Source organism: Vidua macroura, chromosome 4 (genome assembly GCF_024509145.1).
Source record: "Vidua macroura isolate BioBank_ID:100142 chromosome 4, ASM2450914v1, whole genome shotgun sequence".
Lineage (NCBI taxonomy): Eukaryota > Metazoa > Chordata > Aves > Passeriformes > Viduidae > Vidua > Vidua macroura.
This window is the reverse complement of record NC_071574.1, coordinates 27692151-27764239: the sequence shown is the minus strand read 5'-3', so window position 1 is coordinate 27764239 and position 72089 is coordinate 27692151. Positions and strand designations below refer to the sequence as shown.

The following is a 72089-nucleotide window of genomic DNA, read 5'->3' as shown; positions in this document are numbered from 1 at the left end:
CTGTAGCGCGAATTAGAGCATCACAAATTATGTGGGGGGGGTGTGGAGAGGAGGGCTGGGAGGGGGAGTGGGGGGGCCGTGGTGAGGGTGGAATGATGGGCCATGAATCTGCCTTGCTAAACCCGAGCATACAGCATCCGAGCGGCCCCGAGGATGCTCGGCTGTCCTGGCAGCACACCCCAGCCCAGCCCAGCGCAGGGTTCCACAGAGGACGAGGTGAACCTATACATGGAGATATACTCATATATATATATATATATATATATATATATATATTAGTACAAATTTTTATATATAACTTCTATATAGACAGGCTCGGCTGTTGCCCTGAGAACCTGCAAAGGGGTGCGGTGGTGGTGGTGGCTCCTGACTAACGCACATCTCCCTCCCTCCCTCTCCCCCCGTTTCCAAAGGTTTGGTTCAAGAACCGCAGAGCCAAATGGAGAAAGAGAGAAAGGAACCAGCAAGCCGAGCTTTGCAAAAACGGCTTCGGTCCGCAGTTTAACGGCCTCATGCAGCCCTACGATGACATGTACCCCGGCTACTCGTACAACAACTGGGCAGCCAAGGGCCTGACCTCCGCTTCCCTCTCCACCAAAAGCTTTCCTTTTTTCAACTCCATGAATGTCAACCCTCTGTCTTCTCAGAGCATGTTCTCCCCTCCAAACTCCATATCCTCCATGAGTATGTCTTCAAGCATGGTACCTTCTGCAGTCACTGGGGTGCCCGGCTCCAGCCTCAACAGCCTGAATAACTTGAACAACTTGAGCAATCCCTCCCTGAATTCTGCAGTGCCAACGCCAGCCTGTCCTTATGCTCCTCCAACACCTCCGTATGTTTATAGGGACACATGTAACTCGAGCTTGGCGAGTCTGAGACTTAAAGCCAAGCAGCACTCCAGTTTTGGCTATGCCAGTGTGCAAAACCCCGCTTCCAACCTGAGCGCTTGCCAGTACGCGGTGGACAGACCCGTGTGAAACATCCAAGTAGGAAACTGCGTGGGAATCCCTCCCCATTTCCCGTAGAGACTGAGAATTTCACTAGAAAGTAATGGGCACTAGAGAAAAAGAGTAAGGAGGAAAAATCAGAGGCAGAGAGGAAGACAGAGAGAAAGAGAGAGAGAGGAAGAAAAAAAAAAGAGGAAACCACTGAAATAAGATAGTTCCTTTGTTTTCAAAGGACCTCCTACAGATTCAAAGATCTTTCTTTCACTAAGAGTATTTCAACAGTTACAAGGACATATATATATATATATATATGGACAAATGTTTGACTGGATATGATATGACATTTTAATGTTACTATAAGCTTGTTATTTTTTAAGTTTAGCATTGTTAACATAAAAATGACTGAAAGGATGTATATATATCGAAATGTCAAATTAATTTTATAAAAGCAGTTGTTAGTAATATCACAACAGTGTTTTTAAAAGGTTAGGCTTTAAAATAAAGCATGTTACACAGAAGCGATTAGGATTTTTTCGCTTGCGAGCAAGGGAATGTATATACTAAATGCGACACTGTATGTTTCTAACATATAATTATTAAAAAAAATTGTGTGAATATCAGTTTTAGAATAGTACCTCTGGTGGATGCAATGATGTTTCTGATATTGCAATGTAAAACATGCCCTGTGTATAACATTTCGTACAATATTATTGTTTTACTTTTCAGCAAACATGAAAAAAATGTGTTTTATTTCATGGGAGTAAAATATACAGCATACAGTTCTGTCTGGATTTTTTATTTACTGAGCCAACCTGCGCAGTAGCGACTAGTCTGCAATGATTGACTGAGAGTTGACACTGGATCTCGTTCTCTGGCAACCCGGGGTAGTTCTTTTGCAATGCAAATAAATGCTGGCGCTTTTTTTTTTCCACATTTAAAAAAATATCCCTCGCTCTAAAGTTGCATACTAGAGAAACATGGGACGTGTACCCCTTGGGTCCCTTTATTTCCCCGCACAAACCCGAGAAAATGGATTATTTGACATCGCTGGACTCGAGAATTACCTGCCTCAAAGCTGCTGTATCTCGAGCATAAATTTGTCCTGCTGTGAAAGAAGCTTTTATTACATTAAAGAAAAGGGAGTGGGAAAAAAAAAATTTAAAGCCAGCTTGCAAACAAACTGCTCCCGTTCAAAATAATCTGTCCCCTTTGCCGCCCCCTGCGCTCACCTTCTCTGCCTTCCGCGGGGAGATCCTTCATGTAATATTACATTTCTATTTCCAAATCCCCCTTTCAGACATGAAGAGAAACAAAGAGCAGCCCAAATAACCGCAACCCCGTGGAGCGCGGGGGGTGAGAGGTTAGCCCGAGTTTCCTGCGACTTCGTGCTGCAACACGTCGTTGAAGGGAAAGGTCGTGCTCTCGTGTGTTTTGTTTTAAATAATATTGACCCATTCATTCTCAACCTGCTTGTTCGTGAAATTATACAGGATTATAACTTTGCCATCGCCAGACAATTGAAACAAATCAAGATGAATTGCTGCTCGGCCCTCCCATCGGCTCACACCCCGGGCGGGCGAGGAGGGGCTGCCGAGAGGGTGGGCAGCCGAAGGATCCGGAGGGAATATTGAGACACGAAGAAATTCCGCAGGCGCGTAAACTGGCGAGGGGCGCAGGGGACGGCAGGGAGGAACCTCTACGCGGTGAGAGCGAGCTTAATCCTTGAGCGGCCTTTGCGCGCTCGTTGCGCGCCTTTGTGAGGTCGGGAGGAGCGGCCGAGGTAGCCCGGGGGTGGGCGGACACGGCGGAGGGGGTTCCTTCCCCCCCAACAATTAGACGGGAAGAGGAGCAGAGAAGAGAGGGAGAGGGGAGAGGTCAGCGCCCTGAGCTTTCCCACGACGAAAATGCTTCCCCCACACGAAATCAGGGTACTCTCCCGTGGATCCATTTACAGCGTGGGCAAACCCCAGTCTCCACTTTTTCCCCCTCATTTTAAAATTTTCTTTTAACACCCCTTATTTTTATTTTCTTTCTCCCCTTTTTTCCTTCCTCGTCACATTTTTATTAGATTCTTTCTTGTCTCTCTTACTTTGTTGCAAGGTTGGGGGGTTTAAAATTATTTTAATATTTTATGCAACTTTCTATTTTCCTCTGTGTGTTCTTGCCAGGGGGTCGGTAGAGAGAAAGAATCTCGGTGCTTGGGACGGGGGGGAGGCGGGAGGCCCCCCTGCTTGTCCGGCCTCGCCGCCTCCCCGACCCAACGCCGCTCCCCTTGGTTTTTCCGCACCGTGTCAACACCTCACCCGGGTGAGTGCCAGGGGCTGCCAAAAATGTTCCCTTCCTCCTCCTTCTCTTCCTCTTCCTCACTGGGCTGCGAGCGAAAGGTCTGAGGGTGACGGCGGCGAAGGGCTGGCAGCCCGGGAGCCCCCCTCGGGGATCAGGGGAGCCGGAGAAACGAGAGAGCTTTTCTGCCCAAACCCTCTCGGCGGGACGGGCTCGGAAACCAGCGAGCGGATCGCTGCGGGAATCGGCACGGTATTTTACACGCTTTTTTTCGGCTCTCGTTTCTTCTCGGTGGCTTTGGTTATTTATAGTCCTCTTTTATAAATATAAATATATATACATATAAAATATCGGTATATATACATGTAGAATCTGTGTGCGCGTGGAGAAATATTAGATATATAATACATAGTATACGCACATACATTCAGAAGAATAATACATACCGATTCCGGAAAAAAAAAAAAAAAAAAAAAAAATTGGATCAGAGTTTTTTGCTCTACTGTGTAATGGCTCAAACGATGAAAAATCAACGTGACCGCTCAGAGAGGACATAAATCACTCCGAGAGTAGTCTGAATTTCTTTCTCCCCCTAGCTGAAGCCTTGAGGGTCATCATTTTTCTGCGCCACTTGACCAAAGATATAATGTTTTGATTAGGTCGTAAATCAAAATCTTGGGTCGTAGTGGGGTTTCTTTTCTTTCATTTTTTTTCCGGGGGCTTTCCTTCTCCTTATCGGCGGTGGCAGTGTGAACCTGGAACAATGGAGGCCGCCAAGTGGGGGAGAAAAAGCTACAACGAAATGGGGAATTTGCAAAATACCTATTTGCAGAAGCTGGGGGGAGAGTGGTTAGACAAGGGGCTCACATCCCCTCGCACCCCCCTCGCCCCTCGGAAAGGCCGATTCAGGCCGCCTGCTGCGCAACCCCCCGCGCCGGGCGTGCGAGCGGGCAGCGCCGTCTGCCTCCTAATCCACATCCCAATCCACATCCCAATCCACAGTCCCGCTGGCCCTCGCAGCCCCCACCACCCCCCGATCGGAGCTGCGGCCGCGGAGCGGAGCCGGGAGTGCACCCCCTCCAGCCGGGGCCGGGGGGTCCCCGGGCTCCCTCTCCCCGCGCTGGCGCCCCGGGGCCGTGTCCCGGCCCGGCTCCGTTCTTTTGTTTTCGGACGGTGCCTTCCCGCACTTTGAACCCCGGCGGCGTGCCCGAGTCCCTGGCCGTCATATCGGAGTGCCTTGCCCCACAAAGGTCAAAATGACGCGCAGATATGGATTTTTTTGGTTATTGTCTGTACTTCCCGTTGTCCTCTCCTTGCTTTGTTTTTCGTATGTGCGCGCTCATCCGCGTGTACTTTCCCAAACCAGCGAGATACCGATCTTTACATACCTGTACAGTTGTTTCTACCTATAAAATAAAAGAACTTTTTTTTTTTTTTCCCCTTAGATATTCATTAGCATTTTTGGAGGGAAATAAATTCCTTTGGAAAATAGCTGACATCTGAGCCCGGGAAAGAGTTTGTTGTTGGGGTTTTTTCCTTCAATAAAGCCGCGTTTCAGGGGCATTTTTTTCTTTCAGTAATGCTCCGTTGTGGAGCGGGGGCGACGGCGTTTGCAGGTTTTCAGCTCGCCTTCCCCCGCCGCCGCGGACGGGGTTGCGGGGGGGTGTGCGAGTCGCGTGGCGGGGGGTCCCACATGCCGGCTTAAGACAAGGAGGGAGGACAGGGGACCGGCTCACGGCACTGGCGCTAACATGCTTTTTCGGGACATATAATTTACCTTGCTAAATGTCTGCTTTGGTACGCGTATTACATATGTAGGTCTGGATATTAGGCACCCGAGAGAGCGTAACAGTCAATAATCCAGAAACTTGGAAGGATTTACACCTTCGGAGCCCCATACAATGCCGGACTAATTGATTGCTAAATCTGAAGTTTTTTAAATGCGAACCCCTTTTGGAATTAATTTCTCCGGCCTCCTACATCTACTTCTAAGCTAGGAAGAGAGGACAAATTAAATAAACTCTAACGTGCAAATTTTAAGCGGTAAGGGAATATTTTTTGTTGCTTGGGATGGTGTTGGGTTTTTTTTTTTTTGTTTTGTTTTTTTTTTTTTTTTTCGTGTGTGTGTTTTGCTTTGTTGGGGGTTTTTAATGAGAAAAAAAAAACCAAAAAAAACCAAAAAAAAAAAAACAAAGACATTTGAAGACGCTCTTCGGGACCTCGACCCCACTTGTGCCAGGCAAATCCGCGGGACTGGAGCGGGCAGAACAGAGTCGGCGCTCCGCGCCTCTGCGCAGGGAACCAGCCCTCTGGCGGTGCTCGACGAACGTCCCTCTGGTCGATCTGTGATTTCGGGGACGAGGGTGGCTTGTTTGGTCGCTTTCTCCCTTGCGGCTGTGACCACCCCCGGCCCGCCCCGAAGTGCAGGGGGCAGCGGGGGTCGCTCTCCCCGCTGCGGAGCCAGGCGGGGCAGGGCAAACGCTGCCGCAGCCACAGAGGGATCCGAGCCGAGCCTGCCTTCTCGGAGGGCGGGCTGTGACGGCGCGGGGGGGGCCACCGGCCTGACCCCGGCCCCGCGACCTCGCAGGGCCGCCACCAGCCCGTGCCCCACAGCTCTGGCGGCGCAGCCCAGCGGTGGCAGCGTGCGAGCGGGGCCTCACGGTCTGCAGCCCCACGGGAGGGACGCAGCATGACCAAGGTGGGGACAGGTCCCGCGGCACCGCTTCGGCAAGAGCCTGGGCCGGACCCCATGCGGGCAGGGGGCGGCTTGGCAGCCCCTGCGCGGCCGCGACTCTACAGCGGCATATCCCTGGGAGTTTTTGGGCGAGAGGCGCATTTTGCGGGGCTAGAGGGGACGGCTATCCGCGCCGGGAGCGGGGTATGGACGCGGCTGATGGCCAACCCAATACTAGGAGAAAAGAGGAGGAAAAAAAAAAAAAAAGAAACCACAAACTGCCCAGTAGCCCACCCAGGAGCAGGAGGCCGCGAGTGCCTCACTCCGGCAGTGACGAAGACCTGAGCACCCTTTGGAGTCAGCCGCCTGCCCGGGCGGCGCGGCACGGCGCTGAGGAGGGAGCTGTGTGAGCCCTGTGTGCGTCTGCAAGTGTGCAAAGAGTGTGCAAAAGTGTGGGAGAGACCCGGCCCTGGCCCATTGTGGCACCCCACCAAGCCGGGATGCAGCGGGGAAGCATCTCAGGTTCACTCCCGCGCACACACGCACACATACACGTGTAATACACACACGTGTATCTATTGCGCACACGTGCATATTTTACACACCTACACACAGACACATATGCGCACACACACAGAGTGCTGTGCGGGCTGTGCTCTGTAGCCGCCGCCCGCAAATAAGAGGGATGCTCCAGAGGCTTTGGCAGGGACTGGCCACGCACAGACTGCAACGGTGAAACCCACGCCTGATCGGAATGGCGGGGCGTGATCGCCTTTAAGTCTCTCCTGCCGTTTGACTTTTTTTGAGGTTTCCCCCCGCAAATCAATGGGCTGAGGGGCCGTGGCGGCGCCGGGCGTGGAGCGAGGCCGATGGCCGCAGCCCCTTCCCCGGCCGCGGGCTTGCGCCCACCGCTAAGCCCGGCCCACGTTGAACATTAACCGGCTGGAGCGGCCCCGCAGTGTAACAGGCTATGTATAAAAATGAATCATCTCCCAGGTTGTAGTAAAACGTCCTGTAAAGTCCACCTATAAATCCTGGTATGCACTTAGTGCTCTCGGCTTCACGTCTTACCGTTGCTACGCAGTATTTGCCATTCCCTCCTCTCCCCCCTTTTCTCTCCCCCTAAATCCCGCTGGCTGTCTGCGGTCCTAACTCTGGGTCCGCATGCCCTGGGATGAAGTCTCACCTCCCCGTGAGGAGAGTGAAGACCCACAGGGAACCACCAAGGGTCGCAACCGTCAGGGCACTGGGGCCGCCTCGTTCCCTCCAAACTACAGCGAGGAGAAAAAGAAGCTGGACAGGCCCGTCCCTTAACCCTCCAGCGCGGCAGGAGCCCCCATCCCCCGGAGCCAGCCTAGGTGGGGCGGCTCGCAGCTGTCCCTGCTGCTCCCGCCCTTCGAGAGGTCTGTGTCTCTGTGCCTGTGATAAGAAGAGCTGCTCATACATTGCAGCAAGGCTCTATAAAACTCAACAAGGCTCCCCTGCAAATTCGTTACGTATTTTTCTCGGGATTAAAGGGAAAAGAGGAAGACTACCTAATCTGATTGAAGCACAGAACTGCATAGCCTCGGTGGGCAGAGGCGGGCAAGGATCAATGGGCGTGTAGCCATCAAGGCAGCCCACAGCTCAAATCCGCAACTGGGATTTATGCAATTGGAAAGAAACCCGAGGAGCAAGCCCCCTGGCCTGCTGGGCGTGTATGTGAAGTGGCAGCGCTCGGGAAAACACAAGGGTGGAGCCGAGCTCATTGCTTGATGTGTATATTTAGTGTGGTGGTAGTCCCACTGCCTCACGGGGGACTACTTCCATGCTGGAAGTTATTCACATGCCTGAGTGATTTGCTGGATTGTGGCCATATGTAAAGCAATAAATATAAGTGGCTACTTCTGTGCAAGTAAGAGATCCAGAGGTCTCACAAGTAATTTTCCAGCAGATCCAGACCTCATAGTTCTAAGATAAAAGTGAAGAGAACTGCTTTGTTTCATTCAATTAAAAAAAACAACCCCACCAACAATTAAGGTCACTGGGACAATAAAAGCATAAAGGATTATAAAGCCTTTCCTTTATGTAAAACCTTGATGAGCACTGCCAAGGCTGCATTATCTGGAGAGGAGCAGGAAACTACAAGCTGGTGCTGATGCAGTTTTCAACCTTCCGAACCACAAACTCTTCCATCTGCTTTGGTGGATGCAGAATTAAGGAATGAAGGAATTTCTTGCCAGGCTGGGGGACGACATGTCGGTGTGAGTGGGTGCCAGCCTGTTTGGTGCTCCTTTGAAGTCAGCAGAGTCTGAGCTGGCAGTGCTTAGTGCAAGGGCAGTTCCCAAGCAAGCAGAAACTCTCCCTATGAGGTTTGGGGTGGTTGAATTCCCATGATTTCTCCAGGGAAGGTTATGCGTGCTTCCCACTCTTCAGCTGGGATGGGAAGAGCAGTGGAAACTGAGGTGGCTTTTCTGCCCTCTTTCTTCAATACGCAGAGCCAAAGTCTCTGGCATTTCTCATTTTTTTTTTTTTTTTTTTTTTCATGCAAAGCAAAACAGAATTTGAGTAAAATAATAGCATCCAGCTTTTGGCAATGCTTCCTATAAATTCATGGCTTTAGCCTGGACTCTCTCATGGCCAGACTGTAAATTTTCACATTCTAACTCCCTGTGACAAATCTCTAGCCCCAGTCATTGTTATTTCCTTCAGCTTTCACATCCTTCTGGCAAAAACCTCCAACTCTGGCATTCTTTTCCCAAAACAGAAATTCCTACCATAAGACCCATCACCCTGAGAACATTTTTAATAAACATGTTTGGAAAATGAAAATAAGATACATAAAATATACGAATGCAAGAAACATCAAATGAAAACTTGGAAAGGGCTTCAGTAGTATTACAAATAGGAAATAGCTTGCTAGAGATAAAAATACTCCATGTGTTTTGTTAACACCAACAGGCAGTTGGGCTTTATTCTCATGGTTTATTTGGAAGTTAAGGGACACCTTTGTCCTACTTGATGTACTTGTAACTGCTGGCTGAGCCAGGAGGTCAGAGACTTTAGCTTGTAATCAGTGGGTGACCGGCAACATCCTTGACAAATAATGTTGGCGTGACAGGATCGGGGTGACAGCCATTCTCACATGTCAACAGCTATAGCTCAGTAAGTAAAGGACTTGGGAAGAGATGTTTCATAGCACAGGTCATTTTTTTAGTCCTGGACCATGCACCTGAGATGCTGTTTAAAACTTCACCCCCTGATGCAGAGCAGAAACGTTGGCTCCTACTGACAGGGGTGGTTTTATTTTATTTTGGTTTGGGTTTTTTTTTTTCACAACAAAAAGGGATATTAATTACCTCTAAGAGTGGTCTCATTGCTCATTAAGTGACAGTTGTAGGTTCTCAGGAACTTAGGGGGTGTTTCCTTTGAATTATCTAGGGCACAGGACATGTTGCATTTTTCTGTCTTCTGAACAGAAAGGCTTCTGAAACTGGAGCACAGCTCTAACAATTCTTTCCAGGACAATGGAGTACTTAATTCTTGTGATGGCCAGGCACTGCTATTTGAGACCACTCAAATTCCCTCTGGTAGAGCTGGCAGCTCTGGGGACATAAATAACACAGCTTGGGGACCCAAGCAAGCATTATTTACATAGATATATTACGGACCTACACTGATCAGTGTAGTGTTCTCCTCCTTGTGCTGGAAGGAGCAAAAGCTGTGACATGCTTGTCTATCTGATGGGTCAGGTATGCATATACATAAATCCCATTGGCTTACGATGGCATTTGAACAGGATGAGAACAACTCGACTCATACTGGAAGACAGCAGGAATGGAGCATGTGCCCACAGAACATGCTGAATCAGGACCAGGCTCCAAGGCTGGAAAGGAAGGACTGGGAACAGGTTCCCTTTTTTTGACCTTAGACAGGCTCATTTAATCTTGCATAGCTGGGCAAGGAAAATAACTGGAGGTTCTACAGTGCCTAGAAAAAAAAAAAAAAATTCCCAACCAGAAAATACTTCATCTCTGGCCAGCGAAATCAATCAGCTGTTTGGAACCAGGGTATGTCTCATGTTTAGGGAAATAAATGAATTTTAAATGGAGAAAACCCTCTAAAGGAGCTCTTTGAAGGCTTTTCATGGGGGAAGGAAGAGACCATGCTGCCCAGGCTATGACAACCATGGTGACCCTGTGTGGAGGTTGCAGGCATGAGCAGACACCATGCAGATGCGTGTTAGAAACACGTTGCATTAGAAGTCACAGAGTTGTTCCTTTACTTCTTTTTTCTGTCTGGAGAAATGAAGCCAAAGAATGATTAAGAAGAAAAGATGAAACAGCTTGAAAAGAAGAAAACAGAACTTATTTCTGGTTCCTGTGAGATGTCCTCTGCACTGACTGTCACAAGAAGAAACCTCAATTGAATACAATGCCACTGAAACCAATGTGCTGTAATTAAGAAAAATCTGTATGCTCTCTAGGTCAGCTCAGGGGTGGTATGTTACAAGAGTGATAATTCTGAATCTAATTCATTGGTGATGTAACCCAAGTAATTTTGTTTTACTGATTTATTTTAGTGGCACATTTTCACTTTCTTAAAAGAAATCTAATTGAAATAAGCCCGCAGAGGGAAAATGGGCCAGCTAAATTGGTAGTCTTAATGTAGATTCTATAAAGGTAATGAAGATACTCAGAATTTATTCTTTATTATTCTTCATGGCCTCTGATAAATTTCACTGCAAAATTTAGTTTACATGTATATACCAGCAGAGTGTGTGGAGTGTTGTGGGCAGAATGCCCATCCTGATCACCCAAGAGGATTATGAATGTCAGACTGTTACAAAGGAAAAAGCAGAGCCTAGAACAGGCCTCAAGAAATAATGCTCCAGTCCTGTCCTGACTTTTTTTTCTCAACTGCAGGGTGCTTGAGAATGTACCTGCTCGAGGATTTGTTCTCAGTGCACTGAGGTCTCCCAGAGGTACAAAGAAAAGCCTCCCACTGTCCATTAGGAGATGTGTGATTTGAGGCTAGAAATATGAACTTCAGCCAAATGAGTAAAAAGTATAAAATCACAAAGAGCAGTCCTTGATATCTTGGCAAGAAACCCAACACTCATCTACACATAATGCTACAGCCTAGCACTGCTGAACTCCTAAAGGTGTGGCATCAGATATGCAATCCTGGCTCTGTGGCCTCTGTGATTAAACCACTGCCATGCAATCTGCTGTAGTAACTGGTGTTGGACACATGGTACCCCAAGGGGCTCTTGATGTTTTAGACTGTAGACAAGGGTTGCTGTTGACTGGAGGCACAATAGTAACCCTTCTTTCAGCTGCTTCCCACTCTCCCATATTCCTCTGTGAAGTGTTTATGGATGGGATGTCTCCATCTTCTTGAAGTGAACTCTTCTTACCAGCTCCTTCTGTGAGCAAACAATAAAACCCAAAATAAAAACAATAAAACCCTAAGGGAGCTGGTGGCTGAGTTAGGTTTGAGGCCCCAGCACCAAGAGGATGAGACAATTGCTGGATACTATGGGAGTGCAGAATGACCCTATCTTTTGCCTTTAGCAAAGAGGGTCAGACAGACACACCCTGTCTCCTGGACCCTTCTACACAGAGGGCCCTTGGCCATGGTGTTACTGGCCCATCCTAAAATTTGGCAGGTTCTGAAGCTGACCCTAGCTAAAATAGGCTGAACAAACGCTGAACTCAGTGAAATGCAGGACACCAGCACTAGTTTGTGTTTCAGGCACATGGACAAGGTCAAGCCACTAAGATGGTGTTTAGACTGAAGGATCTGGGATGCTTCAAGACCTTCAGATCTAAGTGCATATTCTGGTCATCTAGACTGTTGTAATGCTTTAAGCAGTCAAAAATATGTTGAATAAGCCTATGTATTCTACCACAGAAAGGAAACCAGGCATACCACCAAGCTTAGAGGGAATTTCAGTGTGTTCTCATCAGGTCCTTGGTGTGTACCAAAGAAGATGGGCACCTGGAAGGTCCTGTGTAGTTCATATACCATGCAGACATTCTTTTTCAGCTGCCCTCCAAGTAACAATTGCCTAACTGGAACAACAATTGTCTCCCATGTGGTGTAAAGATAAAAGTGCATTGGTGTTTGTGAAATGCTCAGTTAACTTGGTAAGGAAGAGCACTTCAGCATATGGCTCACAAATTAAATCCCTGATTTTTACCCAGAAATGGGTACTTCCTATGCATAATGCACACTTTATTTTTTGTGGGTTTTTTAAAAATTATTTTTACTTTTAGTTTTTGTTATTGTTGTTATTGTTTGTTAATGCATAAGATTAGTGTTCCAACTCCATATCTTTTATTCTGGTGGAAAACATAATCTTCATAAAATTGTCTGGAGACAAAGTGTCTTGTTTTCCTATAAACTGGAAATAGACTACCTTCACTAAGGAACCACAAAAGGTTTCAATCAAAAAGACAGGCATAGCTACAGGAAAAACTACTCAGAATGAACAGCATTGCAACTGCAATATCATTAAGGAAAGACTTTAATACACTGGGACAGATTTACATAATTAGTACAACTATCTCATTATCTGAGACAAGGCATCTACAGCATTTCTCTCTGTGAAATTATAGACGAGTGTGAGCTGATTACATTACATGTAAGTGGTGGGGTGAAGCAGCACATTTGGCCCAAATACATGCAAAAAGAGTACCTAATAGTTTACGTACTATGGTGCGAGTGATTTATACCTCTCTGCTTTGTCAAATCAAGTTGACCAAGTCAGAACTTTTCATTTGGTCTTCCCAAGGAAAAGTACAAAGCATTTTAGGGACTCGTCTCCAGAAAATGTGCCACAGTGATAGAGATGCCAACATTTCATTTTCCCAGTGGGTGGTCTGCTGCAAAATTCCCAAAAGGCAAAGGATCTAGAGCTAGACAGGGCCTCTCTTAAGCTAAAGTGTTTAAGATATTTTTTTATGTGTAATTTAAGATATTTGCTGAGAAACAGAGACTCTGATTTAACTATTTGCAGCTTACAATTTTTTCCATTAGAAAATCTTACTGAACCATCGGCACATTCCATATTTGACTGACCAAAAAATCACAATTTTTTCCCTCAAATCTGTTGCCCCATAGGAGTGGTCTTTGTTCTTCTCCTTTCTCATCAGGCCTTGTGCTTATTTGGAAATTGTCAGAGAAGACACTCAACTGCTGTCATTCACACTAAGCAATATGAGCCTCTAAAAATATTGCCACTAGCCTCTTTTGGGGCAATTTGCAAAACAAGGATGTCATCTGGAAGTCTGGACTCCCTGCTTAATATTTAATACAATCCTCCCAAACACCCAAAAGTTTCACTCACTCCTTTCTGTGCAGAGCGCTTTCTCTAACAGCCAGGAAGATCAAACTGTAGAGAAGGCGAGCAGGAGTCAGCATTCTTCACATATAAACTTCCAAGTCATCCCAAAGATGCTGGGACTGCATTGCAATAGGCAACTACATCTAATTGTCTTCCTTATTTAAGTATTATATTTTTTGTAGGAAATATATAACTTATGTTTGACAGTGCAACAGGGTGGTCCTCTTTAAGTAGCCAAAAGGACCTGGAGCCAGTTTTCCCTCCTGCTCACCGCAGTAAACTCTTTCTAAGGAAGTAGATGTGTGAAGGAACAGCAGGCAAGATAGAGGCTGGAGCCAGATGTTCCTCTGAGAGCTGCCTCCTGACTGGGATACAAATCCAGCTGCTTACTGACTCGGGGATTTCAGGCAGAAAGCTCTGGGGTTTGCCATGTGTGTGCAAGAGAAAGGCACAGGCTTCACTCCCATATGCTTACTCTCCCCAGCCTGCAGATGGAGGGGGAAAGTGTCTGCTTGTCTGGGAAATGGATGCTGTGAGCATGATAAGCATGTGCCATACAAGCCTTTTGGGAGAAAGCTTCAGCTTCCCAAATTGTGCAGATGAGTTAGGCAGGCATATTTCTCCTCATACCTGTGTTAAGAAATCCTGTTCTCTGAAGGGAACTGCTGCCTTAGATAGTCTAGGCATTTGTCTAATTTATGGGAAGAATGCCGAGGAAACTGCTCTACCGTGGATGCACTGCCAGCTGACAACTTGCACCGAGCTTGCAAAATATATTAGATATTTCTGGACAAATTTACAAACAACTCCTAGTTAGGATAATAAACTGCTTTGCCAAAGTCAACATAGGCTGTAGCACATATTTTATCACCACCAAAAACCACCTTCCCTCCAAAAATTATGGTTCAGCCCCAGACAACCTCTCTACTCTAAAAAGAACTTAATGCCACTGATTCTGGGGGACGAAGAGCTTCCCTGCACTACTGGTCTATAGGTTTAAGACTCTAACCAAAAGTCTGGTGGGATGTGATTCCACAGGTTGCACAGATTGCTTGCTTGGAGATGGCTAGGGATAATAAGCCACAAAAGATAAAGAAAAGTCCATTTAGGGTGTTTTTTTATTTTATACTTTTTTCAATGTTCAGGAACAGATGTCACACATGTAAACTAAGATACATAAGGCTCTTGCTTACAAATTCTGGAGAGGTGCACCATAGCCTAGGACTCTGAAGCAGGCCTCTGCCTGTTCTTATTCATGGTGTGCTTCATTATGAGACAGTGCCAGTGACAATTATCCACACTGGAAAAAATAGTGCAGGCTGTGGCTTTTTGCTGCTGAGTAGTCATGTAATTAGCTTCCTCTAAATTACCTCCTGAGGCATAGAGGTCTTGGTGGGCTGTGAACCACCTGGGTTATTTGTCCTCTGCCACTCCACACTGTGTGTGCAGGTTAAAGGGAGAGAGCTTTGCAGACTTCAGTCTGTGTGGCTCAGCATGGCTGTGTTGCCTGTGAGCCCTGGAGCTGGCCATCAGCGGAGGTACCCAGCCCCTGGGATAATACACACTGCCAACACAGGGCTGTCAGCACGGGTGGCTGAGGTCCAGCACTGCAGCCAGAGCCTTGGCAGCTCTGCAAGCTCACTTTCACTCACAGCCAGGATTAGGAGCACCTCTCATCCTCCTTGATAAAACCCAGCATGGGAGGGGATTTGACCTGCTCCTAAGCCAAGTGCAGCTCAGCAGCCACAGCTTGGCCAGCTCTGCTTCACGCTGCTAGAGCCCACATCTTCATGGTCTTGAGGCTTGCCTCCAAAAACTTTGACTGTAAAGTGGCAGCATTGGTTGCTTCATCTTCTGGATATGAAGAACAGCAGAAGTGAAATAGTGGAGAAGGAGGGATCTGTTTCTCTGATCCCCTCTGGAAAAAATAGCTTATTAGTATTTTATTCTAGTGCTTTTAATTGGTGTTTACTTGCTGGCTTTGCAATACAATAATCCCAAGGAAGACGGGTTCACATTCAGCTAGGCACTGCTAGCTAGCACAAGGTGAGAAATTCCCTGCTCAGAAAGGCTGCCATTTAAATAGATAAGCCAAATTGTAGGAGGAGAAACAGAGCTAGAGGAAAGTGAAAAGACTTGCTCAAGGTCACATGGCATATCAGTGGCAGATCAACAAAACAGTCTGGTTGTCTGAAGTGCCAGTCTACTGATTGGGAAATCTTTGGAAAAAGGTCTCTAATAGCTGTAGCTATCCTCATGCCTATAGTGTCCCTCTGCAGGTGATATATCACAGCTCAAATTCTGACATCCCAGAAGTAAGAATTCCATACTTCATGCACTTAGAGCATGATCCCCTTATGTGACTAATTTGAAAGTGAAATGGTTTGTTACATCAGTAATTTATTTTTGAAAATTAAATTTTGTAAAGTGTAGGTGAACTGAAGTCTATGTTTTTCTGTGCTGAGAGGAACCTGCTGGTGACCATAATCTTGGCTAAAATATAGGATAAGCAACTTTTTGTCCTTCTCCCTCCCCCCCCCCCAATGTGCTATTTTGAGTTGGCATGTGTTTACAGAGATAACATTTGATGTCATAGTTGCCACATTTGACAGAGAAAAGCCTGAGAGAACCATTAACTATAGGACGAGTCAGCAATCTAAGGTATCTTTGTCCTTTGCTAAATGATTAGCTCAAAGCAATGTTCCATCTGAAGTTTCCAGCCCAAGAAAATCCCACAAACAAACATTCTAATAGCTATTATAAAATAAAGAATCCTTTATATGTAACAGAATTTTACAACTGTGCAAAATCATCTCATCTTTATTGCCCACTAGAAAAAAAATACTTGTTTGTATTCATTTCTAAATGCATTACAGCAATGTTAACTACAGATTTGAAAGCATCAGTGAAAGAGAGAATAGAAACTAGAGACAAATAGGAGTCAGGATGCCAGATGTCTGCTTCTACTCTACCACTTGGTTGCTTTGTAACCCTGGGTATGTTGTTTAAGCTCTCCACCTCAAAGCAAAGGCAACAATGATTTCTCATTCACAGAAAGATTCTACTTCTTTTGGCACAGATCCAGACCCTTGACCCTTCCAGGGATCTACTTGTGAAGATTCTGGGAGAAGTTTTTTCTCCCCAGTGAGTTGTGAATCCTATGGGATCATGTTAGTAGACTAGATGCTGCACCAAAAAGAAGTGCTGCATGGAAACCGCATTCCTAGGATACTGCTGGTTGTAGCTACTTTGAAAACCCTTGAGGGGGAGGATGTTGCTGGTCTATCATGAAGACCCAGACTGGACTTTATTCTCTTAGACACCTTCAAGCCATCAGAGCAGCCACTGATATTTTTGCCTGCAACTCAGTTGTTTTCTTGCAGCCATAATTGCAAGGGAAAGATGGGAATAGGATAGGACAGCTTAATTTGCCTGTTTAGGGGAGAAGCACACAGGAGGTTCTTTGGGTAATGGGATCTCAGCAGCTGGGGGAAGATCCCATTATGAAGCATATTTAAATTCACTGCTAATGCATTAAGAAAAGTGAGATAATTTTTAACACACTACTTGTGAAATATATTCCTTGAAGAAGTGCTTTATTAAAAGGTGTGACACAGGTGCCTGTGTTAGTAACTGCTGTTATTGGGAAATACAGCACTACATTGTGTCCATTAGAATGTAAAGTTGCCTCATGTAAATGACTATTTTAATTTTTTTCCATGTTTTCCTTCATAAGAAAAACATCCATGATGGTTGTCTATCTTTGGTTGCTGATTTATGTATCTTTTGGTTAAAGATTCAACACAAATGGCTCATCCAGTGTTTCCAGGGATAATGAAATTAATCTAATGAATTATTTTGGCTCATTTTCCAAAGAGAGAAAAGCACTCTCATCCTGCTGCAAGGCAATGGCTTGTACATGCTTAGGAGCAGGGATGTTAATTTGCTGAAAAGGTTCTGCTGGTGTGAGGAACATGCCCTTTCCTTTTCCAAATATTATCAGCCAAATTTCTGAAATTCTAATTTGGATGTACTCTAGAAGGACCTCTTAGAGCTGGGCAGCTGTATTATCTGAAGCTTACACATGTGGTACCCCCGCAGCTTGCATCAAACTGTGGCTGCTGCAGGAAACATGCACGGATGCATTACAAAGCCAAGCTGTTGCAGTACGCCCCAGCCGGATCCCTGCACTGATGGCAAGACAGGGCTGCTGCTTGCTTCACTGCTTGGAACCACCCAGGCATCTGTCAAACAGACCCGCAGGCTGTCCTTCTGAACGCCAGCTATCCAGCCCAGGCTCCACTGGGCTGGGCAGGCTTTTCCTTGGCCAGCTTGGAAGATCTTAAAGAGAGTTTGTGGTCAAGTGACAGCTGGAATCACCACGTTTTTTAAAGCAGAACTTGACAAAGAATTAATTTATCCAGGCCAGGCTGAAATTTAGGGAGGGCTGAGCACTTTTTCTGTAGAGATGGTGGGGAACTAAACACTGTTTGAATCAAAACACTCACAGCCCGAGACCATGACAGCACAGACATGGGCACTGTGGCATTAGGAAGAACTGTGATGGGTCATAATCCACTCTGGAGTTTGTGTGTGTAGTGGGCAATCAGCACAGATAATGAAGGCAACAATAGTGAGCTTGGTTAGATGAGATTTTCAATCATCATGGTGAAGAGCATGCTGGGGGAAGAGCTCAGCCTGGGTGGGCTCCATTGCCAGTGTCACCTCTGCCACAGCCATGCAAAGCCAGGCTGCTGTTTCCACCCAGGAAGGGCTCAGGGATGAGGTGGTAGCAGCTGTGGCTGGAGAGGAAGCGGGACTATCTATATATCTATAGTGTCACTATCAGTTGGTCTGGGAATGACATTATTCCATACCCAGGATTTTGCACACAGGAACCCAGTTCCAGCCCAACCCATTCCCTCTTCCCTCTGTGTGGCAAACTGGGTCACCTCTGTCTTTCTCTTCTTATCCCAGGAGAAGAAAACAGGGTTTTTCTACACAGGTGAGAAGTCTCAAGCTGAACGTTTACTCATGGGTGGGAACAGGGGGCCAAAGAGCAGTACTGGCGTGCAGCCTTCAACTCAAGGACGGTGCCCACATGTTTTAGGACTGAACAGCTCTTTAGACTCACACCATGCACGTACATGTCCCAGCAATGTTCCCAGCCCATGTCACATCAGGACCTTGCTGTGCAATGCTTCCCATGCCTGGCATGGAGCTGCAATAGGCCCTGGGATGGAGACCTGAGGGCACACAGTGGCTCTGCCAGGAGTCAGCATTGGCTGTTAGAAGCTTGAATCTCTATACAGGAGCAGCGTTATAGCTGTGCATGGAGATTACAACTCATTGTTATGATGGCTAGAGAAGGGAGGGGTGGGGAGCTGGAGTCTGAGGATGTTTGTAATCAGTGACCCTCACATACTCATACAGAAGAGGAAGCTATCAAAATGTTGGTCCTAAGGTAACACCAAACAACACAATTTTCTCCAAAATTCTTCCTCAAACTCTTTTTTGTCCAGTGAAAATAATTGCTAGACATGTTACTAGTGAATAATGCCAGTGGAATTTGTACCATGTAATGGTCAGTACCTAAAGAACACAATGTAACCTCTCTGGTATACCAATTTTGTGGAAAATTCTTGACTTTACCCTCTCTGTGCTTACTTCACCATGATAAAACAAAAGACAATACTCTTTGTCTTGCCTGGGAAAATTTTATTCATCCTCTAAGCTCAGGAAAGTAGAGAAAAGAACAAAAGAAAAAGAAGAAAAATCAAAATAAGCAAACAGCAAACAGAATTAGATTTTCTTTTCCTTAAAAACATTTGAATGTTTTAAACCTCAAACGTTTTTCAAAAAAAAAAAAAAAAGCTCACATCTGTTACTTATAAAATTCCATTTTAATGTGTTTTTTTTTTTTTACTCGCTCCCAGTCAGATGACAAAAAAGCAAATTAGACACAAGCATTACATGTTGTACCAGTAAGTGCTAGAGTCTCTGAAAGAATATAGCAGTGATTACCTTTTTTCTAAAGATTTGGCAAGGGAGGTATGATTGGAAGAAGGATAGAAGGAACAGAGGTAGCTTGAGAACAAAGAGAAGGGTGATTAATAGAATACAACTCTCTTTATCTTCCCTGTTTCAAGATACCAAAAATATTCAGGTGAGTAACGAAAAAGGCAAGTACGCATTACATCCCTGATGAGAGCCTCAGTCAAATGAAACAAACTTCCAGATAAATCCATCTTCTTCTTTAGATTAATATATTCAAAAAGGCACAAGCTTGTCAGCTTGGGCACTAGACTTATTTTTAAACATTTATCTAGTCAGCATGACAAGCTCCTTGATATGCTCACAAGCAAAATTCTTAAGTCCAGCGCTTTATAGCTGCAGAAGGGCACTGCTGCCTTCCTTGGGAAGCACATTATTTCAGCTGTGTCTGCACACAGGAGCTGTGTCTCTTCCACCACTCGGGCATAAGAGCACAAACACAGCCATTCCCCTCTGCCCCATATCGTGACTGCCATTATACCAACATAAAGACCCCATACTGATGTTGTTATTCTTCACCAGGAAAAGGAATGAATTGCAAGCACCTTCCTGCCACTGTAAGTGCATTGATACCAGGAGCTGTAGATGAAGTTAAAAGACCCCCCTTGTGCTTCCCCATCTCCAGGTCTCTCACACAACTGACAGAGTAATATTTGTACAAAATCTAGCTATAGAGCAGGCTTTCATGGACTAGGAGTCTTTACTCTTTTTTAATCCACTTAGACTAACAGCAGTGTACTGCTAATTCACATGGCAAAGGGCAAAGGGCTTTTTGCAAAGAACAACTTTTCCTTGTAGCAAAAATAGATGAATCCACTTTCTTCCAAAGAATTGATTACTGGATGCCTTTGTGGACTTTGTACAGCAATCTGCTCATGTGAACTAGGTGTAGGTTGGTGGATGCAGAGGCTTAACCCCACTTCCTCCAACCAAATGTGGGAAAGGAAGAAATTTGTGCTTGAGGACTGCAAAAAAAATGCAACATCTCTATTTTTTTTTTACACATAACATGTTTGGCTTTACATGTAATACCAAACATTTAAAAAGAATAGCAATACAGAGCCCACTGATGTTTTCCTAAAATGCCTGTAATGTTAAGAATCTCATTCTCTATTAATTTGGCAACAGATTCTAATGGGAAACAAAATTATGAATTTGTTAAGAGCTAACTTCGTCCTGCTAACCCTGCTGCTAGTCTAAAGGAGCCTTGCTGCACAAAGAAGTTTCTTATGAAATGGACAACTAAATCTTACGGACTTATTAAATATTAAAGGATTATGTACACTTTAGTGCACTTTACACACATACTTGTTTAGATTGGGTTTTAAGCAACTCAGGATTTTCAATAGAAATCAAGCATTCCAGAAGCCAGGCTACTGTGGCTGCCTCAGTTGAGCTAAGATGCTAAAGGAATTTTTAGATATTACATAGTCTCCTATGTGCTACTTACCATTCAATTACATCAGTACTATCTGATCCAATGCAATAAAGATAGGTGCTGTGATAATTCTAAGAAAACAGAAATACATATGTATATATATACATGTACACACACACATTAGCAGGCACCACCAGAAATGATTGTAAACTGGAGGACAGGCATTTGAAGGCAATTTGTACCCATGTTTGTTCAATATTTTAAAATCTCCTTTAAGTATTCAGAATTTTCTTTCTGGAAATTTTCTTGGAGCAATGGGAGATCCCTCAGCAATTAAATGAATATGCAAATATTTTGAAATTTCTAACACTAGCTATACCTATAAAAGCTCAGTGATATTCACATAGTTAAGGTTAGATTTGTGCTTCAGTGCTCTGCTGAAAGAACCAAGCAGATTTTTGCCTGCTCTCTTAGGAAAGAAGTTACATCAATGTTAACAAAAAGACTTTCTGTATGAACTGGTTATTACTCATGTTCTGTCAGTATGTCAGATTTTGCTTCCTCCTTGCCTGACACAACATCTACTAAATCTCTATTCACCTGTAGACTAAAGCAAGTAGAATAAACCAGGACTAGATGTTTTTATATAAAGCATTACCAGACAATTTCAGTCTGCAACAAGTAACCCCCAGCCTTGTGGATTAGTAGAGATTAAAACTATAGAAAGTGATTTTCTTCCACTATTCAATCATATTTGAAGGTAGCCTTATAGCTGCACTCACTTGCACTTACCATTCTTTTAAAATTTTCTACTGAAAATTGAGATTTCATTTACTCAACACTAAAATGTCAGCAGCGGCTAAAGTGAGGCTTTTCTTGCAGGTTGTGACAGAGACGAAAATTGCACAGCCCTCCTTTTCCTCTTCCCTTCCTTGGGGTCAGTTTCTTACGCTGTGATAAATGGCACCTAGATCCAGGCGGATCCTGCTGTATCACCAGCACGGCTTCCTTAAGCATACCATTGTGCTCTCTGTACCAGCACGTGGCCGGAGCCCGGGGGAGCGTGGAGCACATACCTCCATCCAGCCTCCCGAAATGCAGCGAGGGTATGGACGTAAGCCATCCTTTGTGTGTGTGTCAGATCTGGAAAATAACAACTGATTTTTGTTTCAGTAAGGTACAGAGCCAGCAGCATTTCCAGTTAGTTAACTGTGATGCTTGTAATTTCTGCTCATAACAATAATTTCGGTCTAATACATCTGGGAGGTAGCAGTGATGTTATTTCACTTACTAACACACAATTTTCAGCTCTCATCCTGCAAATTGTATCACACAGTTGGTGCTCCATAGAAAGAAGGCTCCTCTTTAGTGGACCAGTAAGTTTAGGGCTTTTCTAATTCAAAAACCCAGCAGAGCAAACAGACTCGGTGATGTTGCATACAGAGATTGCTGAGCACATGAAACAAAGACCCAGCTCCTGCTCACACAGATGCACAAGCTGATCATTTGGGCTTTGTGAGGAGAGATTAAATCCCGGTAGCTGTGCCTTGCCTGTGGGACAGTGTGTTCCACGTTACTGTACCTCAGGGAGGTCACTCTGGCTCCCCGCTAGTCCACAGACCCCCTTTCCTCCCTCCAGACTGGGCAGGGGGCAAAGCACAGGGATCACATTCTCACATTTCACCCCAACACAGAGTCAAGACGTAGCTGAGCCAGACAGCAGAACCCAGGAGCTAAGCAGTACTCAGGGTCAGACTGCATAAACACAGTCAGTATTAAATCTGTATTATTTGCTTTCACTGCAGTGCCTTGAGTCTCTGAGAACCTTACTGTGCCAGGCACTGTATGAGTCCAGAACAAACTTACCCCAATATAGAATTTGAATAAGGACAGTATTGAACCGTGACAGATTTAGAACACAGCCTTTAAAGATATCATTTAAAATGTTTTAAACCTCTGTTTTTTTGGAACAACACCATCCCCCACCCCTTTAGAGAAGAGATCTTGTCAGGCACTAAATAAATGTTTACAGAAAGGTGTTTATGACTCTACATTAAATAATAGTTTTAGATGGAAATGTTGACAGAGTCTGAGTGCTAGCAATGCTTCTCAGAATCTCGATGCATCTGGGAATTTATTTCCTTTTACAGCCTATGATAAAAAAAGGGAATAGCTTATCCATGTTTTAAAATGTCACATCCAGGGCCAACCAAAATGATCTGTAATTCCTGAAAACAGGAATTTCTACTGGAATCAGGAACAGAACCTCTACTGTAGATTTTTCAGCAGGAAAAACATTCTAAAAATCATCTCCATATGTCACACAAAATCCTTTTTCTGTTTACAACTCATTGTTTCAGAAGCTGGGATTTTTAACTATCACTGTCTTTTCATTTCTCTATTCCCCTTGTTTGTCTTTGTATCTTAAAATGTGTATTTGCTTGAGAAAAGTCTTCTTAATTTTGACCCACTGGTGGCCCAGCTAAGCGCTGAGCTAATATTGACTAATATTTCAAAATAAATTGCTCCCTCTAGTGAGATCACGGCAGTACTGATGCCTAGCAGATGTGCCTGAAAACTGCTTGAACGTGTTTCTCTGTACCACTCGATTAAGCAGCTGGGTCATTATGGACTTGATTCTGTGCTTCTTACCTAAAACTCCAAGATGATCCCAAGAGGAGACTTGCCTGAGCAAGGAGTGCACAATAAGGCCTTCTGCATTTAAGATAATATTATTTACAAAGGCTTATGCCTCCTACACCATTAAAATCTTCCCTTAAACAACACACCAATTAACTAGCAGACCTTTCGAGGAGCACACTAGCTTGCCGAATGCTAAAGCCTTTGCTATGAATAAGTTTCATACAAATAATACTGTTATCATCATCTCCTTAATTTCTTTCAGCTCCAAGTTGCTTGGAAAATACCCAAACAAACATCCAATTTAAAGGAAACAACATTAGCATTCTTTTTGTTGCCTTCTAGCCTGTCAGCATGATAGTATCAGAAATAAAGCATTTCATAAGGAAAAGGGTACCCTTTCTCTCTTTGATAAATACTCGGGAAACACTCGGGAATAAATCCCAGAGAGGCCAGGACTAGGGCACTGGGACGCCTCTCTGCTCATTTGTGGGAGGCATTCATTAGCAGCATTACCCCGAAGCTGGCTGTGCCGCGGCCCCGAGTGCTGCAGACAGCAGCTGCCCCCCAGAGCATCCGTGCCACATGGTCTGGGGAGGCATGTGGCACCTGAGGAGGGCTCCGCCGAGGCGGTGTCACCTCCCAGGACACGTGGAAAGCAGCTCCCCGAGCAAACCCACGCTCTCAGGGAAGTAAAACCAGAAACCGGTGTCTGTTCAGAGCCATCCTTCTCTCTGCTCCCTTCTGCCTGCTGGCAGGACGGGGCCCGCTGTGGCAGAGGCCTGGAGCCCGTGCTGCCGGGGCAGCCCCGGGGGCTCTGGGCAGAGGGTGCCCACCAGCACGGCCGAGCTGCTGCTGAGAGCAGCAGCGCCGTGAAGCCCTGCTGGCTGCTGCAGGGTGATTTCATTAGCGGCACAGCCTGATTTCATTAGCGGGGTGATTGGATTAGCGTCCAATGAGTGGCTGTAGGGAGAGCAGCCGGCCACCCACCCCTGCCCTCCCGGGTGCACCAGCGGTGCGGAGGGCTCGACCCGCCCAAGGTTTGGGTGCTGCCCAAACTCGTGCAGGTCAAAGTGCGCTGCAGATCGTGCAAGATGGTGGCAGGGCCTTCCTTCTCCCTCCCATGGACCTGCCTGCTATGTGGAGACACAAACTCTTGGCAGGCTCCTGGATTCCTGAGGGAGATTATCTCCCTCATGATGATGACCTTAGGAGAGCCAGGGACAGGAGATGAAGCCAGAGCCACCCCGGTGCTGGTGGGGTGCAGCTGCCAGGAATGCCAGGCCACAGAACCCCACTTAGCTGTGGCCCAGTGACAGGGCCTCGCCTGCACTCTCAGGTGAGGCTTTATACTTCAAAACAGTGAACCAGCAGCTTAACTGGTGTGAGGTGAGAGTGTGGAAGAGGCCTCAGCCCCTTCAGACTGCATAAGAGCAAGGCCACCCCGCCGTGGGAGGTGGGTGTAGGGGAGGCAGCAGACATGCCTGAATACCGGGATCTGATGTTCAAACCCTCGTGCCTGCAAGGGCGAGCACTGTCCCACCACTGGGTTTAAGGTTTTGCTCTCCATAGCCCATGGGAAGCCAGCCATGAGAAGAAGCTCATCCCTCTGGCAGCTTCTCCTTCCAACCTGCCTGGCTGGCTGGCTGAGGGAGAGGGGCTGCACTGCTTGTGCCAGGTGCTGCCCTGTGGTGCTGAGAGTACAGGTGCCTAATGCCTTGCTGCTGTCCTGCCTGGGACAACATTCCTGAACTCCCTTTGTAATGCTGCAAAAGTATTGCTGAAATGCTGAGGCTATCATGAAATGCTGATGCTATCATGACTGTGAACCTGGGTTCATTTTCTATAAGCAAAGCTTAGCTGACTGTAGCAATTCTTCAGAGTTCTGGGCAGAGCCATATCTGCAGGAGAGCAGCCGCCATGGGCAGTGGTAGAGGAGTCCTGCTTCTGTAAATGAAGAAATGACTTAAAGGCAGGTGTTCAGGCTCCTTAAACAAATATTTCCTAACTTCTTTTCAGTAAGGAATAAAAGAACATATGACTCCCCAAAGCAATGGATTAAAAAAAACAAACATAAACCTGTTTTGGAAATGCTAAGGGCATTGTTGTGGGCTACTGGCAGCAATGTGAGAGGACACTGCCTGGCTTTGCCATTCCCAGCCACACCTCAGGCAGCCAGAGCATGTATGGGTCCTGCCATGACCCCTCAGCATTTTGCTGAGCGTGGGAACCCCACACAATCACAGGTGCTTGTTTCCACATTCCCTCAAAGCACAAGTGTGTGTGTGTGTGTTGTGTGTGTATGTCCAAAAAGAAAGACAAGTTTGCAAGATTAAATATCTTCTCAATGTCTCAGTTGCCATCAGTGAAAAAAGCTAAAAAATACCTAATTCAGAATGATGTTACGGAGTTTATGGGCATTTATGATTGTTGCAAATTACACATGCCTGGTTTTGCTAGGAAGCCTTTTTTTAATTGCAAACAACTGCTTGAGGTAAAATAACCATCGTACCACAATCCAGCACACCTTCTGTATACAGATGTGTATGCAAGTTCATTGTGACTGTCTTGTGTTCTGAGTGTTTGGCCTTTTGATTCATCATGGCAGTGCCCACTGCTTTTTGAAACATATCTTGCATTTTCACTAGTTTCTAATGACGAGTGGCATTCCACAGAAGTTGTTATTGGGACCACGCTGTTTAACATCTTCGTTGGCAACATGGACAGTGGGATTGAGTGCACTCTCAGGCAGTTTGCCAATCACACTAAGCTGTGTGGTGTGGTCAACACACTGGAGGGAAGGGATGCCATGCAGTGGGACCTTGAAAGGCTTGAGAGGTGGTCTTGGGTGAACATTATGAAGTTCAGTGAGGACATGTGCCAAGGTCCTGCATCTGGGTCATGGCAATCTCAAGCACAAATACAGGCTGAACAGAGAATGGATTGAGAGTGGCCCTGAGGAGAAGGACTTGGGAATGTTGGTGGATGAGAAGCTAAACATAACCAAGGAATGTGCGTTTGCAGCCCAGAGAGCCAAACTGTGTTCTGGGCTGCATCCGAAGCAGTGTGGCCAGCAGGGTGAGGGAGGGGATTCTCCCCTTCTACTCTGCTCTCAGGATACCCCACCAGGAACACTGTGTTCAGCTTTGGGCCCCCTGTATAAGAAGGGTGTGGACCTGTTGGACCAAAACTGGTGTAGGGTCAAAAAGATGTCAGAGGACAGGAGCACCTCTCCTGTAAAGACAGATTGAAAGAGTTAGGGTTGTTCAATCTGGAGAAGAGAAGGCTCTGGGGTCACCTTACAGCAGCCTTCCAGTAGGAAGACTCTAGGAGGAGCCTACAAAAGAGATGGAGAAGAGCATTATACAAGGGCATGTAGGGATAGGACGAGGGGGAATGGCTTTAAGCAGAAGGAGGGTAGGTTTAAATTGGATTTTAGGAAGAATTTATTGCAAGGGTGGTGAGGCACTGGCACAGGCTGCCTAGAGAAGCTGTTAGTGTCCCATCCCTGCAACTGTTCAAGGACCTTTGAGCAACCTAGTCTAGTGGAAGGTGTCTCCACCTGCAGCAAAGGGGTTGAACTAGACGATCTTTAAGGCTCCTTCCAACCCAGTTCATGTTATGATTAAAATGTGAAATAGAATTAAATAAAATTAAAAAGTGACATAGAAGCTTATTATACAGGTTGGTTGTTAGTTTTTTTATACCTATAAATTTTAGCCTTTATGATTACCATTTATTCTAGGTTAAGTAGTTTTATGCAATGTTACTTAGAAGCCCCTGTGTGCCTAGTGACTGGTCTCTAAGACTAGGTGGGGCTGTTTCGTTTATTTTTTGAAGATGTATTATAAATAGTTAAGGAGGTGTTTCTGCACGCTGTGTTAAAGCCAATATAATTAAATGTAATGGCTACCAACTGTCACTAGAGGCTGCTCTTAATACACTGTGAAGAAATAAAAATAGGGAAAAATTCACTACACGTCCTCTATCTCCCATAAAGTAGGTTTTTTTCTTTCTTGAACAAGAAGAAAAGAAGTTCATCACCATGATGCATCTTCATGATTATCCTATTTATTTCCATTACTAAAGATTTGTTTAACCATAAAATCAATCTAGCTATTACAATCCAATGCAAGGACAAACCATATTTCCCAGACCACCAATTCTCATTGTTTTTCTAGTGAACACAGCAAATAGATCAAAATTTTTGTATTGCATTTTAAAACATATTTTAGCAATAACTCCTAAAATTATACTCAGAAATTTATGTTTTGCTTTGACATATGTTTTTGGGATATTTCCCATAGTAAAAACTTAATGATACTTCACTAATATGTTTTCTGATGCTTGCTTTTTTTCCTGTCCCTAATCTTTCCCACCTGATTTGTCTTGGACAGATAGCATTAATCTCCTATGCAAGGAGTCCCGACTAAAGAATAAAAATACCTTCAATATTTTGCAAAGAACTCCTAAATATTTTCTGCAGAAATGTTAGCCCCTAAGCCAAGAGTGTTTAAATAAACAAAACACAAGCTCTGTGTGTGTCACTAGGACATGGGTGTCAACTTGCTTTGGTAACTTAACTGCCTCTCTGATTCCCTGTCCTGCACACTGTTTCCATGTTCACCTCAGCAGCCCAGCAGGCACCCCAAAAATATCTTTTTCCTGAGTAAACCCACCCACCCATTAGAGCGGAAGGGGCAGTTTTGGCTAAATGAGTTGTTCTCCATTCATTCAAAATGCAAAGATGGCCAAACCTTTCTTGCTCTGCCCAGTTTTCTCCTAGCTGTGCATGTGCAGCATGAGTAGGGGACATGAGGCGGGGTCTGTCCGGGGTGCAGCACAGAAGGCACCATATTTGTGTGTTAGTCATGTTATTTTGGGGCATTTAGTGGAGGAACACATTTTTGTTTGTTTTTCTCCTGAACTAAGGAGAAGGAGTATGTTTCTATGCAGCTTGAAGGAAGCTTTGTTTTTTGCTGAAGAAATGGAAACCTGAAGTCTTGTCTCACCTGGCATAGAAATATTCCCTTGCAAGGACTGAGCCTTTTGGTTTGGAGTCCTTGAGGTGGTAGGGTAAAATAAGGGCTGCATTTAAAAAAGCATTGGAGGAGAGGAATGCCTCTTACATGCAGTGGTTGGAGATCTTGTGCAGGAAGTGGACTTCATGAATTATTGTTTCTGCTGGAGAGAATTTTAAACCACATGCCTGCCCTTTCAGGCTGTTACTCAAACCACTGTACTACAGAATGGTGCTCCTCTACATTTCTAATTACTTGAGGCCTACTGATACAGATCGGAGCTTATTAGCAGCCTCTGTCGAAGGTATCCATATTTATTTAAAGTAATGATAAAAATACTCTGTAATAAAATACTAATAAAAATGTCTGACAATCCTGTGTTCTCAGGTGCTCATGTGAAGCAACAAACTAGGAAGTTACTAATTACTTTTGATTCTGGCTATTATTTAAGTACCATGGGAAAATTTGAAAGGCCAGGCCCAGTAGAGTCGTGTGGAAGAGTTCATGTGCATTTCTTTGGAGGAGGCAGAACTGAGTCTTGATCTGTTTGCTTTCTTTGCAAGTGCTCCAGCCCAAGAAAAAGCGGGTGTGATGACTTTTCATCAGGGTTTATGTAACTTCAGGTCCATAGTGTTTTCTCCAGTTGAATTTGCTTAAGGAACCTGGGTGGGCCATAATTTCAGTTTGCTGAAAGTGACTATTTGCTAAAATAAATGAATCCAATCGGTTTTTGGCTGCCCACCAGACACCTGGAAAATCTTCCTCTTAGGCAGTCACAGTAACTCCTTTGGCTTATGAGAACTTGACCTACAGCTTAACGCCTTTTTTGGCATGAGGTACCTCAACTTTTGCTCTGGCTAATAGTTATGTTAGCAACCCTCCAAAATGCATCCTGCAGTTTTTTTGTTTCAGGATTCCTCTTTGAGAAAGACATAAAAACCAGCCCTAAGTTGCAGAGCTGCTACAGATACGACCTCTGTGGCTCAGGGGTTTGCAGTTCCTGGTTGGAGAGGCTTCCTTGCTGACCTGTGGTGTACAAATGCATTTGACAGTAGGCAAAACAGTATGGGAGCTCTGGAATGGCAGAACCTCATCACCCACATCTGGCCTTGCACTCCTTGGAAGAAATCATATCAGTGACCAGTCCCTCATTCACTGCAAACAGTTAAAGAAAATATTGGGAAGGATATTTAGAAGTCAGCTGGCCATCTCATCCATCTCCAAAGGAAAATGAACCTCAGTGGTTTAAGCTGGGTGAAGGTTGTGTGGCAGATATAAAATAACTGCAACATCTATTTCACAGTAACTTTTGCTTTTTACTAAAATAATGACCGTGTGCCTTCCTTTTGAAGAGTTAGGCTCCAGTCCTCTCTCATGCCTGGATATCTTCCTTTCCCTGGGTACCTGTTTCTACATCCATGTGTATTGTTTCAGCATCATTAAACCATCAGCAAGCAGATGTCAGCTTGGTAGCAGTCTCTGGATATCAGTTTGTGAAGAATAGAGGGTCGATATGGAAAGGTTTTCTGCAAGTGATGGATTACTGAAACTACTTACTGGATTACTAAAACTTCTGAGTGCTACTTACTAATGGTATTTGTAGATTTTAGGTGTTGTTACAAGCACAATAGACATTTCTGCAGCAACAGAAGTTGTGTCATTTTCTTTCACACTATATTGTGGTCATATTTTTCAGGATTTGCTCTTTCCTCATGACTCTTTGGAATGTACACTGGGAAGCTAGAAACTCTCAGACTTACCTGAACCATATACGTTTCAGATGCTTTATAAATATATCTGTAGGTTTTTTTTTCTTTTTTTTTTCCAAAGCACATCTTGGAAAAATTCAGGTATCTGGGCAGCCTTGTGAACCACTGTAGTCCCTGTGAGCTAGAGAATATTTCCTTAGTGTCATATACCTATATCTTTCTGTACTAGTTTTCCACATACAGGCATACATTAACTGCAATAGGTGTGGATGTGAAGTTGAAATACCTCCAGCACAACTGACTTCTAATGGAATACTGGATTCTGTGTAAACAGTTAGGAAAACAAACTCAACTTGTTTGACTAATTTTCGTATTGTTGTTGCTAGCAGCAGGGTAAGTTCCTGTCCTTCAGACCCTGTTTATCTAGGTGTTCCTTGTGCCCAGCACAGGCTAGCTTTTTCCCTCTCACCTTGAGTCCCCAAAGCTGCTGGAAGATGCCATCACACAAAATGCCAAGAAATGGTACTGGTTTTGTGGGAAGACTTGAGGGATACTTCCCAGTCATGTTCTATTTCAACAGACATACCAGGTGGTATGTCCCCAGGTGGGGGTCTTTTTTTTTATGTCTGCATACTCATAGTGATCTTAACTGCTGGTTTAGAAACTGGCTGAGTTGGGGAGTTGTAGACGCCTTGGTGTTCTCATTGTTGCTATTCATTTTTTGGCTCTGTGCAGTAATACAATGTCTTCAGTTGTTTCTTTACCTGAATTATCAAGACAAAGCATTTTCATGCTCCTATCAGGCTTATAGCCTCCTGGGGCCCATGGGCTCAGGCTCTATAGGGCACACAGCTGTGGCTGATATGAGACAGATTTGCAGAGCTGGTGTAAGGCAACACTGCAAAAGTTGTAAGTGGCCCCTCTTTAACTCCACCACATTGCACTTCAATTACTCAAGACGTTTCTCTGCCTCACTGCCTGCAATAGCTTTTGGTGTGGTACAATAGGAACAGCAGAGTCTCAAAAAACTGTGTGGATCTAAGGGGCCAGCTGGTTCTGCACTCCCTCACTCGGCTTTATCAGTAGAAATTCCTTCCTTGCTGATCGAATGACCGAGGGAAAATTATCTCTTTTTAAAACAGTTCACATTTCTTTGGATTCAGTTTCAAATTGGCATTCTTAAGCTTATCACAGACCATTTATAAATGCACCAGTTCCTGACTGAAAGATTTAGCATGTACCAGATTTGTTATCCATCTCGGACAAACAGTCTGAAAGAGGCAAATGCCATAGAGTACATTCTCCATGAGCCATTTAAAGGTAGCAATAGTGCTGCATAATCTAGAGAACATTATTTAAAATTGACAGAACCTTTACCCTATTATAAAAACAGCTGCCTTCTGGGGCTTTTCGACTTTCTTCCATGTTCCTTGACCCACTTAAGATCAGTGTAGAAATCCAGCTAACCTTTCTGTAACATCAAAAGTGTCCAGGCACTAGTTAAAACTCTCTCTGATCCAGTGTGGCTCAGGCACAAAAGCTGCAATTGGTCACAACTTCCTGAACAGAATGAGAATCAAATGACAGGTGAAAATTGCTTGGTTCACTCTAAATCTCCTTCAGCCAGGTCCATGAGCTCAGTAGTTGTTCAAGCTTGTCCTTCTCTTTCTCTCTGTGCTTCAGTGATATGTTTCTGTTCTCTCTCTCTGACCTTTTTTATGCTTTCTACTACAGTGATGCACAGTGCTACCAATATGTGTCTTGTCTGAAACAGTGGTATTGTCTGACTTGGATGAAGGCTGCTTTCACTGTAGCTTTCCAGCATCATAGAAAGTCTTCATTACTCCCTGTGTTTTCCTTGATGAAAGCCTACTACTGTAGCTGACAAAGTTGGCCAGCCTAGTCCTACTTGGTGGTAGTAGAGGCTACATGTAACAAGGGATAAAAATATCTTAAAGTAACTTCTTAATCTTGTACCGTCCCCATAATAGTCATACTTCTCTTTCTACAGCAGCTTGTGGCAGAAATGTATGAATAATAAAATCAATTCTTTTAACCAAAATTTCATTAAATCGTCTCTGAAAGGGAAAATGACCGAACTGTGTGCTTGGATATCTTCAAATTGGTTTTGCAATGTTGCACATCATGGCCATCTGAAATTAAAAACCTTCTATCAAAATATACTGTACACAGAAAAATTTTCAGAGACAAGTGTACTGTTGATAGTCACGGTGATACAATGCACTGATGGCATTACTGTATGATGCTATCAAACCTGTTTGTGACCTTGAAACCAAAAGAGTTTTTGTTTGTTTTCCACTCCTTCAGTTCATCAAAAGTGTAAAATAGTGAAGGTGAGTTGTCATATGTTGTACTGAGCTGGCAGCTGCCCAAGGACAATCTGCTCCCTGTCTGCTGCTGGTAGTTTTGGGTGTGGGCAGCTGCTTCACTTTCACTGTTCTCTATGTGTGAATCTGAGCAACAAGAAAAACTGGAAGGAATTGCCTGGCCCTTTGCCACCTCCTCACCTTGAAGAGCAGCTGGTGTCTCTAGCAAGTTGTAACCACTGTTAGTCAAAATCCTGCCATGTTTTGTTTGCAGGAGGCAAATGACTGACATTTTCCTTTGACAGGTCTTGTGTTTTAACCCCAGCTGACATCTCAGCCTCACACAACCACTGGCTCACTCCTTCTCGGTGGGATGGGGGAGAGCAGTGAGCACGTAAAACCAAGAAAACTCATGGGTTGAGATAAAGATAGTTTAATAATTAACAAGCTAATTAAAGCTGTGGATGCAACTAAAGCAAAACAAGGAATGCCTTCACCACTTCCCATGAGCTGGCAGGTGTTCAGCCATCTCTATGAAAGCAGGACTCCATCACACATGATGTTTACTTGCTAACACAAACACCGTCACTCTGAATGTTTGTCCCTTCCTTTTGCTCCCCTCCATCTCTGTATGATGCATGATGAGCATGCTGCACTATGGTATGAAAAATCCTGTGGGCAAGTTGGGATCAGCTATCTCATCTGTGTCCCCTCCCACTTTATGCACATTCAGTCTCTTTGTTGGTGGGGTGGTGTGAGAGGCAGAAAAGGCCCTGGCACTGTAAGCACAGCTCAGCAGTAATGAAAACATCTCTGTTTTATCAACAGTGTTTCCAGTACAAATGAAAAACATAGCCCACACCAGCTACTGTGAAGAAAATTAACTCTATCCCAGCCAAAACCAGCACAACAGGACAACTGACTTTGTCACCAGATTTGTTTGGGCTTGTCACAGCTATTTGGGTGTCTAGAGAGAGGCACAAAACAGTACTAGCCTTGAGTGAAGTGTTTCCATCTCAGACTATATAAGTTGTTCTGGAGTTCTCTGTGCTGTACCAAGGCCCAGAGGCAAGCACGTAGCCTGTACTGAAATTTCTGTACCTTACAGTCATCTCCTCTTCCCTTTGAATAGCATTGCAGAATGAAGGTAAGAGAAGTGCTTTTCCATGCTTCTGTCCTCTGATCCAACTGCAGAGTTTCCTGACAGATGTGCATGAAATCTCCCTGGGCTATGTACTATGAGGTGCTCTGTGATCCTGGTCCCAGGACACCTGGACAGACATTTGCTCTGGCTGGTTGTGGTCTCTGCTCAGGAGACCAGGGAGAAGGCAAGGAGGTGCTCACATTTACTGTTTGTCCAGTGTCAGGACAAGTGCACATGGAAATCTGGGAACTCCAAACCCCCCCAGCTTCCAGCTTGGGAGAGACAGACAGAGTAGCCCTGATGCTTTCTCCAGCATCACAAGGGCAGAGGGGCTTGGGACTGAGAATTCTTTCTTTGCCGTCTGTAGTCCTGCAATAGACTCAGTTGCAGCAGTCAGACTCATCTGATCCCTCTGGGTGCATTTCCCATTTTTTCTGTGTTTTCTCAGAGGAGTTAATAGATTTCTCCCCCCTCAGAAGTCACTGAAGCTATTATGTACAGCACAGCTGAGCCATGTAACAGCTGTTCTTCTATAACCCATGAAGTTTCATAATTTCATTAGAAAGAGACTGAGATTTCATGTAGATTTTTAAATTTTATTTTTCTATAAGAAAAGAAACAGTAAGTAAAGCATGTCTTGTTTGCAGTATCTGCTGCTACAAATTATCTTTTTTTTGGTTTTTTTAAGATTTAGAAATAAGACAAAAGTAACCAAGTCAACCCTTACTCTAAGCTACAGAATCCCAAGTAATAACATTGAAAAAGAAGTTGATAGTATTGATCCCTTGTGTACTAGTAGTTAAACTTCAAAAATCAATTGAGAGGAAAGCTTAACTGGCCTTTCTGTAGTATCAGAAATCAAACCTAAATCCCAGACATAGTATTTTTACAGCTATGAATATGGGAGATGATTTTCAGACAATGTCAAAACTACTGTTTAATTCCCTTTCCTTCAGGAGAAAGCTCCTATGAGGTGCACTTGGAAAGGAATCCCTGAGTATACTAGACATACTTCTGTGCGAACCAAGAAGTAGCTTTGCAGAGTGGCGTGCATAAGGAGTGAGACCAGAGTGATCAGCAAGGACACCAGTTCTGCCATCACTTCTGCTTTGAATGACTTTAAGTCTTTGTCCTGTTTGTTCAGGCAAATTCAGCTCTCAACATATAAAGCTATTCCTGCTAAGCAACTACACTAACATTGCTCTGGCAGTGGTCTCCTGAGTGTAGGAAAAAATATTAGGTCTTAGTCCTCTAAGGTACCTAGGTGAGAAATCCACATTGCTAAACATCATTGAAGATTTGAGTGCCTGATCTTTTTCACAAAGTAAGACCTTGAAGCCTTACTGTGCTTTTCAGCCATGATTGTATTTCTTCCTTATTTTCTTTTAGCCATTTGATGTTGCTCTTCACTTGCTCCAGTGTCTGACTCCTGGGCATTTCTCCTGCCCCAGCATTAGGGTATTTTTCAAAGAAATTTTCCATCTGGAAAAAAGAAAAGAAATTGATGTGAAGTAAATAATGCTGCTATTGGGCAAGTGGCTTTTTACAAAGCCACAGTCAGGGGTAATTCTGACTGGGAGAGATCTATAAGCTCATGCTAGTAGCACTGGAATAGTTTCACAGTTAACTCCTACTGCTTTAAGCATTTAGAGGACAAAAAAAAAAGTTTCCTGTCCAGAAGATAGTTAAATATATTGACTTAAATTCAAGAGAATTGATGTCATCATACCTGCCAAAGCTGGAGCTCAGTGTTGAAGGTTTGGGCAATAGTTACTATTCGACCAAGGTTTCTGTCATTTATAGTGAATCTAGAAAAACAATTTAATAAATGATGTTTAATGCAAAACCATAATTATCCGAAACTTAAACTTCTAATTGTGTTACAATAAAGCAGGTACACTCAAATTATAGCATTTTTCGAAATAGTTGAAAAATAATACTCCTACATAATATCTGAGCTGTTCTTAAATGTGTTTACTAATGGAGTGATCTCTTATGGTGGAATAATTTTTTCAAGTGATTACTGATTGTCTCAGGCTGGAAGTTAGGAATATTGCTGCTTAGCAATACAAAAACTGTCCACATCACACCTCTAGGCTTGCAGGTGTGCTTTCCTTCCGTGCCCTCACCAAGCACTCAGAAAGGAGATGGAAAAAGAGACAGGTCACTTAAATATTGAGGAGAAAAGTTAAAAGGTTTGCAATTACTTCCACTGCTCATCTGTATGTCTGCTGCTTGCTGTTAACCATTAGAATAAAATTTTTAAAAAGCCATAATTTATACTCTTGTCTTCTTGATATGAAATCAGTCACAAGAGTGGAGATTTGATTCACTAATTTCCATGCAATAACTAGATTTCTGTAGCCTTGGTAAAACTTTTTCTCCTTGATGACCATTTACCTTTCATTTAGGGAAAGAATGGTTTTCAAGTTAGCAACAAAGTACTTTTTCCACAAATGGATGTAATTGTGTTGAATAAGCTTTCAGTTTTCATTTTGCAAAGGCCAGTGATTATAACTGTACAATGAAAACACAGAACAACATGGCATGTAACAAGATTTACAGGTGGATGTCGTTTCCCATGAGTTCATTAGAGTACCTGTCAACTAAGTACTGCCAGTTCAGTCGTATCCAGTCCCAGGCCATTGTTTTCCCATAGGTGTTATATGAGATGTATTTCAGGACTGTGAACACATCTTGGCTTTTGATGAGGCTGGTGTTGTAAATATATTTCAGATATCTAAGGGAAATGCCATAGGAATCAATGAGAGCCATTTCCAAACAGGAATATTATTTTTTTTCCTAGAGCATTTTATAGGTAAGTACACAGATCTAAAATGTAACTTGTGTCAAGAGATAATTGTATTGAAAGAAATCTTAGTTAGGAATCTCTTTAGCAAAGTAGGTAGAGTTTATGTCTCTACTTGAAAATAGCCAAACCCCATTATTATTTCTATATTTTAATGCAGTAGAGAAAACAAGATTGGATCAGTTAGTAGTTCAGCCTGTTAAGCCAAGCACCAAAAAAAGTAGTAGTCCATACTTTAAAGATCTTACAGGGACCATGAATACATGCACAGGTGGCTTGCTCACACTGACATCTGTGCGTTTGTTTGGAAACTTTTATCCATACAAAATTAAAATTCATTTGGGCAGAGCATGGCTGCAAGTGCTGCAGTTATACTTCCAGTTATGGCACAGATGGTTTTGACTGATGGGGTGAAGCACACATGTTTGCAGGGAGATGAGTAGCATGGTCATGGATTCACAGCAGCAGCTGCAGAAGAACACCCTTTCAAGCTGTTGTGTGTTGGGATTAAGGATTGTCTTCTTTTTCCCTATATGTAATGGACAATTTTATTCAATCTGTTTGCTCTTCCATCCTTGTTTGTTATTTTAATAGTAAATTAAGAGACAAGCTTTCCCTGCTTTAGGAGGGATTTTTTGTTTTCTGCAAATATAGTCTGATCTAGCTAATTAATTAATGTCTTAATAATGTCAGCCATTAGCTATTTAATGGCCTTAGATTATGGCTGTTGCAGTTACAAGAATTTAGGAATGCAGCTGCTTCCTACCGTTATTTCAATTACTCTAATTCTTATATTTACTCTTTCTGAATCTCCTATACTTCCTTGTTTCCTCTCCTTTAAACTTGGAACTCTTTCAAGCATACCATGTTATGATATTTAGATAGGGCTCCAATACAGTGGTGTAGATGTTTGCTTGCATAAGTGCTACATGATACAACAACATGCAAAGTTATCAGATAAGCCTAAAGTAGCCAGTGTGCCTATGCAGGGTGACAGCCTGCCAAGTCAGTCAGTCTGCTGGACCACTCTGGGGCAAACTCATCATTGCCATGGCAGCATGAATTCAACATTTTTGGTTCTAGCTTGAGCACTTCTGCACAGCACCTTAGGGAGCATTGCAAGTTCACATGGATGCCTTCATAGGACTGTTAATAACAATTGCTTAAGGCTGTTTGCCTAATTTTAGCTAGTTAGAAAGTAGACATCTAGGCTAAGCAAACTGGAGGTAATGGAGGATGACTGACAACACCCCAAAGCAATTCTTTCTATTGATTTTAAGCCCCTTTCCTGGTCTGGGATAAGCAGTGCATTGTAGGTTTGGCCTCTCTTCACTGATTAAAGAGGAAATGGATGACTAATTTACTCTCGATAATTAACTATTAAGCAACTAAAATTGCACAGGGTGAACACACTGTTGGAAGAGCTGAAGGTTGTTGATTGTATGCAGCAACTACCATGTCTTCAATATCTTCCGCTAAAAGAACAAGGCTTTTTTCCTGCCATAGCACAATCTCAGAGAGGCATGTTAGATAACTGGTCTTGAAAATGTGTTGCATTCCTCATGGTGTAATCTGACCAAAATGACATCACAGAAGAAAGGAAGAGGGGAATGAGCAACCAGCAATCAGTTGCTTCTGTAGGAAAAGAGAAATCTGTGTGTGTTTAAATCACCTGTCCAAAAGGGTGATGTTCCTCACTGATGCCAGGCCATATAGCAGCTTTTCTTTTTCTTGGGCTAATGAAGTTTCTTGGTATTTGTTGAACATGTAATTCCATGATGTCTCATTGGCTGAGTTCTGCATTCCATAGCGATATACTATGAGTCGGAGATTTGCAGCAATACTAAAATAAAGAAACAGTACTTAAATATTCTTCCCCCTTTCCTACTTGAGATCAGTGCTGTGTTCTCACAAACCACAAAAGATGTGAGCACTCACGTTTCTCCTCGTAACCACCTATCGAAGAGCTGAGAAGCACTGCTCAAAGATTCTGTGTCATTCATACTGCAGGCAAAGTCTAGAACAGATGTACGAAGAAGCCTTGGAAAGAGAGAGAAAGAGAGTGAGACAGATATTTTCCTACAGCTAACTATTGTTTGAATGCATCAATAACATGAGAAGGAACAAATAAAGATTGTCCCACCTCTGCAAATGGTCTCCAGAATCCTCCCAGCCCAGTTTATTCACAGTTGGTTTTACCAGATTGCGAAAATATTCCTGAGGTAGAAAATTGGTGTTGGTTACATGTGTAGATTTCTTTAAATAATATATTTAATTTCATAGTTTGTTCTCCTTAATTTTTTTCCCAGAGCTAGCATCTCTTGAATGAAAAGTAACATGAACAGGCACACACACAATCTTTTCAGATCCCCACAGCATTCCAAGTCTGAATGCTTGCAATACTGGTGTGCAGATAGGACAAAGCCAACCTGCTTCTCTCCAACCTTGTCTGTGCTCCCAGATGAAGGCTGGGGTACAGCAAGGACACACTGCCACAACTGCTTTCCAGAGATGATAGTTCAGGACATACTTTAGTGACCATTAAATCATGTTCAGTATTTTAGGTCAACTAACAAACCTACTCACTGCCACACAGAGATATAGCCATCCTTTGTGCTGAGGACAGGTGTTTGAGATTTTGCTGTCCCCTATACATACTTCTTTATTGACTGCAGGACAGCCTTGACTAATAAATACCTGTAACATGCCTTATGATGACAGATTATAAGAATAATTAGGCATAATGTCTTTTCTCCAAGTGCATAGTCCTGAATGCAGAATCCAAGTAATTCAGATACCTACGAAGCAGTGTTTAGAGGGTTTTTTTAAGAGAACAGTAATGAAAAGTAAATGTTAATAGTTCAGCAACACTGAAAATCACTTGAACTTCACTATTATTCTTGTGAGAGATTCTGAATTATCAGATTCAGTGATTCCAAGCCAGATTGGCTTTTATTTTGCTTCATCACCTGAAACAGGGGATAGAGATCTTTATCATCTTTGAGCATGTCTGCAAGGTAAGTTACAGCTGATACAGCTCTATTCCAAGGTAAATACTCTGTTTCGCTTCTTAGGTATTTTGTGAGTTCCAGGGGAACAGAGTAAGTCACAAGTCCAGGTCTGTGGAAGGAGAAAACATAACTTCTGTTATTTTAATGAATTTGAAGAACTTGCTTCTTCAAAGATACTAGATTTACTATTTACTTTAGAAGGCCTGAAATAGTAAAGTTTGTGAGGGAGAAACTAGTCTGGAATGTAACTTGGAAGGTGTTTTCCAAAGAGATAACCAAGGATTGCTGTTGATCAATGCCTAATTGTAGGAGTTGTGCTGTTGTGAGAAGACTGCTAGCATTGTGCAGCAGCCCAGTGTGCCTAGAAGTGGGCAGTCCTTAACTGACTGACATTAATATCACAAAAAAAGAAAGGAACTGCTGGTTGGTGACATCCTGAAAGGCTGAGTAGACATAGTCTTAGAGGCTGTTACAGATTGCCTAAATTTTATCTGTGTCACCATGGCTGGGCTCAAGATCTAGAAGTTTCCAATCAAGTTTCTAAACAAACTACTAGCTGAGGTGGTAGCTACTCAATGCCTTGGTATGCATTGTAGGTATGCCTCTACTTTTCTGGGTACCTAACCTCTTCTGAAGTGCTTCCATTATTGCTAATTATATGGAGAAAACACCCCTTTCTAAGACCTGTGCAATTAAAGCCTGCTTTTTCCTTGCCATAGTACTGAAAGGCAGCATTTCTCATGATTGCAATGGTAATGCAAATTGACAATGCATACTTAAATGCACCCCTTTTGGAGGACAAGATAAAGCAACAAAGAATTAAAGCTCATACCAAAGTCAGAAAATTTCTTTCAACCACCTGGGTTGCGTGAATTCTAATTATTAGGCAACAGAAACTGAAAAACTTGTATTGAAATCTCTAGATTTTTGTAGAGAATTAATTTACCTTGCTAAAGAAAAAGCATCATCCAAAATCCCTGCGCGATCAGCAACTGAAAAACTCTGTATGAAAAGAGGAAAAGAAGGATCAAGAATATACAGATTATTTGCAGAAAAACCCCAGCCTCTACAGACCTCTTATAAAAGACCCACCAGACAGGTTAGACATTACATCACTCACTGTGTGGTTTTGGAGCAGAAGAAGGCTTAAGGTGGCCCAGTTTTGACTATCATAATTCACCCGAAAGAATCCAATGTGGTCTGGATTAATGTTCAGAAAAGTATCAGGAGAAGCTGATATTCTAATTCCTACAAAACAATCAGTCATCAGTTTGTGCACCTTATATGATGCAGATTTCACTGGAGATTCCTTGATTCCAAAAGTGTTATTTGGTTTTAATGGATATCAAAATAAGGTCCAACCCTTAATTTCATTTATTTCTTTATTTATTTCTAAATGGCTCTGAGTAGAGATGAATTATTATGGATTTTGATGAATGCCAGCACTTGTCTTAAAACAATGAATTGCAGTAATTACTAGGGGTAGCTAGTTTGTTAAATTTGAAATGGAGGTCATTGAAAGTAGGATGAGGATGGTGAGATTTTGTATCATTTTAAGAAGTAAAAAATTGCAAAGAAGCAATTCTTGCAAATATATACTTTTAAACTTTTTTCATCCTCATGTGCACTATTAAAGTTCTCATATTTTATCCTCCATTAGTTTCATTTTTCAGTTTGTTTCAACTAACTTCAACTTTTCTTTCCTGTACTCTTCTTTGATTCTATTTTCATAGCTGTTGATAAAAGATTTACAAAATAGGCTGAGACTTCATGCAAGCACTCATGTTTAAGGATTTTCCCATTTAAAATGAATGCTTTAAAAATGTTTTTTCTCAGAAGTTTGGCCTGGTCCAGTTGGTGATGCTAGTTATGAAAATTTTTCTATTTCCCATTGAAAACAATGGTTTTGAATCTGTGTTTTGAGGGTGTCTGTAGTTAAAAGCATGTTTCTGTTTGGATGTTACATACAAAATATTTCTAAACAGATTTTTCCCTACAGTTGCTGTTTGCCCTGCAAGACAGAAATTTTGTGAATGTAAGAAAGAAGCACTTAATCAAGAATTTGCATGATCTGTGAAGTTAATAGTCCCTTGAAGCCTTCAGATCATGTGGAAATCAGAGAAAGAAAATTTCTTTGTGTTAACTTCTGACTTGTATCATAACATAAGATATTTTTGTTCGCTTTTGCATGGATACTAAAAGCAATCAGGTTAAAAAAAAAAAACCTAGAACAAAAGACAAATTTCATTTAAAATAAGTAACAAACAAGTACAAGAAAAGATGAGCCAATTGTAATGTTTATGAAATTCAATGGGATGTAATTTAAAATCTGAAAAAAGTCAGTAATTTTTCCCCACAATTTTGTCCACTGGAGGTGTAGTACAAGAAATTCAGATTTGACTGCATAATAGAACAATGATAAAAAAGAACCACATAGGAATTTTCTCATTTCTGAAATCAGCATAAGAACAGGTGATTAATAATTTTTAGTTCTTTTTCTTTAATTGAACTCAAGTTGCCAGTTTACCATGCCACACAAGGATTCATCAGCCTCTGACTTCTCTTTTCTTAGACTGGACAATTGCCATATCTAAGCCAAATTGATTTTAGTGCATTATAACTACGAGTATGCATGGATGTTTCCTTGAATAGGACTGTATTTAAACAGATGCTTAAGCACTATACTGAAACTGAACCTAAATTTACATAATTTTTGTACAGGGGAAATAGTAATCTTATCACTGAAATTACTGCAGTACAACCAAGCTGTGTGCTAGCTTCCACATCTGAAAACTGGGAAGTGTGAAAGTTCATTCTGTGCTATGTTTTTTTGCAAATGATTTAAGTTTCATCCATTCATTATCTTTAAAAGAGAAGAAATTTACCTGTAGAATCTGATGCATTGTAGAACGTATAACCTGATGAATCACCAAGCTTAAATTTGACTGGTATATTCCATTTGTAACTGAAATTATTTAATGGGAAAGAAAATCAAATTACATTTGAAGCCAAATGGTAAAAAAAACCCTCCAATATGTCTTTGTTTGTTTATTTTAATGCTTACATCTTGTTTTATGAAGCTGACTTGTGCTTATGAACATATACACTTACTAAATAATGTCAGGACATATACATTTACTAAATAATGTCAGGCAATGTTCTAGCAGGATACAAAGCAATTGATTTAATAAAACATGATTATATGTCAATAATTGGTGTCAAGGTTAATGTTGATGTGTCTAGGGCTTTGTGCAGACACTAGTTAATCTTTGCAATACTGACTTGAAATAAATGGTTAAGTATTACAAAAGTTTTTTTACAGATGGAAAAACTGAAAGAGTTTAAACAATACTGTGATATAGTTAAGAGGGCCTCTTGCCTTTTCCAGCCTATTTTTCTTCTCCAAGACAGCCCTAATTCCTTCACTAAAAAAGAGTGGGAGGCAAATGCAGCCTTACCTCTTGCTCCTCAGCTCCTTGTATACCTTTATTGGGTAGGTGCAGATTCCTCACTCCAGGGCATGCCCAGGACAAAGATGAGAAATTTGGGCAGGAATGGAGCCACAGCACAGCCTGACCAGGACTGTGACCAGGCAATCAGGGATGTGGGACAGCAGAGCATGCTGTGAGCCTAATGTCAGCCACCTGCATAGGTCTGCTAAAATTATTAGTTTTAATTATTACTGCCCTTTTGAGTAGTCAGCTTCTCTTCCATATTAGTATATTATACTTCATCCCAGGGAGATTTCCCCTTGGTGACAAATGCTATGGGAAATACATGTCATCTTTATAACCCTGGGTTAAGTAAATGGTCACTAACTTCCAGGAAAAAAAAAAAAATTAAGGTTATGGTATCTCCTCCTACCTCCAGGAAGAAAGATTTATGGTTTTGTATCTCCTAAATAAAATATCTTAACAGATATTCTGGTTTTACTATTTTTTTATGGAGCTTACTATGATGGAATTTGAAGAATTCAAATTTGAAGAGAGGTATTGTGTTTCCCAAGAGAAAACCTGTATAGTTTTTTGGGGTTTTGTTTGTTTATTTGTGTTTTTAGTGGGGATGTTTGTTTGTTTGTTTGGGGCTTTGTTTTAGTTCTTTTTTTTTTTTACTTGTTTTTGTAAATGCATTTAATGAGGCACATTTTACTTAGTTTCTACCTGGTTTGTATCTACATTTGCAGTAGGAACTTACCCAAGATCAGAAGGGGGATGAGAAGCATTTGCATTGGGATCCAAAAGAAAACGTTTCTGTGTGAATACTGAATTATTTCCCATCTCCAAAACAGGGTAGCCCATCTGCCTAGTCCATGTGTCCATTACTTCCTTTACAGGTTTATTACTTGCCTATGAATGATGGAAGAAGGTTGCAGTGAAAATGGAAAATCAGTCCTAAAAGGAAAGAAAGTCTCTGGTATTAAGAAGAAGAAAGAGGCAGAGGAAAGAGCATATTCAGGACAAAAAATATCCTCCATTAAATCCTTTTATGGTGCCTGTCATTGAAGAAATAAATAAATAAATAAATATTTATTTATTTATTTCCAAATAAATAAATTATTTGGAAACTTGAACACCCACAGAAGAAATGAGAAATGTGTAGGCAGGACACTGGCCAGTAACATGGACAAGAAATACTGAGGAACCTTTGAGGGCCCTTGAATGCTCAAAGATCTCTCAATTTTTTTCTGACAGAAAATCTGAACAGGACAGAAAGGACACAGTGGGATTTTTAAAGCCAGAAGCCTCCTTGCAGTGTGTCCTGTTTGGAGTGTGAAGGAAGAGCCAGTATTAACCACCAGCACCTGCACTAACGTAAAATTTGATTAATTCTGCGAACCCTGAACATCCGTCCTAGGAACTGGAGCTGGAGAAAGCTGTCACTACCTTCCCAGAATGCCACCTGTGAGAGAAGTGAGCTAGGGTCACTTCTAGTGTTTCCTTCTCCAGGTGAGGTAGATGATGTGAAGATGCAAAACACTAGAGAGAGATAGTAAGAAGTTCTGCTGAGTAGGAAGAAGTCTGGGACCAAAGAGAAGACTGGAACTAGAAAAGAGACACAAAAGCACAATTTAGGCTGTGTGCATGTGTACAGGGCTGGAAGAAAAGGAAATAATATCAGGGAAGAACCTGGCAGTATGCCAGTGTAATGGGCAGGTTAATGAGATAGATGGAAGAAAATAGGCCAGCCTCAAGGAACAGGAAAGATCAGAAAATGGTGGCATAGATGATGACCCAATTGGGATTCAGAAGCTAGAGAGGGATATAAGCACCAAAATTACTTGGGAATTGATACTACTGAGGGCTTTCAAACACCTGAATCTGGAGAGAGAAAAGAGACAGTATGGGGTGCATGATGGTGGACGAGAGGTGTTTACACAGGTGAAATGAGTTTGAGTCGCAGGGGGAATGTTTCAGTAGCTGGCTGTTTGTTAGCAAGGCCCCCGTTCTCAGTTCTTATTCCACTCCCACAGCCTTATGCAAAAAAAAAAAAAAAAAAAAGAAGAAAGAAAAAAAGAAAAAAAGAGAACTATACTGGGAGGCTGCCTAGCTTGTGATCTCTCATTGACAGAAGAGCTACAGATCATTACAAGTTTGAGAAACTGAAATCAGTGGGTGGGATATGAAACATTTAGTAGCAAGGGTTTGGGTGGATGCAAAACATACCTCTTCCAGAGCTTCCCAAAACTGTTGTGTCTTGGCATTCTGGAAATGGTATTTCTTCAAATATGCCTAGAAAAAGATGGAAAACCCTGAAAATACTATGGTGCAAATAGTGTTTCTTGTTTGCCTATGGAAACAATACACATATTCAGTTGTACAGGGATACAGAGAGTACCTCTCAGTTGCACAGAGTATCCACACATGGGTGGTAGTACCTGAGAGTGGGAGATTAAATGGTTCAGTATTCAGCTGATGAAATTCCTTTGCTGTCCAATGCATCCCATAACACCAAAAGTCAGTGTTTTCCAGAGTGACTTGTTAGTAAGAAATAAATTTGTATTTGAAGAGTTCTCTGTGTTTTGTTTAAATGGACACCACTATACCCTGTTGCAAGTTTTTTACTAATGCAAGAGGCTGTTTAGCAGGAGGAAGATATTTGATGAGATTTCACTACCTGTGGACTAAGAGTGGAATTAGCAAAGTCAAGTCACCTCTAAGTTTTGATCAAAACGATTGTTACACGGAGTAATGGTGTTCAGCAAAGAGTTTGCAATGCTTAAACCTTATTCCCATCCTCTGTCTTCCCTGGATGCTTGGCGGGTGTTTTCCTACCCTGTCACCTGCTCCCGGTGGTGTTCAGTCAGTAGATGGTGCTGTTTGTTTCGTAGTTGGCCACAGCTGCCTACCTTAGTGCTCCTGAAGGCTCTGAGCAGAAGGGAAGGGTTAGGCTCTTGGAGACAAGGTGGCTGTATTTTCCCATATTAGGTAACTGTTCTGATTGAATATGTGAAAGGGGAAGTACAGGAAAATACAACAATCTTGTAGCAGCCCATAAATAGCAGCTCTTCTTGAGAGAGGGAAGTAAGAGCAAATGTGGTAAGCCTGCACTGCAATGCCTGTTACCTATGTCTGCTCAGAATAAAGGACAGACAACCTTTCTCCTTCTGGGATGGCTCCTTTCTCCCGTTTTGTCATTTTGCAGCACCACGTATTTCCTCCATAAGAAAGGACTATGAACTGTGCAATATATCCCTTTTCTTCTTCCTATTGATGTTCTAGGGCTGGGTGTCCCTGCATCAGGGCACGGATGAACTTATGCCTCTAAGAGTGTTTCTACATAGCAGCCTTGGGTGGGTTGGAGGATTGTGGCCATAGGAAGCCACAGACACAGAGATTGACAGGAGATTGAGGGGATCCCAGTTGACAACAGGATAACAGTGGGTTAGAGGAGGTTTTTCCACTAAAAGCTGTCAGGAATTTACGTCCTCACTGTCTGGTTATCAAATCTTTATGCAGTTCACATTCCTGCTTCTGTGGGAGCATGGAACTTCTTCCCCTCCATGTTGTCCACTCAGTATTGAAATGCACTAAGTACTTCTGCTACCAATACCAGGATCTCTGATATTCACTTTTTGACTAATGGCTTTGCTATTGTCACATGAAGATGGGCTGTATGTCTGGTGTCACCTTTACCTGACAGCCTTTCTGGAAGAGCTCTGGTGTAATCCAGTCTTGAATCATTCTGAGGATCGATGCACCCTGAGGACAAAGGGAAAGGGGAGAAGGTCAATCCACACTGCTCTAACTCTGATTTCCATTCATCTAAAAGGCAACATGGGAATGAGTATTTTATAAGTCAAAAATAGAAACCGTCCATCAGACTAAGGACGTGCTTTTTCTACTTCCTTTGTGGGATAGCATGCCTCCCTGGTGGAGCTTAAATCTGGATGTGAGAATCAGTCTTTAGTTGTGATCAGACACTTGTTCCTATGTTTAGCTCTTGAGCCCTGCTGCTGCAGCTTACTGTCCTGCCCTCTACCAGTTTGTGTGAGCAGGGCTCCCTGTTTTGTGTTGAACAGGACAGGGGTGAGGGCAGCTGGGGACTAGCCCTGTCAGGGGAACAGCCTGAGAGGGGTAGTGACTTCAGATGAACACACAGAAGGAAGGGAACTCTAAAAATGCTGCAAGTCTGTGGCTTTAGAGGTTAGGTATGCCATCTGAAGATAAGGAATGAAATTTGCTGAAGACTAGTGTAAGAGCTCTGGCCTCTGAAGTGGGGGAGAATTGGGATCAGAGGAGTTACTAACTTGGGCATCACAGAGAAAAAACCAAACAATTAGGACCTTGAAAGAAGAAAGAAACAAAAGACAGGAGAGAGAAGTAGAAGAGCCACGTGGAACAAAGAACAGAGTGTACACAAAATGATGAAAAAAAAAAAAAAGGAGTGCAAACTCCATCTAAGATGCAAAATGCAATTTTAGGATTAGCATGTTTTCATTTTCTGAGCTAAATCAAGGGGCAGTTGTGAGCCTAATGCTATGAATGGTTTAAAAATCCAGTTGTCCCATAAAACCAAGAATATTATCTGAATTCTCAGTAAATCCTGTTTCCTCTATTTATGTGTCTGAGAATAACGACTAGATGAGTCATGGCAGAGGGACTGTTTGAACAGATATGCCTCAAACTGCTTTCCAGTCTATTGTTGGAGAGTCAAAGTGGTCAGCAGATGACTGTTTTTTGATACAGAAATCTGATGTGTTTGCCATGGAATATGTTCACAACCAATTCAGTAACATTTAGAGCAGATATCCATCAGTGGTAATCCTAAAGCTGCTTAATGATCAACGGTGATCATAAGGCCATGAGTATGCACTAGGGAACCTCAGTTCCTCAGCTTTGTCTCTCAGCCACTTCTTATCTGGTATCACCTCTCAGAAACCATCCCCTCCCATTTATATTAAAAGCCAAAGTACAAATACATACTTACACATGCATTTGGTAACAGTGGAGACTTCTTTTGCTTTAAATTGTAGTGTATAGTTAGTCACTTGCACTGTCTACTATTATTTTTCAGTCTTTTCCCCCCTCTCTTGTCATTCCTCTGTAGTCCATGATGGAGTGTGTTTGAGAAAAACTCATCCTAACAAAAATCACTGATTATAGGAACACCAGTATCTTAATAACTTTTCTTTCTTACAACTATTTGGGGAGGCTCAGGAAAGTGACCTTAATTTGACTAGCTGATGTTCTCTGATGGGGGTATAGCAGGGAGTCTTTTATCAACACCCACATTATTTCATAGTAATTGCCAAGTATGTGACAAGATTTGTTTGTGGCAGAAATGTGGAAGATTAATCCTAAACTTCTGTAGCTGGGAAGTTCCAAAAATGTGGGGGTCCAAAACCAAATTTCTAACAGTACTTATTTAAGACAAAAAACATCACTGTTACTTTAATAAAACCTTTCAAAATAAGGGAGAGGATTAAACTGGGAAAGAGATGAGCTGCAAATACTTTTTAAAAGCAGATTAAAACAATTATATACATTAATTATTTACTTACCAGCTCTACTCTAGTAGAGCTTTCCTAGCCCTATGAATCCCACAGCACTTAGAGGATCTTGTACAGAATACGCTGCAATGACTCCATAAACCCTTAGGCAATTCATCAGGGTCTTAGGATTGGATTGGTCTGGTAAGACTAACAGAGAGCACTCCAAATTATGCTTTATTTGTTTAGTGATGAATATTATCATGAGAAGATGGTTTTAAAAATAAAAATACAAAAGAGAAGCCAAAGTAAAGCCAAAAAGAAACAAGCTAATTTTGTCACGCATTTATATATAAATATCAACAGTAATTTGAGCTAAATCTACGCAAAGACTTTCTCTTTCAAGCCAAATTATAACCTAAGCCAAATTATATCCCAAGCAAACTGTTCCCAAACAATGCACAAGTCCTCAAGTGTTTTTGCTTAAAAAAAATGAGTTCATGTAGTAATTATCTAGGCACAAAGAGATGAGTAAAAGCTAGGATTTTTTTTCTCCATTGTTTTTACAGACCCTGCAAAAGTATGTCTGTTGCTTAGCTCACCACTAAAATACATTTTGATCCAGAGTATTTGATTTAGCTCTGTATATTTCGTGACTTTTGTTAGTTTGATTTAAAAACAGTGTTACACAATGCAGGTTTTTACATGGTTTATGGTTTGACTGTGAGGCATTTATGCTGCAATAAATATTGGTTGTATTGTTGGATAGAGGATTTAACAATTGAAAACAGAAAACTGATGGAAATGGATGGATCAAGTCTAGCTAATAAAAGTAGTATCTATAGTTACAGATTGTAGCACAGCTGAAGCTAAAGTCAATGTAATATATACTATATGTTTAGCTGATAATGGGAGCTTGGAGGGAAAGCAACAAGCAGTATTTAATAATGCTGGATTTTGCGTGTTCAGTGGAAGCATGTTACGGCATCAGATAGGGAACACTGACAGAGTCATATAAGAAGCTGCCAATAAAAATATGGTGTATCAGGTTCACAAGCATCGGAGATGGCTGGTTGAGGAGAAGAGTGACAGGGGTGTTTCCTCCTGTGTTTGTTTGGGCTTGTCTCTTGATGCACTGCAGAAAACAACTGGAGGGAACAATGTTGTTGGGGCCCTTGAGTCAAGAGACTCCTTGGTTAGATATGGGGGGATACCTGCTTTGTTCCATGTCTAAGGCTTGTCTAAGGACAAAGTGGCTTTGGCTACATCCTATATGGAGGGAGACAAGCTGGCCTCAGCCCCCTAGGCTGGGTCTTTAAAGTGATGATCCTCAGCATGGCTGCTGGTGTCCCTCAGGCTCTGGACCTCACAGCACTTTCCCACAAGCGCTGATGTCCAGGCTGCCGCCCCACATGGCAAGTACTACAGAGACCATGGGCTCCTGAAGGCCTCTGTGTGCTCTGGTCACAACTGTGGTTGATGACTCCAGCATTCCAGTGTCTCTCTGCTCAAGCAGACCCAAGGTATCCTTCCAGGTAGCTCCTTAGGGACTCTTTATAGGCACAGGTCCTCACTGCCACACTCTGGGATGGGATGAGCAAAAATCTTATCAAATACTTAATGGAGTGTCTACCACCTCCTGGGCTACAGACTACTGTACCCCACTGCACTCCTGAGCTCCACAACTTTCAGTGAAATGTGGAGCTAACTTATTTCCCAATTTAAGCCAATGCCAGTAGAGGCTGGTGTAACGCATCTTGGTTAAGGTTTTTTGGGTGGCTGGGATACTGCAAGCAACTTGACATAAGAAGTCACTTTCCTGTTTTCATTGCTTGGTTCCCTGCCTTGCTTCATCAAAACAGAAGTTATACTGGCCTGCAAGTGTGATGGGGAAGTGACAGAAAGGATACCTGGACATCTGCCCTTGCCTCCTCTGCCCTTGTGTTAGATTATGAGACTTGACATAATGGGGCTGCATCAGGACAAGGTGATGGGAGAGAGATGTGATTAGTACCTGGTTTAGTTTAATTTTCAACCCAGCACTCTAGTGGCAGAGGCTGGTGAGACTGTGCTTTGCCTGCATCACTGCATGCTGTGAGCAGGCCTGCATGGTGCGCAGTGGCTGACAAGGCTCTGCCTGCACTGCTCCTCTCACAGCTCAAGTGAGTTGGGAGTCCTGATTATGAACCCCTGACTTTTATCTCCTCTCCAAAGTTGCCCCTTCCTTTGCATCCAAAGTCACAACAGAAGGATATCCTACCTTACTGTAGGATATCCCATCAAACACAGAGGTGATTTCAGCTGGAGATGACACATCGGCTACAATTGGGTGGGAAGACAGCAAAGAGTCATCCTTCAGTACAGGAAGCACATCCTCAATTAAAACCTGTTCAAGCTGAGAAAGAGAAGACATTAGAATAGAGACAAAGGGCAGGAGTATATGCCTACTTCTCAAATAAGTAGCTTGGACTTCAACTTCTCTAGGCAATTTGAAATAGAACGAAGTTTCATGCCTCTAAAGAAGGACTTGCAAACTCTTGCTTTTCATCTGAGAGGGGAGGGATACAGTTTTTCCTTAACTAAGATAAATTGCCTTTTTCAGATCCTGTTTTCCTGTGTGTATCATAACACAGATACACCCATACCACCATCCCTTGCCCCCAGCAGGCAAAAAGAGTAGTCTGTGTTACCAATTTCAGAAGTGTGACAATATTTACAAAGCATTACAGTCTCCTCTTGCAAAAGAGGAGCTGGGTAGGAAGGGAGGGAGGGAAGAAGGAGGCAGGGGTTCCCCATCCCAAGGCTTATACTGATTTTTTAAATTGATTTGAATTTTTTTAAAAAAAGTATTAGGTAGCCAGCAGTTAAAATCCCCTTATTTCCTAATCAACATTGACCAAAAAAAGACTACAACTCAATTTAGCTTTCCTCTTCTAATACTCACTAGGATAACATTGAAATGTCTTAGATCTTAAATTAACATAGTATCTCGGTAAAAAAAGGTCTTTAATATTTTAAACTCAGTAATTAGAACATTTCTTAGTTAGGACCACAGATCTTCTGCTTTAAAGTGTAGAAGTGACCCGGGGAATTATTTTATTCTTAGCCTCTCTGCAGGGAGAGAGGCAGGGAAAGCAGCAAGTAGGCACTGTCTGTTTCTAAAGTCACTAGGTTCAGGAGATAGTAGATTTCAACAGGTTCAATGTATGCAAAACCTACTCTGCTTCCTTCCACTGGCATATGTTGTGTATGTCTTAGCACCCAGAACCTCATTACACCTGGACAGCTGGGGAAAATATGTATGCTCCGGGCCATCACATCTGTTTGGGAGGAGAGGAAGGAAGGAGCAAGAAAACTCCCTTTATTCACAGAATATAATGCGTATTTAAGGCTAACTTCTTTGCAACACCCATAAAGCGCCTGGAGTTGGCACAGTTGGCACTTCGGCTATCCACTGTCACTACCTATTTTTGCACTGTACAGAATAGAGGTTGTCTGAATTGGAGCATTTGAAAGGACACTTACAATGCTGGCAGAAGCTGAATGGGAGTCCACTGTTTTCCTTGATAATAGCCCAAGCTGTGGAGACAGGCCCAGGTTCCCAACCCCTTACCAGATCAGATAACGATCTTAAGTCCCATGAAGAGAGTACAGCCCAAGTAAATAAATACAGAAAAATCTCCATCTTTCAGTGTTAGACCTTTAAGCAGCCCTGCAAAACTGTTAAGGCTCTGTCCAGAACACATCTTAGGTGTTATTTGCCATAATAACCAAACACTTGACACACTTGTTAAAAAAGAATAACTCTTCCCTGCAGACTGAAGCTTCACAAAGTTTACTTTGACTAGCTTCAGACCATAACATAGGTAGGTGAAAAACTTAAACCAACTTTTTTTTATGTTGCACCACACTATGTTAGTTTCCTATAAATATACTTTAAGTCTTCATCATCCTTGTCTAAATTTTACTCCCTTCCAAAATGTCCCTCCCAGCCCTGCCAACCCTCCACAAGGCAGAAATAATTACCATTTCCCAATCTGGTTCTGTTGCATTTGCTCCCAGGAACTCAAAATAACTGGCAAATCCTTCATTTAACCACAAGTCATCCCACCAGTCCATGGTTACAATATTTCCAAACCACTACAATTATAAACATAAAGATGTAAGTTTAGATAAATAGTACATGTACATTTCAGTATCTCACATCTGCATACAGAACATTGATTTGCTTACTTTTCTTCCTGCTGCCAGATGAAAATAATCATAATTCTGGGGTTTGAATAGGAATGAAGGCCTTGCCTTGTGTTAAAACATCATTTTTATTATAAAATTATATATTACTCGGCAGATTGCTAATGATTCATGTGCTACTGAAAATATTTTTAGTTTCTTCCTCTTGATTTGATGATTTCTGCTTTTAAGGATATGTTTTCAGACAGCCTCCACAGTGTATAACTGTTCTTGTTTGCCTGCCCAAAAGAGACATCTGCACATGTAAATTAGTTTCTCTAAGACATTTTAGACAGATTTTCATAAACTGGCTGACAGTCTGGGGCCAAGCATCTAACTTCCTGAGAAAAATTCCAAGGCAGTAGTCATGATATTTTAAAGCTCTAACAGGGATCTGTTTTGACATGATATTTTGCAATCAGATTTTGAGCACATGTAGAAGATCCTGAGATGAAGTTAATGACAGTATTTTCAGGATTACGATGTTGTGACTAGATATTTGAAACACTGTAAAAGTGACTCATGTCCTAACATATACCTGATGAACGAGCTCATGGGCTATCACAGCAGCTACCCTCTGTTTGTTGGATGTGGCTGAGTGCTCAGGATCATACAGCAGGTTTGTTTCTCGGTATGTGATCAGCCCCCAGTTCTCCATAGCACCTGTCCCAAAATCTGGAATAGCTATTTTATCTGCATTAAAAGAAAGAGACAACGATTACCACTGTATCCTTTAATTCAATTAGCTTTTCCTCTCTCTGTGTATTTACAGCCTGTTTTGCTTACCATTTATGATTCTGGCTTACTACTGTGGACTGCAGGCTATGATCTGTGTTCAAGAAGAGAACTGGCCTAAAGCAAGCGCCCTGGATCTGCTGAGATTAACAGAAGTAGGATCAGTTGCACTTGCTGAGGATCTGTCCTGGGAGGTGATGCTATGCCATCTCCCGGGAATGTGCATATCATACATTACTTAATTTTGGCTCCAGAAATTAATACTATTGTCTGGGGATGTGCTGTAGGCAGTAAACCTCCTGAAACTATTTGTAAAATAATGAGGCATGACATTGTTTGTCACACTGTTGTATTAAAAATATTTATTGACATGTTAACTGAAGTAAATCCCCTCTGCAGTGAACAACATCTGCTTCTACGCCTGGCAATTTGTGGGAGGTCACTCATTTATGGTCAGTAATCAATACAGGTTTAAATGAGAATTGCAGAGTCAACTGAACTGGCATTTTCTTCTGAAATAATGACCACAGGCTTTCTTTGTGGGTTAGCGAAAAAGTACAGATGGATTTAAAATTGAATAGAATGAAAACCCCTCACCCCACTCCAACAGAAGATAGGAATGACTTATTTTAAATTAAACAACTTGATTACAGAATCAAAGCTGATAGTTTGGCAAGGGCTTCAACGACAGTCAAAAGGAGGATACAAGGAGAAAGGTAATGACAGAAGGCATAAATCAATGTGAAGTACAATATTTAAATAAACCATTATGCAGAAACATATCTAATTCATCAGGTTTGAAGTGGATAACTTCTAATAATGAGGGAACAACATGGCAAGTCAAGGTTAGCAATCCAACAAATAGGCATTCTGGGGAAAAGAGTATATAATCTACAAAAGTATCTATTCTGTGACACTGCTGAGCTGAAGATACCAGTCCATCCTGTCACACAGACAGGCCTTTATCCAGTTGCTGCCATGGTAAAGTCATCAGGCTTTCATGGCAGTGAAAGTCTGAATATAAAGCACAGGTGAGATATAGTACCTATTATTACTGGGGACCAGTGTGTGAAAGAACAACATATTGTACTGGTTTCCCTAATTCAGTTGTCATTGAAATGCAAACATATTTACAGTAAACTTAGGTGCTATTTTGAAAGGAGGAGGTAAAAGTCTTTTGTTAAAGTAATATAGGTTGGCATGATAGGTACAGGTACAAATAGCCAACAAAAGGTTTGCACAGCATTATTAATTGTCTTCGAAGTTTTGGGGATTCCCCCCTGCCCCCCCCCGTATTGTCTTGACTTGTTTGCAGCTAGTATTTTTCCATCCTTTTAAGTTCATGAACTAACTGAATTACCTCTTTGAAGGTCTTAGGAGGGAGAATTTACAAAACTCTGATTGCACTTCCAGCTTGATTATTATGCATGTTAAACTGCGTGAATCAGATGCAGAGTGCAAATATTCCAAGCTGAAGGATGCCCACTACCTTCTCTTTACTTGTTTTGTAACCATGGGCAAAATTTGAGAGCGTGCCCGCTCTTATTTAGTCCCAGATCTTTATTTAGCCCAGCTGTAGAAATTACAAATGTGGACCACATTCTTCTTTGTAAGAAGTGGATATACACCCACTTTGCACTAAGGTTAATAAATAATATGACATACTCTCTAGCAGTTTACATCTTCACTTATCTCACTGCTGACTTTTGTCCAGAAGTTCATATGGAAGTGGTACATATTTTTCCTGAAACTTCTGGTTCTGTTTTAACTCATGATGGTCCTTTGCTGATGACACCAATGCTTGCCTTGATTTTCCACAAGATGCTTTAAAATAAACATGGCAGGACCAGTTCTTCAGTTCAGCAAAATGAACTGTGAGAACTGGTAATAAAACAGTGACTGAGACCAACTCATCCATCATGACATTTAGAAACATCTTGAACTACACTGTTACAGTTTTAAAACATCCTGACATATCAGCAGTTATCAACCAAATGCTTTCATGCTGTTTTCCACCAAAGCACAGAGACCTGTAGAAGCAACATAACCATAAAATTAACAAAATGAAAAATATAAATGTTAATAGTTACCCAATTTTGGAAGAGAGTAGCTCAAATTAAAGTACTGTTCAAAGAAGTCGAATGCAAGTTTTGTTACATTTGCTGCATATTCTGCTGTGTGTATTTGCTGTGGCTGGGCATAAACTCTCAGCTGTAAAATACAGAGAGACAATTAGAAAAGTTTTCAATTAAAAGGAATCAGGTGTCTAACATTGAAAAGGCATTTAGCATGCATATCAATAACAGTGCAGGTTTTCTCTGAGACTGGTCTGAACACTGGATTCTGTTCCCTATCACATTTATTTAACAAAGTTTTTCAAGTGTTGTACCTAAGAGAGACCAAACCAACATGTGCACACTTTCCACTGTTTGTCTGAATTGTAAAACTGGCAAGACCCATGTCCAGAAGCTCACAGTGGCCAAGCCTCAAGCAGGGCCTGGTTACATACCAGCCTGTACTTCCCCATGGCCTGGTTTTACGAAGAAGGAAACCTGGGCAAGCACAGTCAAAGGGGATCCACTTGTTCTGAGCAGTTCACTGATCTTTACTGATCCCATCAGATCAATCTTCAGGAGCACATCTGTATTGAAGTGTGTCAGAAGCCCATAACACCTTATTTTATTCAACTTCGTACCTTTCCTGTGCACTATCATCATGGTTTCTTCTTGTCCTTGTATGTTTGAAGATCTCAAACCCACTGAAGACCATGCATTTACTAGATCTGTGACCCTTCCCAGATATGCTGTCCCATGCAGGTTGAGTGGCTGTTTGACCAGGACCTTGGGCCACACAGCCACTCAGTCACAGCTTTGGTGCCTTCTGGACTGCTGCGCCCCAGGAAATCATAGGCAAAAATCAGTTCTCTCTTTTATGACCAGGCAAGTTTCAGAAAACTGGCATGTTTGGTAGCCCTGGCATGTTTGGGGTGATGAGTGACCATTCCTGTGCTCCTCCTGTATATATGAATGCAAAAAATGGTGCGTTGAATGTTGACCTTTCTATCCCTGAAGCCTGGTGCCTGGGACCACTTTGGCTATGGCTGTCAAGCAGTAGGAAACGAGCTCTGGAGGACTAGAATCTTTATGGAACCCACGTCCATGATGAGGAGGCCTGTAACTTGAAAAACCTTTTGAGAAGTTATCTTCACACTGTGAAGACTGAGTTCAGAATTCAAGGAGCCTTTTGAAGATCTTTCCCTCAATGTCTTTGTCCCAAAGCCTGTTGGAGCTGTATGTAGTCTGTTCTCTTCCCCGCCCCTGAAAATCTCCAGTCTGGATAAGAGATTTTCTATATGGAGTGAAGTTTCTGGTTTTAGGAAAACAGATCTATGTAATTTTGTCAGCTCCATGACTCTTATGAATGGGACACATTCATCTGCTACACTGATATGGCTATTTATTCCTTCAGTGCTGTCTTACAGCCAGGAGTTTAGGGCCCAAGCTTAGTAAAGGAGCTGGTCTATTCCAGGAACTCTTTTGGAGTCTGAAAACACATTGATTTCAATACTATAAATTACACTTCTTCCAATGATAGAGGAGGGCAGGAAAGCGTTCAGCAATAAAGCTGGAACAAAAACAAAACAAAACAAAAAAAACCTCCAAACAAAACAAAAACAAAACCAAAAAAAGCTTATGAAATTCAATCAGGAATACATTCCAGCTAGGGGATTTCCCCTAGGGTCAGTTTGCAATTACAATCTGCAATTTCCACTTCTGTAAGCTCTTTACTCAATTTAGCAGTGTTCAGTCCCCTAGCTGATCTGTATTAATGGTTTCCAAAACTTTCAGCCTGCACTAGAACTGACTTTGGGTTTCATTTGTATAATCTCCTCTGTGATTTTTCAATCCAGACGTTTGGTACCTGACAGGTAATCAGCTCAGAAGCATTGTTTCCAGCTGTAGACACAGTTCCCACCACTCATTTCATTAATGTCTTTGTTAGGGCTTTCAGAGTGAATGGCAAAGTTTTAAAATAATTTACTATGCCATGTGAGTTGTATGTTCTTGCATATGTTTATGAAAGTAATTTATGGATCAAGCGGATACTTTTTTTTTGATAGAGGGATTTATTGTTAGAAATTTACACATGGAATGTGGAAACTATGGAATGTTCTTTTCAGTAGTTGGTGAATCTAAATATCTTTGTTCAGCTGGTCTTCAAAGTTATTGGACAGGAAGCCTTGGAAAGGCTAGAAGAATAAATTTATATATATATGATTAAAACCCCTAAAGACAGTCTAGTTTCCCTGGGGAAAAGATAATTTTTAGTGATGGATCTTATGCATGCATTTTATATTGGTAAAACTATGTCCATGTTAAGAGAAAGGAAAGTTATGATTTTAACCTCACTTAAACCCCCAGTTTTCTAGTGCAGGCAAGTCCTCAGACATTGTTTAGTGAACAGCGTTAATAAAATATGTAGTAAGGTAGGCCTGAATTAGAAGATGTTTCTTCAGGCAACCTCTGTACTGACACGAATACCCCTGCTTCTACACACATGCACTTTAATTACCCTGTTTCAGTGAACACTCCCTTCTATTTAGAAAAGCTACAACCAGTCAGGAACATTGTGGGCTGTACTGTTTTGCTTGGAGAAAAAAAAATAGTGACCTCAGGGCCATACTCCAGAGTGTGGCATGGACAAGTAGTGAATGTTTAACTTCTGTATGTGGAAAACAGTGTTACACACTTCTTCAGTACATTTTTTCCCTACTGCACTATGTTCTGCACAAAAATCTAGACAAAAATTCTGATTTTTAAAGGAACTGAATTCCCAAGTCTATCTATTGAGACCAAGTAGTCAAAGTTCTGTCCCTGATAATGAGTGGACCAGCTACACTGAAGAGCAGTTGGTTAACAAAATTGTGTGACTGGGTGGCCTAAAAATGTACTCCTGTGAATTACTTAGCCAAACAGCAGAGAACTAAGAATATTACATCTGTTTCTCACACCAGGCTCCATTTGCCTGTCTAAGTGTAATTTAGCTTCAGTTATTTGTCAAGTAATATAAGCATACAGCATGATGCTAGCAAGGGCACAGAGGGAGGTCTCAGCACAGTCCTGTGGCAGGAAGTCTTTGCTAAGAGCTGAATCAGAACTTTGGAGATTTCTACAAGACAGATTTTTAACATCAGTGAACAGCTTTCAGTAGGGAAGGATTTGATGAGCTTTTTTGGGTAAAGAAACTAAGGAAGAGCTAACTTGCTAAGGAAACAGTAGAATGGGTGGGGTTTTATTCTAGATTCCCTGTCCATTTGTGACATTATCTCCAGAAAACGAGGAAACCACTGCCAGCTCACGTGAACGACAAGACCCTGTGTTACATAAGGGGAAAGGAAGGGGAAGAAGCAAGGGCATACAGTCCTAGGGATCACTCTCTGTATCAGATGAGAAAAAAAATCGAAATCAATAAACAAATATCAGCAAGTTGAGTATCCCAAACTGGGTTAAGGCTAAATGAGGAGTTTCTGTTGAGGGGTGAGTTGTATTTTGGATTTCAGTTTGTGATTCAATATAATGTCTTGTGATCTCTTTATGCCTGATCAGCTACACCTTCAGGAGATTTGAATCTAAGCAAGAAATAGATTGGCCTGCCTACTGCATCTAAATGAAGGAGCTATTTTAATTTAACAAACCTATTTGTTTCATTAGAGGATCTACCAAATATCCACCTGTTCAGGCAGACACTATCAATCACTTCTATACTTATTTTTACAAAACACACATTGCCTGTTGCCACTGTGGTAATATAAAGCAAGCCAGTACATAATGGCACATAGCAGTGTAGTCCTATGTCTCAATGGCTGTAACAACATCATGTGCAATTTTAACTCACAGAAAACTATAAGTATTGGTGTTCATGGCCTGTGACTCTCCTGTACCCCCTAACTTGTACATTACTTCAGTCACTGGGCTTCAAGTCAGGGATGAGTTTGGAAAGAGTGTTCCTTCCTCACCTGTGTGCTTATATGGAAGGTACTAACTGGGATCTCACAAAGATGGGAGACAGGGAAGGACTGCAAAACACTGTATGTAGTCAAGGTCAAAGGGACCACTGTGAACACATAATCCGATAAAATAGGCTGCATAAAATAAGCTACAGGAAAAGGAAGAATATGTCCCTGTTTGTATAAAAAGAGATTTTAAAGAAAAAATGCAAATCAAGGCACATCTGTCATCTGAACCATATTCAGGCTGCAGAAGTACTTACAGGTTTTCCACTTTTGGATTTTCTCTCTACCCAGGTAAACTGGTGCACTGCGAAGCATACCAAGTAAGAGCTCATGGGGACTGATTTCTCAAAAGTTGTTCGATTCCAGCCATCACCGAGCTGTACAGATTGCTGCAGAAATGCAAAAATAATCAAATTGATTTTTGAAATTGCAAACACATGCATAAGAGTACAATATTTGTATGAAGACTGCAACTGCATAGGAGCAACAAATCACCTCACCAGGTCCACCTCTTCTGACATTTCATTGCTGAAGGCATGAGAACAGACAAGGTATTTTTCTTCTGCAATACACGAAATGGTACTTTGCATTTTTGGCACTAAAGAGGTTTACCTTGCCCTAATTTTCATCAGGGATTTGAAATCGTTCACATGAACAAAAATTTTGCCAACAGGAGTTTTCTGTGTATGCCGTGCTTTGTTCTTGCAATAGTTGCATAAAATAACATCACTTTAGATAGAGAAGGGAAGAGACTGAAATCTCCCCTCTCTTAAATACCTGCATCATGTATTTAAGTCATGATGCAGGGATGCTATCTGGGATATAGACCAGTCTAATTAATCTATCCTGAACTAATTCAAATACAAATGAATGGTGGGTTAGGTTATTAGGTGGGTTGCCTAAATATACATAAAATTTAGTGCTGATCATAATTTTTATTTTCCAAATAAATTTTTAAAAATCCTGATTTTCCCAGATGGTTTCTCCTCTAAGTTTGTTGTCAATACTAAATAGGAAGGGGTAGACACCGATCTCTTCTTTCCCACGATCAGTGACAGAACTCAAGGAAATGGCAAGAAGTTGAGTCAGGGGAGGTTTAGGTTTGATTTTAGGAAAAGGTTTTTCACCCAGAGGGTGAAAACTGGAACAGGGTCCCCAGGAAAGCTGTCACAACACCAAACCTGACAAAGTTCCACATGCATTTGGACAATGCTCTTAGGGACATAGTGTGACTCTTGGGGTGTCCTGCACAGGGCCAGGAGATTGACTTGATGATCTTAATGGGTCCATTAAAACCCAGCTTATTCTATGATTCTATTCTAAACATATATTTCTTCTGTCCTTTTTCTGCTATAGTGTGAAAATTTTTGTGCTTCTGACTGGATGACTAACTTAAATAGAACAAAAGCCAAAAGCATATAAAAGACATTAGCCTTCTAGAGATACAGTGGTTCATGAGATTTGTTTGTTATAAACACAATATAAATAAACCACAGACAGTTAATGTTACAGGTAATATGATTCCATGAGCACCTCTTCACAGACATTCACAGCCCCTTTTCAAAAAGGTATTCACAATCTAAATTTCCATTATTTTACCCATTTTGACTCTGTCTTGATATCTTTTGTTATTTCAACAAAGTCAGGACTTGAGTGGAAAAAAAGTTGAAGAAACTAGTGAAAAATGTAAATGAAATGTACAAGATTCTGATTTTGCTGATCTGATTTTGCCATGCTGATTATAAAGCTCCACACCACCCAAATTACAGGACATTTAACATACAACGTGCCTTGCCTTTACAACTCTTATATTTCCATAGATGGAAAAGATCTTTCCCAAAGTTCTTCCACTACTAAGACCAGAGCTACTGACCTTGACCAGATGAAAAGTGTCCTGCTATAATCCCTTAGTCAAACCTCAAGATGAATACAGCATAATTTACATTTTCTTATTAGTATTTATATTTTAGCAAATCAATTAAGAAGCAGTAGTTAGCCCTTTTCAAGCTTATTATTGTAGGCCCATAACAGAGGCAAAGTCCAGATGTCAAGGTGTAAAGTATTTCTCAAAATGCAATAAATCTTGATAACATATGGTATTATCCCCTTTCTTGCTTGTATTCTCACTTATCTGAGGTCTGTGAGGAAAGGTACAGCAATCTCCTTTCATGTGTTGTTCATCAAAGTGCCTGGTGGTCTTCTAGGTATCATAGAAATATTTTTAATAACAATGGGTCAGAGCTTTGAATGTGCAAAGGGTATGGATGCATCTGCATCAGCCTGGTAATAGATATCTCAGCTGCCTTGCTAGGAGAATAAGTTTGGGGGACTCGAAATAAAAGCAGACCTTTGTTTTCTGCGTGGGGGAGTGATTGGAAAAATGCAAATGCCAACAGCCTGGAGGCTGGAAGCTCTTTTTTTTTTTTTTTTTTTTTTTAACTTGGCCCTTTATCTCCCACTTCAGAACTTATTAGTAGAAATTATACAATAGACTACACATTCAGTTGAACTATTCAGTAGAAACTGTCTCGTCTGAAAGCCATTCAGCCTTCTTCCAGAAGGCCCAGAGGTAGATAATTGATGCCATTGAATTTCATGCAAAATTTGGAATTTGACAGTAGGTCTAGAAATGGATTATTTAGGAAATTATAGACATGGTAGAATGACAAATATCCACACCCATGAGCTGACAGATGCAGTTTCAGATCCTCCATTATTAAAAAGAATAATCCTAGTCTTTCTGGCTAGGATGATTCTTTGCCATTATGTTGTGATCAGCCGACCCTTGTTCTGGACCATTATGCAGTTTTAGTGATTATTTTAGACTTTCCATCTGGGAAGCAGCTGTCTTTCAGACTACTCATTCTCTGAGCCTACCCAATTTGACTGAAGAACCTGCCAATATCTATTTATAGTCAGCAGGGGATGCCCACCTAGAATATCTGAACAGAGGGTCAGCTGGCTAACAACAGAAGAGGTGTTTCATTTTTGCTTTGGATTTGACTCCGTGCTGCCATGTTGTGTGCTAGTGGACCACTTCAAGTCCTAACCAGCCAATCAGTTCTGTTCATGGAATGTTTATTAAGCGTGAGTTTTCCAGTGCCTGAGTGGTAGAGTCTGTGACCATGACAGAACCTGGCAACCCACATTACCTTTCAGTGGCTCTACAGAGCCATTCCACTTAGGCAGCAGTTGGGAAATACAGACCTGTACTGGCATGTTTGAAAGCGCTTGGTACGTATCTTGATGGATGATGGATATGGTGTAAGTTGCCTTTTTGTTTGGCTCGTCAAAGCAGGGAAATGATTTCCGCGCATCTGTTGGCTCATGATCAGTAGCTGCAATGCTCCTGAAACAAACAACACATTGGCAAGGCTTCATTATATGGTTTTGAAATCTTGTCTGCAATTTCTAGGCTTTTTTTTTTTTTTATGATTTCACAAACAAAATTCAACTACAAATATTTGTGCATATTTATCCATTCATAAAAGTAGGGGATATCAGAAATGCACGAGCTGACATAGTCAGTCTGTCATCGACATCTTCTAGGTTTCAGAGCAAAAGCTAATGCAAATTGCTTATCATCAAATATTTTTAGGAACCAGGCAATAAGAGAGGCATGACCTCTCATGCATAGTGAAAACTTTGCTCTCCCCCAGCTGAGCTTTCCCATTGATTTATGCACCTAAAATAAAGAACTGACGATATCACGTAAAAGGAATAAGTCACTCCAAGACTTGTTTACCCACTACAGCATATCTTGGGATTAGGGTCTTGAACATCTCCTGAAGCGACACCTTGAAACTGTGCAAATGCCAATAAATCTCATCTTGCTTGTGTATTTCTTTTTCTGCATTTATCACATACAGTTTTTTCCTGGTGCTCTTATGCTCCCCTGACTCCATTAGTGAAACTGCTGGAGAAAGCATGGAAAGTTACATCCTAGTACATAACTGATGCTATGCAAGCTGTGTTGGGGGGGTCAGAAAGTCATCTCAGTTATGCACAACCAGCTGAAGGAGCTAGACAATAGGGGTCATGGAAAAACATAAGGTGAAGGTTGTGAGCGTTCATGTTGTGCTTGCTTCTCTCAGTGACATCGGGCTCCCACATCAGTGACCCACACCAGTGGCAGAGCATATTCTCCAGTGATTGATGGTGAAAGGGATCACAGATGCTACTTCAATTAATCTGGAATGTTGAGTATTTTCTGACAGCACTTCTACAGCTGCTTCAACTATATTGAAGTAGTTTTTCTTTCCAAAAAGTAATTAAAAGTGTACATCATAAATTACAGTTCTGCAGCAATCCTACAAGCTCACTTGACAACCAATTTTTCAATGTTTCTGTTGCCCTTGGCATTTCTCTGTGATGGTTAAATACTAAACTGGTCATTAGGAACTTGTAGCAGCAAGGGTCATTTACAAGCCTGACAGAGGTAATATGTCTGGGTTCTCTCCATTCATATTCCTTGGGATAGTAGCTCAAAGGTTCATGGGCAGAAAGCATAATGAACATTCACTTTAACATCATTTCAGACTCAATAGAGTTTCTTTTGCTTGGTGCATTCTTTGTTGTCACTCTCTACTTTTCATGGGATTTGAGAGCTATTTCACAATTAAGTTAACTCCAAGCCTCCAGGGCAATGCTTCACAGCTATTGGATAAAAACTTGGCCATATATTTTGACACATTTATGTCTTGTTCCTACAGACTGATAACATTGTGATACATCTGTTGATTTATAAGGTGATAATCCATCTATCCTCATATGTTTGCAGAGGCAGACAGACTTTAGGAGTGAAAAACTTCAGCACTACCCTTCCTATACGCTAGATGATGAGAACTCCAGACTATGGCATGCATAGAAGTGACAATAGAAACATGAAATGTCATCATTCACTTTCAAATGACATAATGTAGTTTTTAGATAAGATTTTCTTCACTGCTTGGTGGCTTCTGCTCTTGATGTCCAGACCTTTAAATATGAACTAGAGTTGACAGTTGTAAACATCATAGTAATAAGAAGATCTGGCTGAGAATGCATCCAGCTGTTCTCAAAATAAAACAGTGATGCATTTAGAACCATGATGAGTTTTCCTTTTTTTCCCCCTCCCCTGAAGTACAAGTCGTTCATGTCAAACGACTTCCTTCCTCCCTGACTAATTAAAGCATTTTTCTCCTAGTCTTAAAATTCCAACTTCTTCTGAGAAAACTTTCTCCTTCAGGAAGCAAATCAGAAGTGTTACTTTTCTACACAGAAGAAAATTCTTCCCTTGTCTATTCAATAAAATTCTAAATACATCTCTGTTAGACATGTGCCAGCCTCTTGTTCTCTTACAGACAACAGAAGGAATTCCTAAAAAAGGGAAGCCATACCTTGTCACTAATAAAAGTGCAAAATCAAAGGCAGCTGCTGTGACATGTTTGTATTATTTTTAATGTTAATGAAAAAATACAAGGGGGCTTTAGCACATTCCTTGAGAGAAACTAATGCCCTGAATAACCTAGCACACCAGCCAAGGACTCTTCTTTTCCTCCTCCCCATAAGATCTGAAAACGATACAAGTGTAATGTAGTTATGCTCACTGCATCATGCAAAGTAGGGAAGGACTGCTATTCCTTTTTCATCAATGGGAAAATGAAACGTGCAGACAGGGGAACAGTTTTACCAAAGGACTTAAGTGTTTACAGCTAGATTTGGGAACCCACAGAAGCATCTAGGCAGGCCTATGTCCAAAATCTACATTTCCAAAGTTTCTGCTTTCCTGCACCCTACCTGCATGTGCACATCAAGTTAAATAGTCATGATTCAAGGTATCTCACGATCTGCTTCAGGGCATGTCCAAAAGCACCTTCTTCCTGATGGGGATTGTGTGATCTGTCTGAACAGGATCCCCAAATGAGGTACTCTTCTCCCTAAGCCTCTCAAGGATCCCAGACTTAGAGGTGTGTTCAGCACATCTCTACCTGTTTTCCACAAAGTGTGCTGGGAGATTTGAATCTAAGCAACAGCAGAGCCTGGACACGTGCCCAGTTTGTAAACCAAAGGCCTTATAGCAATGCTTTGGCAAACCTTTGCCTTCACAGATAAACATCTGGGGAACAGCTTAGCCCTAGGAGCTGACTTTCAGTGTTACTAAGTCTCTCTAAAGGTGCCACTGCTTCTAACACTACACAGAAGGGATAATAGAGTTGGTTAATTAAATATTGGATCTCCTTCTTGCCTCAGCCCCCTTCTCTTTAACATCCACTATTAACAGACTTGTTTGATCATTGCTGTTACCTGATCTGATTTGTATTTACTTGCAACATGACAACAACAGAACTACTTGGGTTGAAATTTTCCAAGGGTGGTGTGTACCTCAGGCTAAAAATGCTAATTCCAGTCACCATTGTTTTTAAGTAGAAAGCTGGTGGAAAATGCATTTTTAATAAGTAATAAAACCCTTCCCTCACTGTCCTTCCTCACCCCATCCTATCCCCTACCCTCTGCTGCATAGCAACAACTTGGCTGTTGGTTGCTTTACTTTCAAAGCTTTACTTACCACTATCATGTACATCACCTCTGCCACCCCACAAGCAATCTGCCCAAACTCAATCACATGAAAAATATTTCAGAATTTGCCATTCACTCCTTGTTATTAAAGCCCTTCTCAAGCCTAACACACTCACATCCGCAAGCTCCTTTCTGCATTGAGAGTTTTCAGACTGCTGCCTAGGATCATCCTTGCAATTGTAGTTTCCAGCATCCAATTCAAGAAGTAGGAACAGTCAAAGTGAGCTCACATTTTATACTTTCTTTAGCTTTAGAGTTCTCCTTTCTTCCTGGTATCAAATGCTTGGCCCTTAACTACCTATACTGTCTGGATTTGAGGGACAGGCACTCACCTCTCCTGCTCTGCAACTCAGAAGACCTGTGTTCTGATCCTGCTGTTCTGGGGTTGTGACAGACCTGGGGCTACAAATTTAATATCTAGATATCCTTCACCAGTGAAAAGTAACACACCTCAACTTAGAAGTATGCTAGGAGGTTGCACTTTAAAACTGACTTGGAGATGTCAGATGCTCAAAGTATGAAACAAAAGCTGCTTAAAGTATAAAACCAAAGCACCTTTTAAGTCAGAGCAATGCTGAGGTCATAGATGGAGGAAAACAAGAGGAAAAGAGCTGCCTGGTGTTCAAGCTGTTCCCTACATGACTTCTCCACAGGAAAAATCAATGCTTGCTTTATCCTCTACCTCTTGGATCCACTGCTGCTGCTGGTGCCTGTCACTGCTGCTACTCCTGTCAGTGCCTGAATGGAGCTGATGAGACTCTCACTCACGACACCATTGTCCCAGGAGGGCAAAGAAATGCCATGAAAACAATCAGTGTTTGTCTCCATGTTCCTGCTACAGGGCCTTGTAAAAGTCTAGCCAAGTTTATCTCCCAGCTGTAAAGGCCGGAATAAATAATTTCAGAAATGTAAATATCAGAAAATGGGTGAGCGTCTTCTCCATGCAAGAACTGTGAAGAGAAGCATTTGAGCTTGAAGCAGTATAAACCTGGTAAGTGGAATGGGTTAGCTGAACTGGTAGAGGCTTCGTAATCTTTCAATAACTGTTGATATATTAATAAGGATGAGATGGAGCACAAAAAAAAAGAGTAAAAGATGACCCTAATTGTTTAGACTTTCCTACATATAATTGTAACCAGCTGCAAGAGAGACAGGGAAGTCTGGTTTGAATATTCCTCAGGCTTAAAACATCAAGGAGGTATGCTATCAGGAAAACTATCAGAAGAACATTTTACACCACAACTGTTACCTTGGGGATAACAGGAGAGAGTGGTGATAGTTGTATGCTATTTATTGTACTACAGAGGTAAAAACAGGCCTTGATCCCTCCAACTCCTTGAGGGAGCCATTCAGTTCAAAGGTAAGCTCAGACCAGTAGAGTTTGAAAAGGTTTTTCAGAATAATAATAATAACAAACCCCTCATCTCTTCAGCCCACATTCACTAGTCAGAAGCCAAAGGGCTTTGAATACAGCATCTTCCTTAGGGGAATGAGAAAACTAAAGAACAGCCCAGAAATGTCAGTAAGTTGGTGAGAGACAAGACTGGAAAGCTGAAACAGGAATAGAGCAGGCCTGAGCAAGTAAAAATAGAGAAGAAAGCTTAATAAATAAAACTGCTTTACTTGATCTGTCCATTCTCAGTATAGGTGGTCCTATAAAACCCAACCAGCGAACCATTCAGCCAGCCTTGAAACTTCAGGGTGAGCACATAGGGATCACTTTCATCAGTGACAGGGAGCTCTGCTGCTGCCTTCATCACAATGTATTCTTGTGGCTTGTACTCAAAGCAGTCATTCACAGCAATCTGCTGTCCTGAAGATTTCCGGAGTGTGGGTATTTCTGTAACCTTGGTGTCTCGCAGGTGAAGCCACAGGGAGCTGGTTGGTTTTTCCAAAGCAATAGATATACTGACTGTCCCACTGTAAGTGTCTTGCTCCATTTCAGGCTTGATTTCCAGATCATAGTGGACAGGCTTGACATAAGTGGGCAGCCTAAAATCTCTCCAGTCTCCAGTGTCATCATTCTTGGAAGGACAGGGACCCAAATCCACTGTGGGAGGAGGCTGTTCCGTTGTTGTCGTCTGATCTGTTGTTGGTTGCTCTGTTGCCTCTGGAGCTTTAGGTCTGCTCAATCCCACACCAAGCCCCACAGCAAGTCCTACAACAACCACGACTCCACAGATGATAGCCACATGCTTTGTCTTCATGCAGTACCTCTTGGACTTCTCATACTCAAAATCCATGCCCTCCATCTCTGCTCCTGGATCTGTTCTCAGAGCAAAACATTAACAACAAAAAAGCTTATTAGTCACTTCAGCACTTGCATTCAGTAAACTCAGCAGTCTTGGTTTGTATTTTAATTGTGTAGCTATAGCTGTTCTCTGCCCATCTCCCGCACCTCGCTTTCCACGAGACACTCAATTAATTAAAGACAACATGCATTTGGAGGAAACGTGAATGATCAAAGTGCAGCTGGGCTGGGAGACAGAGGGAACTGACACAGAAGAACATTGTTTCAGCCGTGCTCCCCTTATAAGCAGTGCAACCCCACCCCCCAGCCCCTCCTGTTCTGGCCTGAGTTAAATATAAAACAGTGCTATGTTAATCAGCAGTCAGGAGATGATCAGATGCCAAAGCTCTGTCAGCAGCTTTCAGAAGGAGTTTGCAGATGGAGGTGTAACTGCTCCAAACCCTCAACCTTCACCACTACCTCTTCCTTTTTTTTTCCTCTGCTGTGTCTTGTTTAGGTTTTTGAGGTTTGGGCTGTTTTTTTTTTTTTTTTCTTCCGCTTACTAACAAAGATTTCCTTGAATTTCCACCCTATAGTTTGTGAAATGACATCTCAAAACTTGCAAAAATCACATATATCTTTCAGCTGTTTCCCCTCTTTTCTGGGCTCATTTACTTTTGCCGAGTAACTCAAGGCAGTCACAGACAGATGAATGCACAGTGGAACAATAAATTTTGATCACTGCTTCAAACTTTAAAATGTGTGTAATTCCTCTCCCCCTCACAGGGCCAGTTTTCCAGGAGATTGACCATAGCCATGCATGCAAGCTGGTAGCCTGAGACAGCATTGCTTTGTCAGTCAGCACAATTAGAGTGCTGCTAGTGAACCCTTGCTGTGAGGGACACTTCTAAGTATGATTTATGCACTAAAGATCTAATTTACCATTTATTGCTTGTCATCACAATGTGGCACTTCATTGAAGCAAATTAATTGAATAGAGCCTGATTCTGCTTGAGGGAACTTATTGTAAGTAAGGCCTTGCTAAGCCTGCAAGCAAGATGTTGCTAATGCAGTATGAAACAGCACAGTGGTCGTCTTGACCTTGTTTGAAACTGGACTAAAGGAAAATAGTGTAGAACAAAAATGTCTGTCCCTGCATCTCTTAACCCTATTTCTCCACTTATGTAGTCCACTTGAGCAGATTTTTTAATCAGGCATATCAGTTTGGCTTTATGCCTCCTGATTTAGTTTATTAGGAGACATACTATTAGGATTATTATCACTTTTATTAATATTAGGATTATTTTATTAATATTAGGATTACAATAATATGATTTTATTAATATTAGGATTATTATCATATTAGGATTATTTTCACTTTTTACATCAGTTACAACTCTCTGAGTACTCAGCCTTGCTCTTCTCCCTTCCCTTCCCTTCCCTTCCCTTCCCTTCCCTTCCCTTCCCTTCCCTTCCCTTCCCTTCCCTTCCCTTCCCTTCCCTTCCCTTCCCTTCCCTTCCCTTCCCTTCCCTTCCCTTCCCTTCCCTTCCCTTCCCTTCCCTTCCCTTCCCTTCCCTTCCCTTCCCTTTTTTTTTCAGATGGATGAAGTTTCACCTCAACGAATTGACTTAGGTTTTAGAATCAGTTGACACACGCTTCAAGTGAGATGCACTAAGTTGGGGAATTTCACCCAGTCTGTTTAGAAATTGATCTGTTCATAAGCCACACCCACACTTCTAAATACTATCAGTCACCCCAGGGAACTTTAGCCACCCACTTTGCATCAGCACACTGCTGTTTATATATCATCTAGTTTTAAAGGCAAGGGTTTCCTACAGAAATGAAACGGTTTGGGGTTGGGTTTTTTTTTGGTTTTTTTTGGTTTTTTTTGGTTTTTTTTGGTTTTTTTGGTGGGTTTTTTGGTGGGTTTTTTTGTTTGTTTTTGGTTTTTGTTTTTTTTTTTTTTTTGCAGATCATCACATTAACTCTTACTCACTTATTTTCAAAAGTGAGAGGCTGATGCAAAAAAAATGAAGCAGAAAGCTAAAATCTGTTTCACATTATGCCTGTTTTTATTGTTTCCCATTTCTTTGCTGTGATCAAAACTAGATATGACATGGGAAACCAATGCCCTTTAATGGATTGAGTAAGAATTCAACTTTTAGCAGCAGGGCCAGCACTGAAGATCATAGTCTTAACATTTAAAACCATTTCATCTTTTCTTTTGTTCTGATTGGGCAGGACAAGGAAAAAGAGTTACAACAGATTTTAAAGAAGGCATCTTTAGCCAGAGCAGGCTATCTGTGATAAGAAAACAAATTGTCTTAGTTTCAGACATGGCTTTTACATCACTCCCATTTATATTTTCCTAAGCCACGAGCTTTTCTGTTACATTTTTAACCTGAAGATGAAAACTGCTGTTTGAATGTACAGATTGCAGAGCAAGTTAATTACTGTAGTTTTGAAGACACTTGAAGATTTCTTCACTGGAAGAAAGGAAGATCAAGAAAACAAAGGTGGAAGAGCTAGTTCGAAGCAGCAAATATATATGTATTTCTTATCCTGAGCCTTGAAGACAATATTAGCACTAAACTCCATTACAAGCTGTCAGTCAAGAGCAGTAGTGTAGTTATATACAAGTTGTAGCACTGATCTTCTCGTTGTAATAACTGAGATTCCGACCTAGTTGCAGCCAAAACTAGATATATTTGTGATATGTGTGGCTATGAGCAGGCTTACTCCTCCCACATCCAAAACGTGCTTTGTTGCTGACACTCCTGCAGCCACCCAGCAGTGCTACAAGCTCCCTCTGCCAGTGACCCAATATACATGTCCAAGGATAAACAGGGCCCAAAGCGTTAATTCCTCACACAGGAGCAGTGCAGGAGGGCAGAGCTCCCAAAAGCAGTGCTAGCATTCCCCCTGTTTGGCTGTCTCCAGGCAGAAGGGGGCAGGGAGCAGGATCTACCCCAACAGGGAGGAGAACACAGTGGCCTTCATGAACAAGGTATAGATACTTTGTTTACCCTCTCCCCACCCACATAAGATGAAAAGTCAAAGAAAGCTTCCCCCAAACTGTTCCAACACAAGCTATAAGCACGACTGCAGGCAAGTGTTGGCCAAGCTTGGATTGCTTCAATTGCTTTACTTCTAGAAATGAGATTTAAACAGTCTTTGTAGTCACCTGGGCAATGCTAACACCTGTTATAATCTGTTTGGTGTTGATTTCTTTTATCCAATCAATTTTACTTTAAGCTAGGATTTAGTTCCCAGTTTGCACCAGAATTACAACAACTAGCTTAATGCTGTCCCTTTGGATATCTAAAATGCAGGGAATATGGAATCACCCTGCTCTGCCATGACATTGCTGGTGTGAACATGTAGATGCTTGTAGGAACAATACACAGATAACTTTTCAGACAACTACCAAGAATGTAATGAATGCTAATTTTTATCCACAAATTGTCAGCCATTCATTCCCAATGCAATTTCCAATTTTAAGTATGGAAAGTGGAATAAGATTTCTGCAATTGACAGCCAGGATCAACACTAGGAAAGGCCTGCTCCAGGCCTGCAGGGAGATGTCAGATACTCTGAAGATATCCTTAATTGAAGCTGACAATGAGAAAAGAGCTGCTCTGGAAAGCATCAAAGACATGAAAATAAATGAAATATATTAAAAAAAAAAAAAAAAAAAAGGAAAAACTCCACTGCACTGCAACTCACAACAAATGAAAGTCCTCTGAGCCAAGTCATCCTTGGAATAACATGAAAGACTTACTGGGCCAATGCCAAGGAGCTCTTTGTCTCCCTGTGTCCAGGGACTTAAAGGCAACATGAGGGCAGCAGAGTCTAAGGACCTCTGATTCCCTTCTGCTCTCTGAGGTGCCCTTACTGCAAGATTTTGGAGTAATAAATGGATCCTTTCTGCCTCCAGCAGGAGGATTTTGTCTCTCTTCTTGCTAAAATAACACTCCTTCAATTTTTCATTGCAAAATAAGAAGACATGAAGCAATCTGCTGTTGTGACTGCTTTCTGGCACAGCTGCACTTGTAGATTTCTCCTC

The 72089-nt window shown here is 42.0% G+C and overlaps 2 protein-coding genes across 3 annotated transcripts in view; one reads left to right on the top strand and one right to left on the bottom strand.

Moving 5' to 3' along the window:
• PITX2 (paired like homeodomain 2) overlaps nt 1-1726 on the top strand; it is a 14510-nt gene extending 12784 nt beyond the window's left edge. For both annotated transcript variants that reach the window (XM_053976712.1, XM_053976713.1), the window contains one exon: nt 414-1726. In XM_053976712.1, the coding sequence (XP_053832687.1) occupies nt 414-977 (564 nt within the window). In that variant the 3' untranslated portion in view covers nt 978-1726. The remainder of the gene's footprint in view (nt 1-413) is intronic.
• Nucleotides 1727-34089: 32363 nt separating this feature from the next.
• On the bottom strand, nt 34090-68049 carry ENPEP (glutamyl aminopeptidase). Its single transcript, XM_053975674.1, has 20 exons — nt 67416-68049; nt 62442-62583; nt 59492-59623; nt 55312-55432; nt 53025-53179; nt 52283-52396; nt 50517-50651; nt 46461-46526; nt 44991-45056; nt 43522-43673; nt 42213-42292; nt 40448-40575; nt 40274-40329; nt 39286-39436; nt 38460-38533; nt 38255-38356; nt 37989-38159; nt 36107-36247; nt 35237-35315; nt 34090-34989 (listed from the first exon to the last, which is right to left on the bottom strand). The coding sequence occupies exons 1-20, from the start codon at nt 68042-68044 to the stop codon at nt 34825-34827; spliced, it is 2859 nt and encodes a 952-aa protein (XP_053831649.1). The 5' UTR covers nt 68045-68049; the 3' UTR covers nt 34090-34824.
• Nucleotides 68050-72089: the final 4040 nt, after the last annotated feature.

What these genes read in the sequence shown, in the direction of transcription:
- ENPEP (XM_053975674.1), bottom strand. Translation starts at nt 68,044, where the DNA reads ATGGAGGGCATGGATTTTGAGTATGAGAAGTCCAAGAGGTACTGCATG. An exon ending in ATCTCTATCCCCTGTTTCAG is followed by an intron (nt 38,534 to 39,285) that starts GTGATGAAGCAA and finishes TTTCTACCTCAG; the next exon opens with GAATATTTTCGCAATCTGGT. An exon ending in AGGTGGTTACGAGGAGAAAC is followed by an intron (nt 38,160 to 38,254) that starts GTGAGTGCTCAC and finishes TCTTTATTTTAG; the next exon opens with TATTGCTGCAAATCTCCGAC.